At 47.6% G+C, this 72,089-nt stretch overlaps 1 protein-coding gene across 1 annotated transcript; it reads right to left on the bottom strand.

The window, feature by feature from the left end:
* Positions 1-37,157: 37,157 nt before the first annotated feature.
* On the bottom strand, positions 37,158-53,084 carry LOC129560662 (liprin-alpha-1-like). The gene is given in 10 exon segments (XM_088832676.1): positions 37,158-37,486; positions 39,826-40,036; positions 41,833-42,056; positions 42,439-42,660; positions 47,642-47,788; positions 49,703-50,018; positions 50,294-50,409; positions 51,036-51,200; positions 51,670-51,771; positions 52,968-53,084. Coding segments are annotated over 10 exon segments (1,647 nt in total). The 3' UTR covers positions 37,158-37,459.
* Positions 53,085-72,089: the final 19,005 nt, after the last annotated feature.

The raw sequence follows: 72,089 nt of genomic DNA, 5'->3' as shown, positions 1-72,089 counted from the left end.
AATCCCACCTTCCCGCTTAAACTCGAATGGGTACTTGACACCATTTCTGCGACAGAAAAAGGACACTTACTAAGCCGTCCCCACTGGAGAGGAGCACACAATTAACGGACTCATCTCTAGATGAGGACCAAATCACATTCCACTCCTCGAGAGATATCCCAAAGTACCCTTTTCAAAAGGAAAGGAGACCTGACTTCCCTGGGGCAACTCGAGCGAATTCCTGAGATCCCTGTTGCAACCGGAAAGGGACCCCCAAGCTTCCAGCCGTAACTTGAGAAAAACCACAAGATACTCCCCTCAATGCGAGATGATGAACATTTATGCTGCAGAGTCTCAAGAGAAATCCCACATTCCCGCTTGGTACTTGAAAGGGTACTTGAAACTCTTTCTGTGACACAAAAAGATCCCTGACTAAGTTGTCCCAACTGGAGAGGAGAACACAACTAACTGACTCAAAACAAGATGAGACCCAAATCACATACCAAGCCACGAGCGGAATTCCGAGGTTACCTTCCAACACAATTGGACATCTGACGTCCCTGGAACAACACGGGCGACTTTCTGAGGTCCCCATCACAACTCTAGAAAGAGCCCAAACTTCGCGTCGCAACTCGAGAAAAACCACAAGATTCTGCGCTCAAGGTGAGATGAGGAAAATTTCCCCTGCATAGTCTCAAGAGAAATCCCACATTCCCGCTTAAACTAGAACGGGTACTTGACACCATTTCTGCGACACAAAAATGACACTTACTAAGCCGTCCACACTGGAGAGGAGCACACAATTAACTGACTCATTTCTAGTTGAGGCCCAATTCACATTCCACACCTCGAGAGAAATCCCGAAGTAGTCTTTCCAACAGTAAAGGAGACCTGACTTCCCTGGGGCAATACAAGCGAGTTCCTGATATCCCCGTTGCAACCCGAAATGGACCCCAAGCTTCTAGCCGCAACTCGAGAAGAACCGCAAGATTCTCCCCTCAATGAGAGATGAGGAACATTTCTGCTGCAGAGTCTCAAGAGAAATCACACATTCCCGCTTGAAACTAGAAAGGGTACTTGAAACTATTTCTGCGACACAAAAAGATCCCTGACTAAGCCATCCCCATTGGAGAGGAGCACATAATTAATGTTTTCCCATGCAGAGTCTCAAGAGAAATCCCACATTCCTGCTTTAAACTCGAATGGGAACTTGACACCCTTTATGCGACTCAAGACATTCCCTGAAATATCTGTCCCCACGTGAGAGGGGAACACAATTTGTGGACTCAACTTTAGATGAGGCCCTATTCCCATTACACGCCTCGAGAGTAATCCCGAAGTTCCCCTACCAAAACGAAAGGAGACCTGATTTCCCAGGACTACACGAGAGAGTTCCTGAAATCCCTGTCACAACTCAAGAAGGACACCAAGTTTCGCGCCACAACGCGAGAAAAACCACAAGATTCTTCACTCAAGGTGAGATGAGGAAAACTTCCCATGAGGAGTCTCAAGAGAAATCCCACATTCCCGCTTGAAACTCAAACCAGGACTTGACACACTATATGTGACCCAAGACATTCCTTGACATAGCTGTCCCCACTGGAGAGGAGATCACAATTTATGGACTCAATTTTAGATGAGGCCCTGTTCCCATTCTACGCCTCGAGTGTAATCCCAAAGCTCTGCTTGCAACAAGAAAGGTTACTTGACATCCCAGAAATAAAAAGAGCTAGGTTCAGAGGTCACTGTGGCAACTCGAGAGGGACTACAAGTTTCCCGCCTCAACTCAATAAAAACCACGAGATTCCCCCATGAATGCGAGATGAGGAATTTTCTGCTGCAGAGTCTCAAGTGGAATACCACATTCCTGCTTGAAATTCGAACGGGTACTCGACACCCTTTTTGGAACCATAAAAGTTCACTGACTAAGCCATCCCTACTGGAGAGGAGCACACAATTTACGGACTCATCTCTAGATGACTTCCAATTTCAATTCCACGCCTCAAGAATAATCCCGAAGTTACCCTTCCAACACGAAAGGTGTGCTGACTTCCCTGGGGCAACAAGAGCAAGTTACTGAAGTCCCCGTCACAACTCGAGAAGTACCCCAAGCTTCCCGCCGCAACAAGAGATAAACCACAAGATTCTGCACTCAAGGTGAGATGAGGAAAATTTCCCCTGCAGAGTCTCAAGAGAAATCCCACATTCCCGCTTGAAACTCGAATGGGTACTTGACACTTTTTATGCGACTCAAGACATTCCCTGACATAGCTGTGCCCACTTGAGAGGAAAACACAATTTATGGACTCAACTTTAGATGACTCCCTATTCCCTTTCCACGCCTGGAGAGTATCCAGAAGTTCCCCTATCAAAACGAAAGGAGACCTGACTTCCCAGGGACTACACATGCGAGTTCGTGAGATCCTCGTCGCAACTCGAGAAGGACCCCGAGCTTCCCGCCGTAACTCGAGAAAAGCCACAAGATACTGCACTCAAGGTGAGATGAGAAAAATTTCCCCTGCAGAGTCTCAAGAGAAATCCCATATTCCTGCTTAAACTCGAACGGATACTTGACACCATTTCTGTGACACAAAAAGGACTCTTACTATGCCATCCCCACTGGAGAGGAGCACACAATTAACGGACTCATCTCTAGATGAGGCCCAATTCAAATTCCACGCCACGAGAATAATCCCGAAGTACATTTTCCAACAGGAAAGGAGACCGGACTTCCCTGGGGCAAAACAAGCGAGTTCATGCGATCCCTGTCGTAACCTGAAAGGGTCCCCAAGCTTCCAGCCACAACTCGAGAAAAACCACAAGATTCTCCCCTCAATTCGAGATGAGGAACATTTCTGCTGCAGAGTCTCAAGAGAAATCACACATTCCCAATTGAAACTCGAAAGGATAATTGAAATCCTTTCTGCCACACAAAAAGATTCCTGACTAAGCCGTCCCCACTTGAGAGGTACACACAATTATTGGACTCAACACAAGATGAGACCTAAATCACATTCCACGCCACGAGCAGAATACCGAGGTTCCCTTTCCAACACGAGTGGAGAACTGACGTCCCTGGGACAACAGAAGCGAGTTCCTGAGGTCCCCATCGCACCTCGAGAAGGAGCCCAAGCTTCCAGCCGCAACTCGAGAAAGACCACAAGTTTCTGCACTCAAGGTGAGATGAGGAAAATTTCCCCTGCAGAGTCTCAAGAGAAATCCCACATTCCCACTTAAACTCGAACGGGTACTTGGTACCATTTCTGGGACACAAAAACGACATTTACTAAACCGTCCCCAATGGAGAGGAGCACACAATTAACGGACTCATCTCTAGATGAGCCCAATTAACATTAAACGCCTTGAGAGAAATCCCGAAGTACCGTTTCCAACAGAATAGGAGACCTGACTTCCCTGGGGAAACACGAGTGACGTCCTGAGATCCCCATTGCAACCCGAAAGGGACCCCAAGTTTCCAGCCACAACTCGAGAAAAAACACAAGATTCTCCCCTCAATGTGAGATGAGGAACATTTCTGCTGCAGAGTAGTTTCATTCTTTTCCAAGTGGTTGACCTGTTTTCCCAGCAGCACTTGTTAAAGAAATTGTCTTTTCTCCATTGAATATTCTTGCCTCCCTTGTCAAAGGTAAGGTGTCCATGGGTGCATGGATTTATCTCTGGGCTTTCTATTTTGTTCCATTGATCTATAATTCTGTCTTTATGCCAGTACCATACTCTCTTGATGACTGTGGCTTTGTAGTAGAGCCTGAAGTCCGGCAGGTTGATTCCCCCAGTTCCATTCTTCTTTCTCAAGATTGCTTTGGGTATTCTAGGTTTTTTGTATTTCCATAAAAATTGTGAAATTATTTGTTCTAGCTCTGTGAAAAACACTGTTGATATCTTGATAGGAATTGCATTGAACTTATAAATTACTTTGGGTTATATATACATTTTCAAAATATTTATTCTTCCAATCCATGAACACGGTATATTTCTCTATCTATCAGTGTCCTCTCTGTTTTCTTTCACCAGTGTTTTATAGTTTTCTATATATAGGTGTTTTGTTTCCTTAGGTAGATATATACCTTAGTATTTTATTCTTTTCGTTGCAATGGTGAATGGAATTGTTTCCTTAATTTCTGTTTCTGCTGCTGCTGCTAAGTGACTTCAGTCATGTCCGACTCTGTGTGACCCCATAGACGGAAGCCCACCAGGGTCCCTCATCCCTGGGATTCTCCAAGCAAGAACACTGGAGTTGGTTGCCATTTCCTTCTCCAATGTGTGAAAATGAAATGTGAAAATGAAGTCACTCAGTCGTGTCCGACCCTTAGCGACCCCACAGACTGCAGCCTACCAGGCTCCTACATCCATGGGATTTTCGAGGCAAGAGTGCTGGAGTGGCTTGCCATTGCCTTCTCCAGATTTCTCTTTCTATTTTCTCATTATTAGTGTATAGGAATGTAAGAGATTTCTGTGTGTTGATTTTATATCCTGTAACTTTACTATAGTCATTGATTAGCTCTAGGAATTTTCTGGTAGAGTCTTTAGGGTTTTCTGTGTAGAGTATCATGTCATCTGCAAACAGTGATAGTTTTACTTCTTCTTTTACAATTTTGATTCCTTTTATGTCTTTTTCTGCTCTGATTGCTGTGGCCAAAACTTCCAAAACTAAGTTGAATAGTCGTGGTGAGAGTGGGCACCCTTGTCTTGTTCCTGACTTTAGGGGAAACGCTTTCAATTTTTCACCATTGAGGATAATGTTGATGTGGGTTTGTCATATATAGCTTTTATTATGTTGAGGAATGTTCCTTCTATTCCTGCCTTCTGGAGGGTTTTGATCATAAATGGATGTTTAATTTTGTCAAAGGCTTTCTCTGCATCTATTGAGATAATCCTATGGTTTTTACTTTTCAATTTGTTGATGTGGTGTATTACATTGACTGATTTGCAGATATTGAAAAATCCTTGCATCCTTGGGATAAAGCCCACTTGGTCATGATGTATGACCTTTTTGATGTGTTGTTGAATTCTGATTGGTAGAATTTTGTTAAGGATTTTTGCATCTATGTTCATCAGTGATATTGGCCTGTAGTTCTCTTTTTTCCTGGCATCTTTGTCAGTTTTTGGTATTAGTGTGATGGTGGCCTCATAGAATGAGTTTGGAAGTTTACCTTCCTCTGCTATTTTCTGGAAGAGTTTGAGGAGAATAGGTGTTAGCTCTTCTCTAAATTTTTGGTCGAATTCAGCTGTGAAGCCGGCTGGACCTGAGCTTTTGTTTGCTGGAAGATTTCTCATTACAGTTTCAATTTCTGTGCTTGTGATGGGTCTGTCAAGATTTTCTATTTCTTCCTGGTTCAGTTTGGGAAAGTTGTACTTTTCTAAGAATTTGTCCATTTCTTCCAAGTTTTCCATTTATTTGCATATAATTGCTGATAGTAGTCTCTTGTGATCTTTTGTATTTCTGTGTTGTCTGTTGTGATCTCTCCCTTTTCATTTCTAATTTTATTGATTTGGCTTTTCTCCGTTTGTTTCTTGATGAGTCTGGCTAGTGGTTTGTCAATTTTATTTACCCTCTCAATGAACCAGCTTTTGGCTTTGTTGATTTTGCTATGGTCTCTTTTGTTTCTTTTGTATTTATTTCCGTCTTAATTTTTAAGATTTCTTTCCTTCTACTAACCCTGGGGTTCTTCATTTCTTCCTTTTCTAGTTTATTTAGGTGTAGAGTTAGGTTATTTAGTTGGCTTTTTTCTTGTTTCTTGAGATATGACTGTATGTCTATGAACCTTCCCATTAGCACTGCTTTTACAGTTTCCCACAGGTTTTGGGTTGTTGTGTTTCCATTTTCATTCATTTCTATGTATATTTTAATTTCTTTTTTGATTTCTTCTATGATTTGTTCGTTATTCAGCAGCGTGTTGTTCAGCCTCCATATGTTGGAATTTTTAATAGTTTTTCTCTGGTAACTGAGATCTAGTCTTACTGCATTGTGGTCAGAAAAGAAGCTTGGAATGATTTCAATTTTTTTTTTTTAATTTATCAAGGCTAGATTTATGACCCATGATGTGATCTATCCTGGAGAAGGTTCCGTGTGCACTTGAGAAGAAGGTGAAATTCATTGTTTTGGGGTGAAATGTGCTATAGGTAACTATTAGGTCTAACTGGTCTATTGTGTCATTTAACGTTTGTGTTTCCTTGTTAATTTTCTGTTTAGTTGATTTATTCATAGGTGTGAGTGGGGTATTAAAGTCTCCCACTATTATTGCTTTATTGCTAATTTCCCCTTTCATACTTGTTAGCATCTGTCTTACATATTGCGGTGCTCCTATGTTGGGTGCATATATAATTATAATTGTTATATCTTCTTGGAATGATCATTTCATCATTATGTAGTGTTCTTCTTTGTCTCTTTTCACAGCCTTTGTCTTAAAGTCTATATTATCTGATATGATAATGCCACTCCTGCTTTCTTTTGGTCTTTATTTTTGAAATCAATCTTGAGAAAGAAGAATGGAACTGGGGGAATCAACCTGCCGGACTTCAGGCTCTACTACAAAGCCACAGTCATCAAGACAGTATGGTACTGGCATTAAGACAGAATTACAGATCAATGGAACAAAATAGAAAGCCCAGAGATAAATACATGCACCCATGGACACCTTACCTTTGACAAGGGAGGCAAGAATATTCAATGGAGAAAAGACAATCTCTTTAACAACTGCTGCTGGGAAAACTGGTCAGCCACTTGTAAAAGAATGAAACTAGAACACTCCTTGACACCATACACAAAAATAAACTCAAAATGGATTAAAGATCTAAATGTAACAACAGAAATTATAAAACTCGTAGAGGAGAACATAGGCAAAACAGTCTCCAACATAAATCACAGCAGGATCCTCCATGACCCACCTCCCAGAATATTGGAAATAAAAGCAAAAATAAACAAATGGGACCTAATTAAAATTAAAAGCTTTTGCACAGCAAAGGACACTATAAGCAAGATGAAAAGAAAGCCTTCAGAATGGGAGAAAATAATAGCAAATGAAGCAACTGATAAAGGATTAATCTCAAAAATATACAAGCAACTCCTGGAGTTCAATTCCAGAAAAATAAATGACTCAATCAAAAAATGGACCAAAGAACTAAACAGACATTTCTTCAAAGAAGACATACACATGGCTAACAAACACATGAAAAGATGCTCAACATCACTCATAATCAGAGAAATGGAAATCAAAACCACAATGAGGTACCATTTCACTCCTGTCAGAATGGCTGCTATCCAAACGTCTACAAGCAATAAATGCTGAAGAGGGTGTGGAGGGAGAAAAGGGAACCCTCTTACACTGTTGATGGGAATGCAAACGAGTACAACCACTATGGAGAACAGTGTGGAGATTCCTTAAAATACTGGAAATAGAACTGCCATATGACCCAGCAATCGCACTCCTGGGCATACACACCGAGGAAACCAGAATGGAAAGAGACACATGTACTCCAATGTTCATCGCAGCACTGTTTATAATAGCCAGGACATGGAAGCAACCTAGATGTCCATCTTCAGACGAATGAATAAGAAAGCTGTGGTACATTTACACAATGGATTATTACTCAGCAATTAAAAAGAATTCATTTGAATCAGCTCTAATGAGGTGGATGAAACTGCAGCCTATTATACAGAGTGAAGTAAGCCAGAAAGAAAAATGCCAATAGAGTATATTAACGCATATATATGGAATTTAGAAAGATGATAACGATAACCCTATATACGAGATAGCAAAAGAGACACAGATGTATAGAACAGTCTTTTGGACTCCGTGGGAGAGGGTGAGGGTGGGATGATTTGGGAGAATGGCATTGAAACATGTATATTATCATATGTGAAACGAATCGCCAGTCCAAGTTCGATGTATGATACAAGATGCTCGGGGCTGGTGTACTGGGATGAACCAGAGAGATGAGATAGGGAGGGAGGTGGGAAGGGGGTTCAAGATGGGGAACATATGTACACCAGGGGCAGAGTCATGTAAATGTATGGAAAACCAATACAATACTGTAAAGTAATTAGCCTCCAATTAAAATAAATAAATAAAAATGTTTTAAATAATTTTTAAATGTTTCTATTTTAAATTTTCTTTTACTGTTTTTATTTTTTCCTCTTTTGTCCCTAATTGTCAGGCTGATACAGAAAATAGATCTATCTCTTGGATAAAATCAGTATTAGGAAGATTTTTGACCTTTATAGTCAAAATATATTATTACAGAGAAAACTGGTTATACACTTTTTCCTGATGATTTATGTACTTTGAACATATTATTTTGTTTGATCCAAGACAGTATAATGCAGAAATAAAGGTTAACACTATGTCTACTCAAAAAAATGAACAAATCTGGTAGCCATGGGTCAACATCCCACATAGTGATTGCCCCTCTTTTCATGAGGCATGCATTCTCCAGCTGGCCTATTTCACTCTTTTAGATTACTGCCTGGACTCGATGGGCATTTGAGTTTGTGTGCCGTGTCCCTTGCTTTAATCCGTCACAACATGTCCACAGCTAATGACTGAAGTTGTGTCTTGGCTCTCTCAAAGAGAGAGAGCTGTGTCCAGGCATTTCTGGATAATTTCTGAGTATCCTGACTATTCTGTATCTGCAGAAAAAGCAGAAGTGAAAAGTGGAGGGCAAGAAACTCCTGATGACATTGTTTGAGTCTCTGGATCAAGCTGGATCTGAAGCCGGGAGCTGCTTGCACTTTCCAGTTCCATGAACCATTATGTTTCCTTTTTGAGCAAGTTCATTTAAGCTAGATTTCTGCCATTTAAGCCAAAAATTAGTACCTTCAAAAATCCGACTAGACAAACTGCAGAGTGAATGTGGTCCCTCATATTATCGAAAGGACAGAGATGTGGCTGCACTTGGAGGTAACACATAAACAGGGGTGGGAAAAGCCACTTTCTCCAAAACTAATACTGGAGGGTTAACTTAGAAAGGGAAAAGGTTGTCTGGGAATTGGCAACGCTGAGACATTGCTCGGGCAAGTAGTGAGCCAGATTACACTGTAATGGTATAATCTGAGATGCAGTGGAATTGCCTGGGAGAAGAGGAGGTGATTGCAAGGAACTTGAAGTCATGATGAGGAGCCTTGTCCTTCACCAGGGTCATGTGCCTGTCATCCTCCTAATTGGCACCTCAATTTAGGAGCCAGGAACACTGCTTTTACATGCTAGTACCTTTAGGAAACGATCACACAGGCTGCTGCTGTTCATTCCCACCATCCTGAGAGATGGAAAGTTTTGGAAAAGAGGAAGTGAGAGCATTATGGATTATGGGGAATTTCCTGGAGAGGCCAGGCTTGAAGTGGACACTTAAATGAGGATTCCTGGAAACAGAAAGTCTTCAAGGGGCCTTCTGTCCCGTATCTGACACAGTCCAGCTCTCATCCTGACTTCTGCAGACAAACTTCTCCCTCTACAGTGTTGCCTGTGGGGTATCGGTGTGATGTGCCCTACTCTTCAGTGGGGTCCAGAAATAGTCATCTGCTCAGAAGCCATCTGATGCCCCCAGAAGGCCATTCTAGCCTTTAGCTAAGGCCTCCTGGGGACAGGGAACTCCCAGGTGAAGGTCTGTCCTCCCAAGCGGCCACAGCCAGCTTCCCCAGCTCAGTCCAGACAGCCTTTTCCAAGTCTTATCTGAGTCAATCCAGCTTGCCCTGCTTTGCACTAGGCTAGGAACAAAGATGACCTCTGATCTTGGGCATCCTTGTATGAAAACAAGACTCCAGTTCGAAATTCTCTGCCCCTGGGATACCTGATTAAAATTGGTGCAACCTGAATGCCACAACCTTGCGGAAGTCCAGACTCCACACCTGAGATTTCCCTATATTCCTTTGGTCAGTTTTCTCCCTCTCCAACTGCCCTCCCCAATCAGGAGTACCACACAGGTCCAGCAGCAGGTCCTGTCGTACTGAATGTCCTCCTTGGCAAACCAGTTGCTCTCCCAGCTCAAGAAAGAAGGCAGGGCCAGTGCCTCCTTGGAAGGAGGAAGGCATAAAGTAAGAGAGAGCTGGATAAACTGAAACGCTGCCCCTTCTACTCCAAGAGTTGCAGAAGAGTAGAAGGCGGGACCTCAGGGTGAACATCTATTTCTGTTTTATTGACTATGCCAAAGCCTTTGACTGTGTGGATCACAATAAACTGTGGAAAATTCTGAAAGAGATGGGAATACCAGACCACCTGACCTGCCTCTTGAGAAACCGATATGCAGGTCAGAAAGCAACAGTTAGAACTGGACATGGAACAACAGACTGGTTCCAAATAGGAAAAGGAGTACGTCAAGGCTGTATATTGTCACCCTGCTTATTTAACTTCTATGCAGTGTACATCATGAGAAACGCTGGGCTGGAGGAAGCACAAGCTGGAATCAAGATTGCCGGGAGAAATATCAATCACCTCAGATATGCAGATGACACCACCCTTATGACAGAAAGTGAAGAGGAACTCAAAAGCCTCTTGAGGAAAGTGAAAGAGGAGAGTGAAAAAGTTCACTTGAATCTCAACATTCAGAAAACAAAGATCATGGCATCTGGTCCCATCACTTCATGGGAAATAGATGAGAAAACAGTGGAAAACAGTGTCAGATTTTATTATTTTGGGCTCCAAAATCACTGCAGATGCTGATTGCAGCCATGAAACTAAAAGATGCCTACTTCTTGGAAGGAAACTTATGACAAACCTAAATAGCATATTAAACAGCAGAGACATTACTTTGCCAACCAAGGTCTGTCTAGTCAAGGCTATGGTTTTTCCCGTGGTCATGTATGGATGTGAGAGTTGGGCTGTGAAGAAAGCTGATCGCCTAAGAATTGATGCTTTTGAACTATGGTGTTGGAGAAGACTCTTGAGAGTCGCTTGGACTGCAAGGAAATCCAACCAGTCCATTCTAGAGGAAATCAATCCTGTGTGTTCGTTGGAAGGACTGATGCTGATACTGAAACTCCAATACTTTGGCCACCTCATGCGATGAGTTGACTCACTGGAAAAGACTCTGATGCTGGAAGGGACTGGGGGCAGGAGGAGAAGGGGATGACAGAGGATGAGATGGCTAGATGGAATCACCGACTCGATGGACATGAGTTTGAGTGAACTCCAGGAATTGGTGATGGACAGGGAGGCCTGGTGTTCTGCAGTTCATGGGGTCACAAAGAGTCGGACAAGACTGAGCGACTGAACTGAACTGGGTGAACAAGTGGAGAGCCGTTTGTCATACAATTCTCCCTTCAGACCAGAGGTTGGGGGGAAACTTGAATTCAGAGAAGCTTGTGTGCAGCCTTAGTCATTGTGGTGCATCCATGCAATGGGACACAACACCCAGCAAACCACTGATAGATGAAGTATGAATGGATTTCACAGACATGGTTTGGAGCAAAACAGTCAGACTCATGAGAGTAAATACTTTTTCCCATTTATGTGAAGTCAAGAACAGTCAAAACAATCATAGAATAACTTCCCTGATGATTCAGTGGTTAAGACTTCACCTTCCAAGGCAGGGGGTGTAGGTCTGATCCCTGGCAGGGGGACCTAAGATCCCCCATGTCTTGAGGCTAGAAAACCAAAACAGAGACAATGTTGTAACAAATTCAAAAAAGAATTTTTAAAAATGATCCACTTCCAAAAAATCTATTTAAAAAGCAGTCATAGATATCAAATAGTGGTTACTTTTATGGGATTCACTGAAAAAAAAAAATGTGAGGGAGGGAAGTCCATGGTGGTCCAGTGGTTAGGACTATGCACTTCCACTCCCAGTGGCCAGGGTTCGATCCCTGTTCAAGGAATTAAGATTCCACAAGCCTTTTCGCATGGCGAAAAAAGAGAGCGAACAAGAGAGAAACTTCTGAGGAGCTGACAATGTTCTTTATCTGGGTCTGGGTGATGACTACACACACATATCCATGTGCCAAAATTCATCAAGCTGTAAGGGGCACACACTTAGCTCTATGCAAGCCGCACCTCAATAATTCCTTTTAAGTTTTTTATTTCGTTTCTTGGCTGTGCTGGTTCTTTGTCACTGCTAGGACTTTTCTTTAGCTGTGATGAGCAGAGGCCACTCTGTCGTTGCAGAGTGCAGGCTTCTCATTTCAGTGGCCTCTCGTGTTTCGGAGCACAGGCTACAGAAAGCATGGACTTCAGTAGTTGTGGTTCCCAGGCCCTGGAGCACAAGCTCAGGATTTAGGGTGCACAGGCTTAGCGGCTCTGCAGCATGTGGGATCTTCCCGAACCAGGGACCGAAGCTGTGTCTCCTGTATTGGCAGGCAGATTCCCCACCACTGAGCCACCAGGGAAGCCCTTCAATAATTTTTTTAATAGGGAGCTGGGGGAATGGTAAAGCAGAGATAGCAGTTCTGTACTATGCTCTTGGGAAATGCGTATCTACCAGGCGAAGGGCAGCTGATATTGCAGAGGGAGCTGACATCACCAGACTGTCTGGCTCTACTCTACTGCTTCCCGTAGCATATTCGAAACTCTAATCTACATGGCATTTTTAAATGGGAAACAGGGAATGGGGAGGAGATGGGGAAATGCTCCTGGCTTCAGAGGGGCATGACCCTCTTAAGGACTAACCCAGGCTACCAAATCCACACACATGCAAATGCAGGACACATTGCTGTAGGAGTGAACAGGGGGAAGGGAGCACTGTTGGAAAACAGACTGCCACATTTTACTCCCTGTCAGGATATTTAGGAATATTTTCCTATTTCTGTCCCCTCTTCCCTTCTCTGAGGGCTCCTGCCGCCCTATCAGGGGAGAGTTGATGCAGGACAGAGAGCAAAACTGGAGGTCTCTGGCTTGTGTTCTAAAAGCCGACACCCTCTGCACAAAGAATAAAGAAGATTCAAAGTGCATTTCCTTCATGTCTTCACCAGAATTATTAAAGAGGGAGGATTTCTTCCAGGACAAAAAAAAAGAGAGTTCTGCTGAGAGTCCAGGGTTAGTATGTGCAAACTATTACCTTCAGAATAGATAAACAGGGACTTCCCTGGTGATCCAGTGGTTAAGATTTCCACTGCAGGGAGCGAGTGTTCTGTCCCCAGTCAGGGAACGGAGATCCCACATGCCCTGTGGCACAGCCAAAAAGAATAGAATGGATAAACAACAAGGTCCTACTGGATAGCACAGGGAACTGTATCCAATCTCCTGGAATAAACCTTAAAGGAAAAGGGTATTTTTTAAATTTATGCATGTGTATAACAGAGTCACTTTGCTGTTCAGCAGAAATTAACATAATATTGTAAATCAACTGCACCTCAATTAAAAAAAAAAGAAAGAAAGATAATGAAACACTCATTTAGAAGGAAAAAAAAAAAAGGTGGGGGTGGAATTCCCTGCTGACCTGGTGGTTAGGATTGGGGACTTTCATTGCTAGGGCCCCGGGTTTGACCTGATCAGGGAACTAAGATCCTGCACTTCAGCATGGCCAAGAAAAGAAAGAGAGGGAGTCTTGGTTTGGGCTGGAGGGAGGCAGGTGCAACCTCGCATCCCAGCACCACTGCTGGGAAGCAGATGTCAAGACAGATAAACAAGAGCATTGCTCAGCACCTGGCTTTACGAAGGTTAGGTCATAACCTGCTGCAGAAGCTACCCGACGGCACGCTCTGAGTGGAAACGAAGCCCATAACAGGATGTACAGACATTTTCTAATTTTCCCTGTCATGTCTTCTTAGACACACCCATCATTTAGAAGTGGACATTTAATTTCAAAATATATGTTTTTTTAAGTATCGTTGATATTAATTTTCCATTTTGACATTAATTTCTCATTTAAGCACTTTCTTCTCTGCAATCAGCCTCCGTGTTTCTTCAGTCTTTCAACTTTATTGAGGCTTTCAAAGGCTAAGTCAAAGATCTCTCATGGTAAACATCACACTGTACTTGAAAACGTGAGTTATTTTCAAATATCTTTTGATATTGATTTCTAACATAATTCTGCAGTGATAAGAGGACAGACTCCATGGTTTCTGTACCTGCAGACCATGAAATTTTTGCACCTTGTTTTATGTCCCTGTATATGTGCCAGTGTTTCCTGGCTTATAGACTACAGAGACTTGAATAGAATTTGTATTCTGATATTGTGTGAAAATTGTATAAATCTTAACTATGTGAATTAGTTCATAGTGCTTCTCAGGTATACCATATCCTTCTACTTTTCTGTCTTTTCATTCTATTAATTTTTGAGAGTTTGACATTGAAACTCCAACTTAAAAAGAAATCTTAATTCATCTACTTAAAAAATAATTGTAATATATAGTGGAACTATATGTAACCTTGTTCTTTACTTTCCAAGACTGCTGTAAATGCGTTATCAAAGTTTCATAATTTAAACTTAAAAATAAATACAGAAACTGTAATGTATAGTGGAATTATATGTAACCTTGCTCTGTGTTTTCCAAGCCTCCTGTAAATGTGTTATCATACTTTCATAATTTATAAAGGAAAAAAGAGAAGACCACAACAAGATGAGACACTCTGGGCCTCAGATAAGCAGACCCCTCAGTTACTTGTCTCAGGAAGAACTTGAATGACCCGGATTCTCACCTCTTCACATGCACTGAACGTCACTGACACCTTTCACCTGAGGAAGCTGTGCTCCGTGACTAGTGGTGCCCTTTCACCAAGGTGTTTGCTTGACTTGTCGTAACCCTCAGCCAATAGTCGCACACACCCTGGCTCCCCCCACACACTTCCTTAGAGCAACTCTGCAGAGCGACTGAGAGGCTGGCTCCCGGGCTGCAGTCCTCATTCAGTCCCTGAAGGAAATCTGAAGCCACAGCTCACACACTGTGTCTTTTTCTTTAAGCCGACACAGGGGAGACCCCAAAGAAAAAGGGCTGTGAAGAACATTCAGACAGAAGGCCCAAGTCCTGGGGAAGGTCTCTGTGTCCTCAAGCGAACCCCCAGACTATCAGAACACCACCACAGCCCCCAGTCCACACTAACCCCAGGGAGGAAGGCTCAGCAGTAACTGGTGGTGACAGGTCACCAAATGGGGACCCCAATGCCTGGAACACCCCCCAGAAAGGTGACATCAAAGCTTCTCACCAGGCCAGCAACAGGGCATGATAAAAATACATTTCAGACCAAGTTGTAGTGGTAAAGTTCTCTTTCCTATAAACCTGAGTCTAAAACTTACATTCCAGACACAGCTCTAGGTGCTTCTACATTACTTGGATCCGTTTTAATGATCTGAATGTTTTTTGTGTTTGCGTTTTCCTTGCATCATTCCCTTCATTCTTGTTACCCTGTGTCTCCAGCATGGAGACCTACAAGGGAGGAGTCCGCTGGAGGTACTCCCACCCTGGTTTCCCTGAGGCTTTGGTCTGCCCACAGATGCCCTTGCCCCTTCATCCTGAGGGTGGACCACAGTGGGACCGCTAGCTGTCTCCCTCCTGGGCTCACAGAACAGCCTGAGGCTCCTGGCTGCATAACTGACGGGGTGCTTCCCCCACCTCCTTTCTTGCCTTACTACAAAGCAGAGTCCCTGCCAGGACCACCATCCCACCCTCACCCCCCAGGGGAGAGGAGGGCGAAGGGAAGGGCCCAAGCTCAGAAAACCCCCCACTGCCTAGCCAGCCCTGGCCTCGCTCATTCTTGTCTGCTTATATCTCACAATGGCTGGGGAACCGTCCTCCCAATCCTGCCTGGGAGACTGAAATAGAAATTCTGAGTCATGAGCATACCTCCACTTCCCCTTTTCTAGCTGGAGTCCTCCTCAGCTCTTCCTAAGAAGCCTCCATTCTCAAACCCACTTGTGACCCACAACCCTGTCACAGCCCAGCTCCAAGAAGCAAGGAGTGGGGCAGTGGGAAATGAAAAGGAAAATCACACTCAGTGACCATCTTGTTCTGTGTCAGGTACCTTACAGTTCAGTTCAGTTGCTCAGTCATATCCGACTCTTTGCCACCTCATGGACTGCAACACACCAGGCCTCCCTGTCCATCACCAACTCCCGAAGTTTATTCAAACTCATGTCCATCTAGTTGGTGATGTCATCTAACCATCTCATCCTCTGTCGTCGCCTTCTCCTCCTGCCTTCAATCTTTCCCAGCATCAAGGTCTTTTCCAATGAGTCAGTTCTTTGCATCAGGTGGCCAAAGTATCGGAGTTTCAGCTTCAGAATCAGTTCCTCCAATGAATATTCAGGACTGATTTCCTTTATGATTGACTGCTTTGATTTCCTTGCAGTCCAAGAGACTCTCAAGAGTCTTCTCCAACACCACAGTTCAAAAGCATCAATTCTTCTGACGCTCAGCATCCTTTGTGTCTCTTAATCCTAATATCTACCTTGCAGGGCAGGGATTTTAGCCATAGGGCATACGAGAAAACAATGGAGAAATAAGAATTCAAGCAACTTGCTCCAACACACCCAGCTAGTCAGTGACCAAGCCAAAATTCAAATCTATGTCTGTCTGATGCCAAGTCTCCCAGAGGGACTGATCAATGCCTGTCTCTATGGGCCATAGTCATAGCATCTACACACCCAGCTCAATGCCCATGCCTACTAGCTAAGGAAGGTCCTGTGCCCCCACTGTTTCTCCATCTCCAAGGCCACAGCAGAGAAATCTTTCTGGTCCAGCTCATCCTTTTAATCCAGGTCCCACAACCACTGGCTGGCCCTCTACAGCAAGCCGCTGCCTCCCTGCCCCAGGGCCCACCCCCAGCAAGATGGGAATTCTGGGGAAGTCATCCTGAAGAGCCCTTGATCAATGATAGACCCACGCTGGTGGGCAAATCATTCAGCTTCTCCCTCCACACCATGTCCCAGAGTCCTCAAAGAGGACTTTGAGTCCAAAGTGCCCCATTATGATTGTTTGCTGTTTAATTGCTCAGTCATGTCCAACTCTGTGTGACCCCGTGGATGGTAGCCCGCCAGGCTCCTCTGTCCATGGGATTCTCCAGGCAAGAACACTGGAGTGGGTTGCCATTTCCTTCTCCAGGGGATCTTCCCAACTCAGGGATCGAACCTATAGTCTCTTGCCTTGGCAGGCAGATTCTTTACTGCTGAGCTACCAGGGAAGCCCATTTACAATAGCAATCTGCTCAGTAAAGAAACCTGCAGGGGCATTCTTACTTTTTATGCTCCATTTCTTTGTGTCCCTCCTGGAAATTCCTGGAATCATCTCCCAGGGAAGTTGTTGTTGCTCAGTAGCCAAGTCACATTCAGCTCTTTCAAACCTCATGGACTGCAGCACGCCAGGCTCAAAGAAGTGTGTGAGAATGAAAAGTCAAGGACGACGACTCCCAGGTTGTTGGCCTGAGCAGGAGAGTTTCATCATCTTAGCTTAAGCAGCTACTTATCTGGAGCACCTGTCTTACACATTAACCTGGGCCCATGACATGGAACATGCTGATCAACTATCCCAGCCCCAGCGTGTCCTGCACAGGATCGGCCCCATGTTACCAATAAGGAAACAGGCTTGATTAAGTTCACTCCTTTGCCCAGGGTCAAACAGCTAGTAAGTGGTGGAACTGGCTTTCAAGGAGCTGAGGGAAGTAGCAAGTTCACACTGCTTTGGCCTGGGCCCAAAACCTGGGATCTTGACGATCCCTAATTACCAGGAGTCAGATCCTCACTCCTAACAGGAACGTTCCCCTTTCCTCCCAATAGAGATTCTTTTTTCTTTTTTTATGATAAGCATTTGATGTTTATTCTAGGTGTGCTTTATGTCTTTTTTTTTTTCTCTTCTCATTTTTAATTCTTTTATTGGAGTATAGATGTTTTACAATGTTGAGTCATTTTCTGCTATACAGCAAAGTGCATCAGCTGGACACACATATCCCTTTCCTCGTAAACCTGCCTCCCAGCACCCCCATCTCATCCCTCCAGCTCATCAGCACTGAGGTGAGCTCCCTGTGCAATACAGCAGCTTCCCTCTTGCTATCTATTGTACACATGGGAGTGTGCATATGCTGATCCGAATCTCTAAATTCGTCTCATCCTTCCCGTCCCCCTGTGTCCGCATGTCTGTTCTACTATTGGGATTCTGAATGATGCTACCACTCACCTTATCACTGGTGGAAAAATGGAGGCAAGAGAGAACGAAAAGAGAGAGAGACCAAAAGTACAAAGGGGAGGCGAGAATAAGCAAGACCATATCGGCTGGTCTGCACTGAGTGCTTCAGTTCAGTTCAGTTCAGTTCAGTCGCACAGTAGTGTCCGACTCTGCGACCCCATGAACCACAGCACGCCAGGCCTCCCTGTCCATCACCAATTCCCGGAGTTCACTCAAACTCATGCCCATCGAGTCAGTGATGCCATCCAGCAATCTCATTCTCTGTCGTCCCCGTCTCCTCCCACCCCCAATCCCTCCTAGCATCAGACTTTTCCAGTGAGTCAACTCGTCGCCTGAGGTGGCCAAAGTATTGGAGTTTCAGCTTCACCATCAGTCCTTCCAATGAACACCCAGGATCGATCTCCTCTAGAATGGACTGGTTGGATCCCTATTTAACAGAAGTGGGGAAAGAACAAGTCCAACAGAACAGTAAAGAGAAAATCTACCCACCTGATGTCCTCGTGTTCTGGGTCTAGCCCCACTGCCCTGTGACTCAACCTCCATACTTTCCATTTCTTTTTTTTTCTTTCTTTCTTTCTAATTTTTTTAAACAAAACCATTCCACATCCTACTCTCTGAGCCTTTCCTACCTGGTCCCTGAGAGGGAAATTAAGCCTCATAAAGAGGACTGAAGGCGACTTCCCTGGTAGTCCAATGGCTGAGACTCCACACTCCCAATTGCAGGGGGCCCAGATTTAATCCCAGGTCAGGGAACTAGCAGAGAAGGCAATGGCAAGCCACTCCAGTACTCTTGCCTGGAAAATCTCATGGACGGAGGAGCCTGGTAGGCTGCAGTCCATGGGGTCAAACATGACTGAGCGACTTCACTTTCACTTTTCACTTTCACACATTGGAGAAGGAAATGGCAACCCACTCCAGTGTTCTTGCCTGGAGAATCCCAGGGACGGGGGAGCCTGGTGGGCTGCCATCTATGGGGTCACACAGAGTCGGACACGACTGAAGTGACTTAGCAGCAGCAGCAGCAGAGAACTAGACCCCACACGCCACAGCAAAGATCGAAGATCCCGTGTGCCCCAAGTAAGACTTGGCACAGTCAAATAAATTAAAAAAAAAAAATTTAAGAGACTGAAGCTACAAGTCACAGGACAGCTACATGACAGAAAAGGGAGGGTCCCTTGTGCTCTCAGCCGCACCAGCAGAGTCCGCCATTTGCAGAGACAGATGCTCTGAGTAGCTGCAGCACTGAGGCCGGAGAGCAGCCTGTGCGTCTGCAACCCAGGAGGGTGGTTTTGTGGCTGGAGAGTGGTGCTCATCTGCGACAGCGGGGTGATCTCTACCGTGCATCATGCGGCAGTGTCAAAAACGGACATGCCACCACTTAGCTACACCCCCAAAGACGGATGTTCTCTTTGTTCTCAGGAACTGATCCCACACTGGAAGACCCATTCCCTCCAAGGATGGAAAACCCTCTCCAAGAGGGCCTGGGGATGCAGGGGGAACTGAAGTGGCCTGGAGCCCCTGGCTGGGGGTGAGAGGCGTGGCTCTCACCCTGTGGGTTCTGGTTTCTGCCTGCGGAGGTGTCATCTCACCTTGCTCTGAACTCCGGGGACTCGTGGTCCGCTCACTGGGCGTGGTGGCCTGAGCCCCTGGTCCCTCACTTGCAGCCTCTGCCCCACCCCGTTCTCCTGGACCTGGGTCTCAGCATGTCCTCCCTCGTTTTTAAGCCTCCCACCTGGCAGGTTCTGCTCTGGGGTCATCCAGAGCCTCACCAAAATATCCCCAAAACTGGTTCTCTCCGGCATCTCAGCGTCTGCAAGCTGTCAAGAAGCTCAGCCTACCCACATGCCCTCGTGAGAACCGAAGGCTGGGGCTGGGTCCTGCCACCTCTCCTCTCCAGTTCCCAGCTTCCACTGAATTCTCTCTTCCTTCACACGCAGGGCCCTCATCTCCCCAAAGTAACCCCTCTGTGAGTTATTGGGTGTTAACAGATGTTTACTGGAAATTTGGGCATAAGATAGGTTCTGAATGTAGCACAGAATAATTCGGGTGAGAACTTAAAATTAGGTATTAGGGACTTCCTTGGTAGTCCAGTGGCTAGGACTCTGTGCCCCCAATACAGGGTGTCTGATCCCGAAAAATAAATAAATAATAAAATGAGATATTAGCCACAAAAATCCCTGCTTTAAAAATCCACTGGCCAGAGACTTCTCTGGTAGTCCACCGGTTAAGAATCTGCCTGCCAATGTAGGGAACACGTGTTTGATCCCTGGTTCCAGAAGACGTCACGTGCCACGGGCAACTAAACACCATGGGGCAACTAAGGCCCAACTACTGAAGCCCCGCACCTCAATGAAGAGTGGCCCCTGCTCACTTCAGCTAGAGAAAGCCCGGGTACAGCAATAAAGACCCAATACAGCCAAAAATAAATAGCTAGCTAGCTAGATAGATAAATTTATTTTTAAAATCCACTGGCGATTTCCTGACAGAAAAAAATTAATCTCTTCCTGGCCTGACTTTCTTCCCGAGACCTGGGACACTTGGGCATCTCCCTTCTTCTCCCTCACGACTCCACACCAGCTCTCACACTGACCATGAAAACTCTCAAACCTGTTTCTTTCTTTTGCAGAAAAATTAGCCCTCTCTAGACAACAGAGGTAGGGTGGGGTAAGGCAGGGAGTCTCCCCTTTTTAATCAGACATGCCCATTACGCACCTTTTCCCCAAACCGAAAAGTAATTCCCTCCCTAAGAAGATTTTTGCCCTCATTTTAGACCAATTAGCTCAGCTTTAACCAGTACTGCCTCACACATCTCTGTGAATCCTCACAGTGAAAAGTAGGCAGCATTATTATCCCCATTTCACAGACAAGGAAACTGAGGCTCTGAAAAGTTAAAGAACACAGCCAATGAGTGAATCTACGTCCAGGCAGGAACTCCAAGCCAGGCGGGCCTTACTCGAAACTCTGTGCCCTCCACCACTGCCCTCGCCTTGAAGGTGTCGGTGTTTCTGTAGCTGGGAGGAAAAGCCCATTTTTAAAACAATTTCCAAGTGGCAGGAAAGGCCAGTGTGCTGCAGAGTCACGTGTGGAGCCAGGAAATAAGAACCCCTGATGCCGGGGTCATGCCAGCCTCCCAGAGCAGCTTCCAGCACTCCTGCTTCTTCCTGAGTCAGGCTCTTCCTTGACCAGAGTCACCACCATGAACACTAGGGCAAGTCCCGTCCTGCAAACAGTCACCTTGCGGCCGACCACACCATCTCCAGACGTCAGAGCTACAGAGAGGCGGCTGCAGACTTGAGGCTCTCTCAGACGACTTAATCACCAAGCATTCCTGGCAGGCAGGCACCATGCCCTTTCACCTCTACCCAGCAAGGCGCCAAGCTCAGGGGGCCCTCAATTCCACCCACCACTGTTTCTTCCCTCCCTCGTGAGATGAGGCCACCCCGACTTCAGTGATCATGGGCGCAGCTGCAGCTATTCGCGGAGCAGCTGCTGTGTGCCAGGCACTGTACACAATGACCTCCTCTCGTCTTTCCAGTCCCAGGACTCAGTAGCAGTCAGCCCGTTTTACAGAAGAGCAGACCATCTAGCAAGATCACGGCAGTTTCTTGAACTTTCACAGCTTCGGCAGCAGAAGCTGGAATTGGAAACTAAGCTTGAGCAGCTGCAAAGCCAGTGCAGTTTCCACTGCACAACACCCTCTGTTGGAGGGGATAGTAATCCGTCCCTCCTTTCCCAGGGTTCAGACATCATTCTTCTTCTAGGGGAAGGCACAGAAGGCTGTGCTTTTGGGGTCAAAGCACGATTCCAAAAGCCAACGCAACTGGTGGGACGAGGGATTGGGTGAAAGACTGCACCAAGGATGAGCCTCTGGGTGAGTTGTCCCACCCCCGTGAGACCTGGGTCCGTCATTGGACTTAGAGATCAAAGAGACTCTAAGACCGAGCCTGAAATGCCAAGGGACTCCTGGGCACTTCCTGCCAGATGACTGTTTATAAACTGACAGAAAATGCACATGATACTAAATTCTGAAGATACAAAAACAGCATCACTCTGGTGGGGAGGAATAAGTTGGGAGTTTAGGATTGACATACACACACTATTACATTTAAAATAGATAATCAACAAGGACAGGGAACTCCGCTCTATATTCTGTAATAACCTAAATGGGAAAAGATTTTGAAAAGAACAGATACATGTACATGTTTAACTGAATCACTTTCTTGAACACATGAAACACAACATCGTTAATCAACTGTTGTCGTTCAGTCGCTAAGTCATGTCCTTCTCTTTGCGACTGCAGCACAGTAGGCTTCCCTGTCCTTCACTCGCTCCTGGAGCTTGCTCAAACTCATGTCCATTGATGCCATCCAACCGTCTCATCCTCTGTCGTCCCCTTCTCCTCCTGCCTTCAATCTTTCCCAGCATCAGGGTCTTTTCCAATGAGTCAGTTCTTCGCATCAGGTGGCCAAAGGATTGGAGCTTCAGCGTCAGCGTCAGCCCTTCCAGTGAATATTCAGGGCTGCTTTTCATTTGGATTGACTAATTTGATTTCCCTGCAATCCAAGGGACTCGCAAGAGTCTTCTCCAACACCACAGTTCAAAAGTATCAATTCTTAGGCATTCAGCCTTCTTTATGGTACAACTCTCAAATCCATAAATAACTACTGGAGAAACCATCGCTTTGACTATACAGACGTTTGTCAGCAAAGTGGCACCCCAATATAAAATTAAAATTTTAGAAAAAAGATCAAGCAAGTTGGGTGAAGGAGTCATGTAAAAAAGGTTATTTTTTTTTTTTTTACCAGAAACTGAAAATATATACTATAATAATTTTGAATGGTTATACTGTACTATGGCCACCTCACGCGACGAGTTGACTCACTGGAAAAGAGTCTGATGCTAGGAGGGATTGGGGGTGGGAGGAGATGGGGACGACAGAGAATGAGATGGCTGGATGGCATCACCGACTCGATGGACATGAGTTTGAGTGAACTCCGGGAGTTGGTGATGGACAGGGAGGCCTGGCGTGCTGTGGTTCATGGGGTCGCAAAGAGTCGGACACTACTAAGCGACTGAACTGAACTGAACTGTTTAAAATGATACATGTTGGGGCTTCCCTGGTGCTCCAGTGGTTAATACTCCGTGTTTCCAATGCCAGGAACCTGGGTTCAACCCCTGGTCAGGGAGTTAAGAGCCCACATGCTTTGAGCGTGGCCAAAATGTAAAATAATACTAACAATAACAAATTAAAAAAGAAGGACTCATGTCAATGTTTCAAAGTGTACTTTTGTCCTAAATAAACTCACCTTTTTCTTTTGGGCTCTGCCATGCAGTATGTAGGGTCTTAGTTCCCCGACCAGGGGTTGAACCCCGTACCCCCTGCATTAAGAGCTTGGAGTCTTAACCACTGGACTGCCAGGGAAGTCCTAAACTCATGTTTTAAGTGTCTGAAAGCTTAAAAGAAAAAAAGCACTGCCCCTCTTACCCATGCCCCCAGGCCTCCTTTGCATTGCCCTTTCTGATAGGAAGGGAAGGTAATTATTACTAGTTTCCCACGAGCCTCCAGAAGAGAATCTGTATATTTACAAGCATGGATGAGTTTTCTTTTGTCGCACACATGAAGCACACTTCAAAAGCTACTCTGTTTCTTACCTCTTGTATCTTAGAGATCATTTCATAACTGCACATAAAGAACTACATCATTCTTTTTAGTAGCGGCCTAAAATTCCGTTATAAGGAAGCACCAGATTAATCAGTCCCTTGCATGCTCAGGCCCTTCAGTTGTTTTCAACTCTTTGCAACCCTATGGACTGTAGCCCACCAGGCTCTTCTGTCCATGGAATTTTCCAGGCAAGAATACCGGAGTGGACTGCCATGCCCTCTTCCAGGGGTTCTTGTTGACCCAGGAATCGAACAAACATCTCCTACAGCTCCTGCATGTCAATAGGCAGATTCTTTACCACTGAGTCATGGGGGAAGCCCCAGTCAGCCCCTTCCTGATGGACAGTGAGGCTGTCTGCAGCGTTCATTGTTACAGACCATGTCTATCTTGTAGATATTAGTTTGTGCACGTGTGCATATGAATGTAAGATCAATTCCTAGAAGTAGAATTGCTAGTGCTTATTAAATACAATATGCACTTTAAAAATTTGACTGAATTTTGCCAAGCAACCCTCCAGAGAGATGGCAGTGTGTGTAGACCACCAGCAATGAAAGGCAGCGCAGAGAGTGCTTTCCATGTGAGGAATGACCGTTAGCTGCAGGAGATGAGCTGGGGGCCTGTGCGTGGACAGACATTCATCCTAGGACAAGTGACAAAGATTAGGCAACACCACCAACAGGCAAGCCACCCATTTTACAGATGACAAAACAGGCACTGGGAATTGACAAGCTTCACCCAGGGTCATGGCCCGGGCCCCTGTAAGCATGGGGCAATTTCCAGACAATATCTGTTTCACCCTCTGATCTCAGCTCTGATCTCTTGCGCTGACTTAGCAAAAACTTGGAGAACCAGCTCCTTTCTACTGTGAACTGAAAGCTGAGCCAGCCACGTATTTCAGGGCTTTCTGAGTCACTGTATTCACCTCTACAAGAAACCTGGATCTGCTCACACACACACACACACACACACACACACACACAGGGACTGTTTCCAACCAGCATGGGGCCCACAGAGCCCTGACCACTCACAGATCCAAGGTGAGTAGCAGTGATTATCCTGGACATTCATCCACCAGCCTAAAGAACCAAAAATCTCACCAGACCCTCTCCGTGGTGACCGCTAGGTGGAGGGCAGTGAGGACTGGAAAGAAGTGAGAGGGACACGTGAGCCACTCGTTCTCATTAGCCATTCTGGAGACAGAAATAAGCACGGCAAAAGTAGTTCTCTGTCTTTGTACTTGGAAAGTACCTCACACCCACTAACTCACCCCACTTCACAGAAATTCTCTGAGTTATACCGGGCTGCTGCTGCTGCTGCTAAGTCACTTCAGTCGTGTCCGACTCTGTGTGACCCCATAGACGGAAGCCCACCAGGCTCCCCCGTCCCTGGGATTCTCCAGGCAAGAACACTGCCAGGCAGGGATTCTTATATTCACAGTCCCCGTTTGAGAGCTGTTAAAAAGGAACTATGACTTCCTTACTGCTAGAGAGGTAAAGAGACTAGAGGCAGAGCCTAGGATTCAGAGGTTAAATCCTGGCCACATCCTGTTGTGCACTTGTGGTGAGCAATCTCCTGCAATACATGTCCACAAAAACCATCCCTTGTCTGCCCGCATGCAAAGCGAGTCACTCTGTCCCTAGAAATGTTGTTAGAGGCCCTCCAGTGCGTGGATAGACATGAATTCCTTTCTCTGGGTCCTCATCTTTGTTTCAGCTCCATAAATACATCCTTCGTATGTACATCCAAGAAGACTTTTGGGATATTTCTGAGGGATACGTTTGCACTCTATCAAGTGCCTGATATGGCCTCTGGAACACGAAAGGGAAAGGGAAGTCTCTCAGTCGTGTCCGACTCTTTGCGACCCCATGGACTATAGCCTACCAGGCTCCTCAATCCGTGGAATTTTCCAGGCAAGAGTACTGGAGTGGGTTGCCATTTCCTTCTCCAGGGGATCTTCCCAACCCAGGGATCGAACCTGGCTCTCCCTCATTGCAGGCAGACGCTTTACCGACTGATTCAGCGGTGCTGAATAAAAAATGTTTCTTCAGGGACTTCCCTGGTGATCCAGTGGTTAAGACTCCACTCTTCCAATGCAGAGGGCACAGGTTCCATCCCTGGTCAGGGAACTAGGATCCTACATGCCACACAGACCAAAAAAAAAAAAAAAAGGCTTTTTCAGTGTGCTTCTTCTGCTATATTTAAATAGATAACCAACAAGGACCTACAGATCTAGCACAGGGAACTCTGCTCACTGTTTTGCGGCAGCCTGGATGGGAGGGGAGTTTGAGGGAGAAGGGATACATGTATATGTATGCCTAGTCCCTTCACCATTCACCAGAAACTGTTACAACATTGTTAATCAGCTATACCCCAATACAAAATAAAAGGCTTTGGCTTATTTTTTAAGTGTGTTTCTTGGTTGGCCGAAAGTATAGATAGATAAATGGACAGATGGAGAGATGAATGGGTAGAGGGTTGGGTGGAGTATGGGTTTAATATGTTTCTGTGTTTGTTTCTTAACTTCCTTACATAGTATCCATTCTCCCTTCCAAATATCATCGTGATATCCTTTTATGGACTTATTCCTCCTCCAGGGTATACATTCTCAGGGGTACTGCGAAGCCCAGAGTTCTATCCTCTCCCAGCGAAGAAGCAAGCAAGTGACTCCAGCTTGGCTGTTTACCCTCCCTCTTCTAGGACTATGAATCTTTAATAGATTGAGACGTGGATAGGAAACATGGCTGGGGTATATTTGATTCAACAGTGGTGCCCTGATGAGACCGTCCTGTAGCACTGCCGCCCAGATGCCCTGGTTTCTCACTTGCCCTTTTTCCAAGTCAGGGTCTCCAATGCTCTGTCCACTCTGTGAACTACTCAGAATGGCCCCCAGTACAATACCCTCCTGCTTAAGTTGTTTTCCACATTAATAAACAAATAATTCTATTTTTTATTATTTTATTTATATTTGGCTGTGCTGGATTTTCATTGCGGTGAGGGCTTTTTTTCTCTGGTTGCACAGGCGGGGGCTGCCCTCAAGGTGCAGTGCACAGGCTTCTCATTGCGGTGGCTTCCCTTGTGGAGCACAGGCTCTAGGGCGTGCGGGCTTCAATAGTTGTGGCACATGGGCTCAGTAGTTGTGGCTCCTGGGCTGTAGGGCACAGGCTCAGTAGTTGTGGCACAAAGGCTTAGTAGTCACACAGCATGTGTGATCTTCCTGGACCAGGGATCGAACCCGTGTTTCCTGCATTGGCAGGTGGATTCTTAACCACTGAGCCACCAGGGAAGCCCCGAAGAATTTTACATGTCACAGACGTAGAAATGAATGGAAAGGTGACGGGGGGGGTGGGTAGGGGTGGATACGGGGGGCGGAGAAAGGGAAGGAGTGAAAGAGGGAGTGAGGTGAAAGGACCGACCAGTACTGCCCACACAAGGACTTCATGAGCTAGGGAGTAAGGTGAGTCCCGGGCCTTGGTGAGTCCCTTCCCTTGGACGGGAAGGAAGGAGAGATGATAAGATAACCCCTCAGCCTTAGCTGCAGGAGAAGTGATGTGAATCGATTTTAGGGGCAATAGCACACGTACCCCTAACTCTCCTCCAGAATACCACAAATCCTCTAGTTTTGTATCTTTCAACCGAGAACAGCCTCAGGAACAATACTGTCAAACCTCCACTTCCTAGATGAGGAAATGGAGGGCCTCAAAGGGCAGAGGTCTGCCACCATCTCACAAAGAGGACTGGAGCTGAACTGGGGCCAGAGCCCAGATCTAAATCCCTGTCCCCCCATCTTGTCACTGCCCAGAGCTGCCTCTGTCAGGAGTGACTAAGGTACAGAATTTCCAAATCCCATTTTGAGAAAATTCCCCAAGGGGATTTCCTCGCGAATGCCTCAGGAGGTCCTAAGGTCCCTCTCTCTGTGGCCTGAACACTCTGCAGCCAGGGGTGAGTTGGGGGCAGGTTGGAAAAGAAACAGGAGACTGCAGACCCCCAGCCCCAGGCATGGCTGCAACAGGCAAGAGGTCAAGGGGATCTCAGAACCAGCTCTTAAAAGGGGGCAGAATCCAGACCGCAGTCACAGAGCCCTGTGAGATTCTGAAACTTGTGTTACTTCCTTTGTCAGTCTGTCTGTGAAACTTTGAAAAAGGGGTCTGTGTGCTGGCCTGCAGAGCCAGTCAGGAAAGGGGAAGTGGGGACCAGGTCTCACCCAGTGGCCAGGCTCACAGAACGAGAAATCCAGGGCCTAAGTCTCTGAAATCTGCCACACAGAAGGCAGGAAAGTTCAAGGCAGGCCTGAGTCATTACCGTTTTTTGTGTGCTTTCTGCCTAATAACGAAATAACGCCTGAAAGATCTAGCAATGCCTAAAATATCCAGCACAGTGCTGAACAGCTAGTGGAAAATCACCGTCAATTTCCCTCGCCTGCCCCCATGTCTCCTGACACTGAGCTGAGCTGAATACCTCTCTTGGGCGGGGGTAGGGGCGGGGGCCGATTATCATAAGGGAGGACACTCTGGGGCCTGACATTTGGGAGAACAGAGAGAAGGCATTGCTTTCTTTATGTGCCGGTGCCAGGACTGGCAATGGGCGGTCAACTGGTTGCCTCCTTTCATCCTCTGGGATGTCCCAGGAGCTAGGAGTTTCTGGCCTGTTCCTAGAAAGGAAACCGAAGTGTAGACGAGTTAATAACTCGACCAAAGATATACAGAGAGTAAATGATCTGTTTGTCCCCGCCTTCGCCAGGCTTTCTCCTAGGGTCTACGGACAGCGGAAGGGGGCTCAGAAAGTGCTCACAGAGAAAGGGGAAGCCTGCAACAAACACGCAAAGTAAAACCAAGAACAGACTCCCAAGTGTCAGGAGGAGGAGGCCCTGAAATTGCTCCATCCCCCATCCCCAGCAATTTTGGAAGAACCGATCCTTCTGTCCAGGCCTTGATGCCCCACCTCCAGGGCGCCTTGTGGTGGGCTCCTCCAGTACCCCCCCAAGCCTGCCCCGAAGCGAAAGGGGTGAGCACACAAGCAAACACACCACCTGTGGTCTCCAGCCGCAGTAAACAAGCAGGGTGCACACAGCCCCTGTCCTGTGTGGTGAAGGAGCCAGCAGAGGAGAGGCTGAGAAGCTGCAGCCCTTCGACCCTACTGTGGTTGAACCCGGAGAAAGGGTGTCATGGTCGGTGCCCTGACAGTGAAATGTACCAGGGGATGGAAAAGGGAAGAGCGGCCCAGAATAGGAAGACGGGATGAGCAAACCGCAGCTGGGCCCCCTGGGGCTCCTGAGCACAGGGCTTTGTGTCCCCGTTTCTTTGATTAACAGCCTTCATTCAGCCTCCATGACCTTCCCTGAGTTCCATTGGGCAGATTCAGGCAGTTGTTAATTAGTGAAAGGAGGGGATGAGAGACCAGGGAGAAACAGTGTCAGCTGCTCACGTGGAGTAGCTGTCCCCCTGTCGGCGTTTCTGTCATTGAATGTGCCGTTGCTGCTCTAGTGTGACCGCCTGTCCCCGGGTGGCAGGTGTTTTTAGATGGCAGCCACCAGGCTCGCTCTCCCCGGCTCATCCTCCCTCTAGAAGGTTCCCCAGACCCTCAGTAGGAGTGGGCGCTGCTGCGGGTGTGAGTGTGTCCTCGTGCCCCGTGTGACGTTGCACGGCTAGCCGCACTCTGTGTTTGCACGCTTGCTCCCGTGCTCCTGGGATTGGGCAGCGTGGCGGGAACGCAGAGACTGGACTCCGCTGCAGTCAGGACTTGCTCCTGCTGAGCTTCAGGGTGAGTACTGGCCGGCCTGGTCCCACGGGGGCATGGAGGCCACGCCCTGGGAGTGGAGGGTCAGCGGGCCTCCGGAGGTCAGCCCGCGAGAGCCCTCAGCAGCAGAGAACGTGACCTTGGCGCCTGGCTGGCGCAGGACTGGTCAGAGCACTGCCCGAGGCTCCCGCGCGTCTGTGCCCACAGGTGTCCCTCCCACAGCGGCAGTGCTGCTGGCCATGCCCTGCGTGCACAGTCTCGGAGGGAGCAGAGCCCAGGGCGTCAGGGTTCTCAAGGCTGCCCTGCCAGCGTTTCTCACGGAGGTGCACCGGCAGCTGGGGCTCGGCCCCCGCTGAGGGGCCACCCTCCCTTGCAGCTGCTGCTCTGGGCGGTCCTCTGGTGGGGCCGGCCTGGGGGCCCAGCTCTGCTCGAGCCGCTCTGAGGGCAGGAGGCTGTCTGCTCTGTCCTGTTCCCCTCTCAGCTAGAAAGCTGGATTGGGTTTTGGGGATTGTTACCAGCAGCTTTTAGCTATACGTCAGAATAAAGTCCGCCACAGAGTTCTCTCCTTCATCTGCTTGGTCCTCCGTGTTTCTCTGAATTCTCAAAGCCCCTGAAGCCCTGAATGGGGTGGGGGGTGTGTCTGGATGGGCAGGGGCTCGGGCACCAGCCGCCGTCCCAGGACTGACTCGTCTGTGTGTTTCCAGTTTACCCACACTACTTCTACAGGTGATTAGACAGCGTCCAGGATACGACAGAGACTACATTTTCAACTCGATGCAATCTTTAATCTGTTGATACTTGTTATATGGACCCGAAGATATTTTATGACAGGGTTTTTAATTAGTGAAAAGCTCATGGATACCATAGAGAAAATATTTTAGAATTACATGTTTCTTATGTTTATGTAAACTTATGACTTCATTTATATAACTACTTACTTGTATATTCAGGCTATAAATATCCTTTCAGATCAATTCGTGTTCTGATACCTGATTTTAGTCTTTCAAATGAATATACTGTAGTGCTTGTCTGTATCAATCCTATGAACAAATATAGGGCTTTTGTAAATGATGCATTTATTGTAATTATTCTTGTTTAACTTTTACATGTTAAACCATGAGAGAAGGGCTTTTCCTGCGATTGTAAAATCATCATGACACGGTGTGCATTCTCCTTTCAGAATGTAACCGAGCTCTCCAACAATCACTCTGAAATCAGCAAACTTAATTCCAACCAATGGTTGTTGGATTTTAACGACTGACCTAAACCGTACTTTTTCTAGCAAGAAATGCTTTTTGTCTGCAGCGTGAAGCGATTTAAAAGTACTGGGTGTTAAATGTGAGCTTCTGATGAAATTTGGGCTGAAAGGATGACTAGAAGACGACTATGAAAATCTCTCTGGTAACCTAGTCTCTGGACTCGGGTCCCTCCTCTCCGGTGAGACTCTTCGGGGACCAATCGTGATGCCCTGCACCTGCTGAGAAGCCATTCAGCTGGACAGCGAAGGTGCCACTTCCCAGACAGACAGTGTAGTACAGCTCTGACAAAGGCCTTATTTGTATGTAAATCATCTTTTTACATCTGTTTCTAAACATGTTTAAAGAATGAACCTAGGCTACATTTTTAGATTGCAATGACATAGCCATTCTGGATTGTATAAGTAGCAAATGTAACTTTTACTTTTTCAGCGGCACATTAAAAAAAGCCAGCAAGAGATGCGTTCAGATCACGGTGTGATATTTATTATGCAGCTGGATCTCGGTAGACAGAGACAGCATGTCTCTTTACATGTGGGTTCTGCCTTTAATTTACTCGTATAATTCATTCTTACTGTTCTGTTTTCCTATTAATCTTTTGTGAACTTCCTGAATATGTGACAAAGTACGTACAGTCTACTTTTGAACCTTTTTTATTGCAGTATTATTTATTGCTTTCTTTCAATAAAGTACTGAAGCAAAATTTCCCACTGCCAATCAAGAGTGCCAAGGGTAAGCTGTCCTCTCCCTGAGAACAGACCAGAGCTGGTAATGCGAGCCTGTGTCATCACAGGGGCATTCTGTTAGGAGTCGATGGATACAATGGAAAGGCCAGAAGGCCAAGACATAGGTGTCCCCAAAGGACGACCGACGGGGTGTTCATGCCCTTGGCTCCGGAGCCAAGAGGCTCCATCACTTCAGCATCTGCCGGGGACAGGTCCTCTCCCAGCATCAGACCCCAGTCCAGCATCAGGCCATCCCCCAGCATCAGGCCCTAGTCCAGCATCTGACATTCCCCCTGCATCAGACCCTCCCCCAGCATCAGATCCTAGTCCAGCATCACGCCCTCCCCCAGCATCAGACCCTAGTCCAGCATCAGAAGCTCCCCCCAGCATCAGACTCCCTCCCCCCCAGCATCAGAACCTAGTCCAGAATCAGACCTTCTGGGGCATTAGACCCTGCCCCAGCATCAGGCACTCCCCCAGCATCAGACCTTAGTCCAGCATCAGAGGTTACCCAAAATATCAGGCCCTAGTCCAACATAAACCCTCCCCAAGCATCAGACCGTAGTCTATCATCAGACACTCGCCCAGCAACAGGCCCTCCTCAGCTTCCGACCCTAGTCTTGCATAAGACGTTCCCCCAGCATCAGAAGTTCCCAAAATCAGGCCCTAGTCCAGCATCAGACCTTCCCCCAGAATCAGACCATCCCACAGTGTCAGGCACCCCCCGTCACAGACCCTCCCCGAGCATGAGACCCTAGTCCAGCATCAGGCCCACCCCCACCCTCAGACCCTCCCCAGGCATCAGACCCTTCCCAGTATCAGGCCCTCCACCTCCAGTATGAGGTGTGGCATCCTCACTTTTCTGACACTCCTTAGCACACTCAGGCAGCCCCAGTGCAGCAGGACAATAGCTCTTGCAGGAGGTGCAGTTTTATCACCTGCGGAGTGGCAGCAGCTGGGGTTTCTTTCAGGTCAAAGACAGGCGAAGAGGAGGCACTTGTGCAGGAGGCAGTGGTGGCTGAGGGCACGTTCCCCAGCTCTGCTTCCTCCCCGAGGGTGGGGGAGGGCCTGATGCTGGACTAGGGGCTTTGCTTTCCTGCTCTCTCACAGGCCCCAGGGCGGTGTCCTTCCACATTCACGGTCTCCTTTATGTCTCAAGCCCAAGTGCTGAGTTGCGTCCCAGTCCTGCATGGCAGAGGGCTGGGAACACCCAAGATCCAGGGCTGAAAAGATCCCGGGGGACAGCTGGGCCCCAGAGGGTGGCAGGGCAGGGGATGAGGGTGGACGCCCACAAAGGGCCCAGCAGCAGCACTGGAAGGACAGCAGTGATGTCTTAGCTCACTCGGGGATGCTGCCCGGCCTAGCGCTCAAGAGATGTTACCGCCAGCAGCTCTGGGGACGCAGGAAGTCTGGTGAGTGACACTACTCCACTTGGGCCGTTTGGGTGGGCACTGCTGACCATGGCCTCGGTTTCCGTTCTGGTTCTACTGTCCCTCCGAGGGCTGACGGGCTCCTCTTCCGAACGGCACAGGTATTCTCTTTATGTGAGTGAGCGCATCCCTGCTTGTTTCCGTCAGCACTGCTGTCGCTCATCCTGCGTTTCCCTCTTTACAACCTGTGCTTGCTGCTCTTCTGGTTTAACTTAGGAGCAGCCCTTATTTTCTTCATTTCCTAGTTGTCAGCGTTCACTGGGGCTTTCCAGGTGGCACTCGTGGTAAAGATCCTGCCTGCCAATGCAAGAGATAACAAGAGACGTGGGTTCGATCCCTGGGTCAAGAAGATGCCCTGGAGGAGGGCATGACAACCCACTCCAGTATTCTTGCCTGGAGAATCCCCTGGACAGAGGAGCTACTGGGCTACAGTCCCTGGGCTTGCAGAGTGTCGGACACGACTGAAGCAGTTCAGCACACACTCAGGTTTTAGTTCAGTCGCTCAGTTGTGCCCGACTCTTTGCCGCTCCGTGGACGGCAGCACTCCAGGCTTTCCTGTCATTCACTATCTCCTGGAGTTTGCTTAAATGCACGTCCATTGAATAAGTGATGCCATAGAACCATCTCATTCCTGTTGCATCCACCGGAGAGGCGGCTGGGGCTCGGCAAAGTGCCCGGTCCCGCTGCTTGGGTGTGAACCTGCCTCACCACTCCCTAACCGCGGGGCCATGTCTCCTCTGTAAATCGGGAGGTGGCAGCCCCTGCTTGGTGAGGGGCACGCGCAGCATCTGGTACAGAGTCAATGCAGCATCCCTCGCAGTGCTGTATTTCTGAATAACAGGGAGAGATGTAATAACCTGCTCCTTTTCCCCTCTTGTCCCTAAACTGTGCTCCAGACCACATCTGCGTTACTTACCCCTGTACATCCCACGCCCAGCACAAACAAGACACTCAGCAAATATCTGGCTGGAGAGGCAGGAACACACCCTGTCCTCCAGGAGATGGCGCCGAGCGAGGTGGGGGCCTGGTGATGACACTGTGTGCTGAGGAGCCCCCAGGAGGACCTGCGCGGCTGTGGGGTGGGATGGGGGCCGTGGGCAGAGCCCCTGACAGGCTCCTGGGGGTGGGGACGGTGGCAGGAAGGAGAGGGCTGTTACTTGTGGGCTGTCCACAGATTGTACCTCACCCCTCACTGATGAGCACTTAGCCGTTTCCAAACACCTGTCACTGTTCTGGAGGAAACAACCATTGCCCAGCTCCTACTCAAGCAATTTCGGAGAATATGTTTCTAGGACTGGAGTATAAACATCTGCTTTATTCATTCCATGCTCCCTTCGTCCACCTATCCAGCCAGCCATCTGTTCATCCATCTATCCACTCACTAATATATCCACCCATCCACTGAAGAATTCATCCATCCATCCACCCAACCACTCATTAACTCATCAGATCATCTCAGACCCACCGAGAAGACAGACGCCTCCTCCGCTCCTGCTCCCAGGAGGATCCCCAGCGTGAGTGACAGGTGCCTTGTGGGGATGACGGGGGAGACACAGAAGGGACATGCCTGCAGGCCCCCTAACTCTGAACGGTGAAGCACCCACCTGGTCCGAATGCCTCCTTGCCGGGGTGTCCAGGCTGGCCCTTTTACTTCTTTTGAAATATGTGGTTGATGGAGTACCTGATGCTTTTGTTTTTTGCTGCTTTGTGCGGCGAGTCCTGGCTGCTGCTGCTGCTGCTGGGGTTCCTCCCGGAGCTGTCCTGGGAACCTGTCGAGCTTCAGGGAGAGAAAACGACCATTATCCAGCACCCTCGTGCAAACATACACCCGTCCACAGGACCTAGTGATAGAACTGGGCACCCAGCAACACCCGCGCCTCAACCTCACAGCAGACAGTGGAGTCCCCTTCACCAAGCACACTCCACACAAGCAATGCAGGCTCCCGGCCACAGACAACCACCCGGGAAAGCTGCGATTCCCTGTCTCTAGCTCTCGCCCAGGGAGGGCTTGACTCCAGGCCAGCTGGTGCAGAGGGCGCTCCAACCTTCCCTCAGGGTCGCTGCTTGGCAGGTGACGACACTCCCAGGGAAGGCGAGCTCCCCAGCTCTGGGCAGTCCCCCTGCCTCCCGCATGGTGACTGCCCTTGGCAGTGGCAGGAGAGCGACGGTCACCGTGCAGGGCTGCTGGTCAGGTGACCACACGTGCCCTCCATCCAGCACTGCCTGGCTCAGGACGGGAGTTCAGCAGGTGGTGGTCTGAATGAGGACAGTGTCAGTCACGGGAGTGGACAGAGTCTCCTGAGAGGAGACCCTTGAGGAAAAGGGAGGGACCCTCAAGAGTGAACCTGAGAGGCAAGGGGCCGCCACCGACAGGAACGCGCCCCGGGCCGGGCAGACCTCTAGCAAGAGCAGGAGGAAAGCTCCCACAGGAGTCAATCCATCGAGAGGGACGTTTTCTAAAATCACTGAGGTCACTGAGCTCTCCTCCCCCAGCACCTGAAGTCCACCACTAAACCCAGGCACCGAACCCAGTGGGATTCATGTAAAATCATCCTTGCAACTCTTTCAAGACAAGAGGCGCAGGGCTCCTGAAACTGATGCCGAGGCGCGCAAGCCCCTTACTTGCAGGCGTCCCTGATGGCCTCGTGGCTGGCTGTGCGCAGCGACCCCGTGTGCAGCCGGTCCAGCCGAAGGGACCGCGGCCAGGCAGGGGTCGAGGTTTTGCCTTCGATGCCTCCTACCTCTTCCCGGATAGCTGGCGGCTGAGGGAATGAGGTAAGTGTAAAATTGGGTAACAAAAGACTGTCGTAAAAGGCAATCTCACAGGCTTTACATTATAACCAGAAACTTATTTGAAAATCTATTAGCTATGCTTTCCCCCAAGTACAAAATAAACCCTTGTTATAGCTTAATGCCATCTTAAAGGACTGTCTTGTTCAAGAGAGGCAGGGCTGTGGGGCAGCGAGAGCACCCGACTGAGTGCAGAGACCCCCGACCAGAGCCTCCCTGCAGCCGGGCTCTGCCCTCCCTGGAATCCAACAACCAGATGGCCCTACCGGGCAGGAGGGCAGAGCGATGCCAGCACCGTGAACCCTGCATGGCATGAACTGCCCTGATGAAAGGACTGTGCTCATCGCCAGACGCTACTCAGAAGCACCAGTTTCGAGAGTAAGAAACCTCTCAGCAAAGCCGTCCAGACCTTTCTGTTTGAAGGAGGAAAGGACACCGCTTGTGCCACCACCCAAGAGCATTTGTAGTGATGATGCAGGTTACTGGAACCCATCACAACCAGAGAAACACAGAAAAGGTACCTAACCCCTCCATGCGAACACCATGGGTCTGGCTTGTATTTCTCAGGAACACACAGACTGGGGGCTACACCCTGAAGTGCTTACGCACAGTTCGAGTGTAATTTGCTCACTGCGGTTTCCATACAGCACCCCTAGGTCTCACTAAAAGATGATCTTGTATCAAACTAGAGCAGTGGAATGGGGAGGGAGATTTGAGTTAGGTTCAAAAGGGAGAGGACATATGGGTGTCTACGGCTGATCCATGTTAAGGTTTGACAGAGCGGCACACCCAGGCCATCAACCCCAGGGTGACGGCCCTGCCCTGCTGTGCTCAGCAGGAGGGCTCCCGGGCACTGAGCTGCCTGAACCAGAGTGCGGCTGCCCGAGTCCTGCAGGACGGCCCCAGGAGTGCTCGGTCAGAGGGCTGGGAGCGGGAGAGGGACAAGGAAGGCCAGCCCTCGGCGCACTGGACTCCAACAACAGGGGCTCATCCAAGTGACCCGAGGGGAGCGGCACTGAGCTCCCTCCTGATGCTCCTTCCATCAGGGATGCCGTGATGGACATGAGAGCCTCAGGAGGAAAGCGGGCTGGAAGGCACCACGGGTACGCGTCCAGGCTCTGATCAGACCAGTCCGTACCACACTGCTGTGTGTGCGAGCCTGGGCACGGTGCCCAGCCTCTCTCAGCCTCAGTGTCCATGTCTGCTGAATAGGGATAACAGCAGCCTGGACCTCACCTGGGTGTCTGCGGGATGAGATGACAGACTCGCAAAGCACTCGACACGGTGCCCGGAGCACAGAGTCTCCTGCACACTGCTATCCACCGTCAGTAAATTGGCTTCCCGCAAATCTAACATCTATGTCTTTTAAGAAAATCTAACAGTCATGTCTTTTAAGAAAACGCTGAGCATAAATTCCACGGTGGTCCAGAGGTTAGGACTTGGCACTTTCACTGCCGGGACACTGGTCTGATCCCTGGTTGCGGAACTAAGATCCCATAAGGTGTGCAGCATGGCCAAAAGAATAAGTAAAGAAAATTTAAAAAGTAACCAATGATACTATGTCTATTATAAATAAGCATGAGATGATTAGAAGGCAAACAAGTGGGAGAAAGGCAAACTGTTACAATTGTCCCAACGAATGACCTATTTCCAACAGAACCATCAGCATGTTTTACGTGGTGGGTGAGTTTCATTACTTCCATTAAAACATCAATTATTCACCAGTACATAACCACATAGTGTTCATTCACGTTAAACGATAAGGACTATTTAACACTTCACAGAGAAACAAAGGCATGCTAAAGTTCTAAGTAGTTTACCTTTCAACGATGCTTCCTTAAATCACTAGGCTGATAGATGCATGCAAAGAAATGAAGAGAAACCAGATTTATTGCGACTCTGAAGCTAAAAATTCAAGAATCAGTATAGGCAAAGACAGTAAAGCAAAAAAGACTGCAAACATATAAGTGAGATGAAGATTTAGAGAACATGTAACTGGAAACAGAACATTTTTTTGACCACAGAAATTAAATAAGCTATCGAAGATTTACTAGAGAAACATTATCAATTATTACTCAGAAGATATAATTCCATTACAACATCATGATTTAATAAAGCACAGCATTCTGTACAATAAAGGGCCTTAACAGTTGTCTATTCTCAGCCAAACTTCTCTGTAAGTTAGTTTCTCTCAACAAAAAACATGTTCAACGTTAAATCAGTAATTTAACTGATGAGGAAGTTACCATGATACCTATTTCAACATTGAACAAATCTAACCACCTACTGGACATTAATGTAAAATCCTTACAAAGAATTTGATTTAAAACTTCACAAAATAAATTCATTAAAGCAGGTTCCCTGTGAAAATATGTAAGAATGAAAACTAGCATAATAGCAGGTGCAGTCTTTACATCTTATTAGCCATAGAAGATACTTTTTTAAAGTCTAAGCGAGACATTAACTGTGCAAAAGCTGATGACATTGAGAGTCTTAAATACAAGCACCTACACAGAAAGGATATTGTGTCAAAAGTCCATTAAATCTACACTTAAGAGGGTCATTTCTTTATGTAAGGATCATCTCATTTATGAATTACACACGTTATGTAGTTTAGGATCCATCTACATTATGCTTATAACTGCATGCTGCTGCTGCTGCTAAGTCGCTTCAGTCGTGTCCCCTCTGTGCGACCCCATAGATGGCAGCCCACCAGGCTCCCTCGTCCCTGGGATTCTCCAGGCAAGAACACTGGAGTGGGTTGCCATTTCCTTCTCCAATGCATGGAAGTGAAAATGGAAAGTGAAGTCGCTCAGTCGTGTCTGACTCTTCGCGACCCCATGGACTGAAGCCTACCAGGCTCCTCCGTCCATAGGATTTTCCAGGCGAGAGTACTGGAGTGGGGGTGCCACTGCCTTCTCCTGTAACTGCTTAGTGATACGCTAATTCAAACTTTCTGCTATGGGTGAAACACACCATTTAATGAGACATGAAGACAAAGCACAAACCCGACTAAGGGGACACACGCTGTGGACCACAGCACCGCTATGACCAGAGCAAGTGGGAGGACGGGGGAGGGGAAACGGATGGGCAAACTACAGCTGATTGACAACGACTGACTGACCGTTGCCTGACTGACAACGACTAAGCAGACAGCAGGGTGAGACAGGAAATCAAAACCAATGACGAAAGCAGACACACCGTCAGAGAACTCCAACAGCAAGGAAAACATATACAGAACTGTTCTTTTACAAATACTCGGAAAGAAATCAAGCATGAAACCACAGAGAAATCGTCAAAGAATTTTAAATTTCAACTACTTAGCCAATGATGCAAACTATAAAAACAGCGTGTCAGAAGACCACAACATGGACTAGTTACCACTTCACATGCCGCTAAAATGATTCACAGTGAATTTAATTATATGCTGACTAACAATATAGCTAACATGAAATGGGTGGTAACGGAAACAGTGATAATGCAAGTGCAGTTACAAAGCAGAGTGTTGTACACGTGATTTCATGGGGTAAACAGCAATGCACTCACAAAACCTAAGCTAAACATGGAAGCAAGCTGGGACATGTGCTTTAGAGCCACACACTCTGTCACCAAAAGCCCTAGGGCGTCATCCTGTTTTTAGACTCGGAAGAGTGAGGAAGCCCGACTTCTTCCCTGGGGCCCCTGGCTTTTAACCCGGTTTCACACATAGAGCTGGCCTTAGCACACGGCCAGGCCCATCAGCAAGCAGACCAGTTGAGATTCTGGGGTTTTCTTCCCACCGCATGCCCTGCACCCTGCAGCCAGGCATCCCCAGTGGAAAATGTGCGGCACGGTTTTCACACGCCATGAGAGCTGCCTATGGTAACTTTCACGAAGCTGTCTGTTCCCTGAGAACAGAAACTTCCCTGCAGCTGCTGTGCCCAGCACAGGCCAGGCCCAATGTTACAGAGGCAGGTTCTGGCTGAGTTCACGATGATGTGCTAAGCCAGTGGTCCAGAACTGAACTGAACTGAATTTGTCACTGCGCCATTATGGAATGATTAAAGACTAGGAAGTTTTAAAAATCTTAGACCTCTGAGCATAGCAAATGTACCTCATTTTCTTCTGGGTAAAAAGAAGAAAAACAAACAAACAAAAGAAAACCAGTGTGCTGGGGGAGGGACGCGGCAGGGAGGAGGCAGACACATACCCCAGTTGTGATGCCCAGCTTGTCTACTTCCTGCGCTGGGCTGTGCTGCCTCCTTTGGGGCTTGAAGCGCCCACTGCTGGGCGAGATGGAGCTGAGATACAGGCTGAGGGAGCTCACTGTTTTACAACGACGGAGGTTGCCTAAGCTCCCCCTGTCCACCCTGCTCTCAGTCTCCTCCGCCGGCTGCTCCGTGTTCTTCTCTTCAATCAACCTAAAATAGAATAAAACCCATCACCCGCCTTTGTCAGCAGAGGAGTGTGTCTGGACAACACATTTGGGCTGGCATTCTGTGTCACGATTAGCAAATTCCAGGAACAGTTGCTCAATTAACATCTCAGCAAAAAGGTTCAACTTTCCCTCTTTTGAATATTCTCAAACTTAGAATAACTTAGCACTGAGTCTCACAAAGTGGCCCCTGATCATTCACGTTTGATTGCACTTATTTACTCTAACATTCTGAAGGGGCCTGGGTGGCAACTCTCTCCCTGTGAGGAGATACCTGAAGTTGACAACCTCTACCTTTTCCCTGCTCTCAGTGCAGCGATGCACGTCAGTGCCTCAAGTCTTTTCCACTGGGAGTTGGGAACTCTGTACAATTAAAACAGCGATTCACGAACAAGCTGGAGTTTCTAAACACAAGTCTCCAGACCAGATGAAGTGCTGAGTTGATCTTTCTTTTTTTTGAGGTTGTGTATGTACAAACGCATCACTTAATGAGGTTCTCCCCCAGCTTTGTGTGAGTTTCTGGATTCATGTCAATGGGCCGCATTAACCTAGAATTCACGGTTACTGCTCTTCTCCCCTACTGTGTCATGGAGGATGTTACACAACAGTTTAAATACTCGATTATGTAAATAAAATGATTTTCAAATTAAAATACAAGATTCTTACAGGAACTAAACTCTCCAGTTTCACTTCTACTTATACATCTTGAAAGTTTTTCACTGTTGATAAGTTGATGGACAGAATTTACCATTTACATCAAGTCAACTTGTTGCATAAGGAAAAATCACTTTTACCTGACAACTTGCTATAAATATAAGAATATATAACTGTTCCATATATCCTGCGGGGATGGGGAAAGACAATCTTTCTGAGTTCGTCTGTGCTCAAACACGGCCTACAAAGCAGTCTGTCTATGGCGTCACCACCTGCGTTTGTTGGCTGTGCTGTTCACCCCTGCCTTTCCCCCGGGCCCCTCCACACTCGGCCGACAGGAACGGGCACCTCGGCCTCAGCTGACGTGACGAGAACAATCTGAGCAGCAGCTCTGCCAGGTCCTGTGCAGGGTCGCCGGCCTGCGGCCACTCTGAACGTGGACTTGGGACAGCGGAACCGCTGTGCGGGTGTGGCACCAGGCAGGCCTCGGGGCCCCCAGCCACCCGGCTGTACCCAGACCCAAGGCCCCCTGCTCACCACGAGGCGGGCCTTTGGATTCTATCCCCTTTTGTAAATTTTTATAACTGCCAAGACCGTGTCTAAAGAAAACATCTTAAATATACTGATGAGATGAGAAAAACTCAAACACATGTCCTTGGACCACTGTCTTCCCACAAGCCAATCTTCACACTGTATTAAGTTAAAAAGGAAAATGCAGATCTGAGTGGGAATTTGCCAACCCCAAAACCCCAGCTTTTCTGATCCAGGCGGCTTTTCACCAGAACATGGGAGGCTCTGAGCGACACATGAGGGAACGCCCTCAGTGCTGCAGGGTGCACGGGCCGCAGGGAACACCACCTCGGCACCTCACCCAACTTTGGGCTCAGAGCTGAGGGGGGGGGGACACCCCACAACGCCCACCCCGCCCCCTGCAGAGTGCTGACACCACACTGTGGACAGAACACCCTGGCTGACTGAGCTCTAGAATCAAGGGCAATCTTGGAACTGAAAATTCTTGAGGCAGACCTGAAGTCAGTTTTCTTACTATGGAACACTCAGACTTCTCTAAGGAGAAGACAGTTCCCAGAGAAACCGAGTTTCCGGGGAGCTGGCATCAGGTGCACCCACCAGATCTCTTCGTTGATGGCGTCCAGCTGCCCCTGAAGCATCACAGTTGGAGTCTCGGCATTGTCCTGCCCTCTCGGTGACAGCTGAGTGGCCGAGCTGAAGAGGGTAACCCCGTCGCCCTCGCCGTCAGACTCGCCCTCGTCACTCTCGAACGCCTGGGCCATGTTGGCCAGCATGCTGGCTTGCTGCGCGCGATCCCAGCCCTGTTCCTTCAGGGTCTGCACCTGGGCACGAGAGGACCACGTCTCGTCAGCGACATTCAGGGCAGCTCAAGTCTATCAGGAACTGAACACAATTTTACATGGAAGCCCTGACTGAGGATAAATGGGCCATGCTTAGGAGACACTGGCATCTCTTAAGCGAGCAGTACTGAAGAAACGGGCAGCAGGAGAATTCAGTTCCCATATGGCCTGGTGACACTCAGCTCTTAGCGTGGACAGAAGGCAATCCTATGAGGTTATTCACAAGCAAGGGATGATGGAGTCAGGGACAAAAAGCAAACATTAAAAAAAATACATCCATGCCCCCATCAGCCAGGCTGAAGGAAAATAAGGAAAAGCAATCCTTCAGCTCCACAGCTGCTGGGTCCACCTCAGCTGTCATCACTTGTACTGGTTCACCGAGGAGGGCCTCCTCGCAGGTTCCCAGCCCTCCGTTTTCCAGACTGGTCTGAACACCCACAGACAGGAGAGAGCAGGGGCAGCCAGCGGACAGGAGGGCCAGCCCCGCCGCAGCTCTCCTCTCAGGGCACAGGCCCTCGGCTGTTCTGGGCGGCGGCCCCTCGCACTGCAAGGGCGGCTCTGTCATCAGAGACGCACGGGAGCGTGCCTGCGGGGCCCCGTGCCGCCCTCCCGCTCTCACACCTCACACCCTTCTCTCCGCAAATGTCCCCCCTGCCCCACTGTCACCCAGGTCCTGCCTTCTTTTCCCAGACATGACCTCAAAGCAACTGAGGGGCAGCCTCGAGATGCTGGCTTGCCGGCTCCCTGTCCCCCGGGGCCAGTGCCCTCGCCCCCTGTCTTCGTCACGACCCCTCCCCAGGGCAGGGCCACCCCCTTCGCTGGCTCCAGGACCACCTGTCATCATCCCTGCTCCGCTCCAGCGAACCAACTGCCTATGGGTTCACCCCCATTCACCCCCGCGCCTTCAAATCGCACAACGAGAACCAGCAGATTCCTCCTCCAGGGCTCCCTGCAGCGCTTGCTGCGGGTCTCTGAAAGTTCCCTGGGAGCGACCTCTACTGTCCCCCTCCCTGGCCTGGTCTCCAGCTCTCTGCAAGCAGGCGGTGTGCCCCGCCCCGCAGGGCAGCTCCCCGGGGGCTCTCAACCCCTGGACTGCCAGCAAAGTGCCAGAAATAAACTTCTAAGAAAGAAACGAAGGGGTGAGGGTGGACCGAGAACAAAGTTCGAGCACTGCGGCTGCTAACACTGGGGCCATTGGGGGATCCGGATCACTGATGCTTTCTGTAGCGGTTGTGGGCACACATCTACGTCTGTTCCTTTACACACTGTCTGTGGATGCTGTCACGCTTATTGACTAGCATGAAATGCTGCTACTCAATTATTCATAACCAGTAAAGACATTCACTCTGAGGCCCTCTTGGGAACAGTTTTCCAACTCCTGTCCTGGAGCTTTTCCCCACACACAGACCAGGCCGGGATAGGCCCCGCCAGATGTGCCTCTTTGTAAAGGGGCCCTGGGGCTGGCTCACCTTATCCTCCAGAGCAGCCATTCTCTCCTTCAGATGAAGCTGAAGCCTCTCATCTGATTAGGACACAGGCTTATCCACGGTATCTGATAAGGGTTTATTGTGTTCTTCCTTCACGTCTTCTCCCTGCTTTGCCTAAAACAGGAAAAACAAAAACTCATAAACTTCAAGAGCAAAGTACGGTCCTGCTTTTAAAAGCACCGGGGAGCCGTGACGTGAGCAGCCTGTGCCCTGGTTCTCGAGGCGGTCCCCTCCCACGGCCACCTCTGGTGGGCTCTTGAGCATCACCAGAGCAGACGGGCAGGTGCAGAGGGAGGCAGAGACTTCACCTGTCAAAAGTCACTCCCAACGCTTCTCTTTGGCTGAGCACCTGGGGGACCTTAATGTCACCAGCCATTACCTGTCAGAGGAGCTCGGAGAGCAAGCAGATTTACACTCAGAAACAAGCAGACTTTAAAGGGGATCGGCTTACACACACGTTGGTAGACGAAATTCCCAGTATATAAACAGAAGTTTGAGTCTGGTTTAGGGGGTAAAATGAATTCAATTTGTAAAGTAAAAGGTGAGAAAATTCATTTTGGGGAAAAAAGCCAATGGAGATAGACGTTCACATATTTTTCTTTACAAGCAACATCACTTAAATTCTTTGTAATGATTGCTGTTGTTCAGGCGTGTCTGACTCTTTGTGACCCCATGGACTGCAGCATGCCAGGCTTCCCTGTCCTTCACTATCTCCCAGAGGTTGCTCAAACTCACGTCCATCGGGTCAGTGATGCCATCCAACCATCTCGTCCTCTGTCGCACCTTCTCTTCCTGCCTTCGATCTTTCCTAGCATCAGCGTCTTTTCCAATCTGTCAGTTCTTCGCATCAGGTGGCCAAAGTATTGAACCTTCAGCCTCAGCATCAGTCCTTCCAATGCATATTCAGGACTGATTTCCTTTAGGATTGATCGGTTTGATCTCCATGCAGTCCAGGAAACTCTCAAGAGTCTTCTCCAACACCTCAGTTCAAAAGCATTGATTCTTTGGTGCTCAGCCTTCTTTACGGTCCAACTCTCACATCCATACATGACTACTGGAAAAACCATAGCTGCAAAGTAATGTCTCTGCTTTTTAATATGCTGTCTAGGTTGGTCATAGCTTTTCTCCCAGTGATAATTAATATTCAGTTCAGTTCACTTGCTCAGTCGTGTCTGACTGTGCAGCCCCATGGACTGCAGCATGCCAGGCTTCCCTGTCCATCACCAACTCCCAGAACTTGCTCAAAATCATGTCCGTTGAGTTGGGGATGCCGTCCAATCATCTCATCCTCTGTCACCCACTCTCTTCCTGCCTTCAATCTTTCCCGGCATCAGGGTCTTTTCCAATATGAAAATTCATATTAAAAAACTGGAAATAATTACCTCAAGCAATTTTTAAATGTAATAACAAAGTTGGCAAGTATGTGTTTTATAAAATGAGCATCAACCTCATGGTTTAAAAAGCTGTTTTAGGACCTACTGTATAAAAAAAAATGGAGAGAAGATAAAAGAATGATCTATTTGAGACTGGCCCTGTGTTAGAAATTGCTGAGGCTAATTGCTGGGTCATGGTTATTTATTATACTATATTATAGAAGTGGTATATGATTATACCACTTTTGTGCATGTTTGAAATTTTCCACCTTAAAAAATTAAAAAACAGGTTATTTTCTGTTAAAACAAAGTCATCTCCAGCAACACAGTTCGAAAGCATCAATTCTTCAGTGTTCAGCCTTCTTTATGGTCCAATTCTCACACCCATAGGTAACTACTGGAAAAACGACAGCTTTGACTATATGAACCTTGGTTGCAAAGTGATATCTCTACTTCTCAATATGCTGTCTAGGTTTGTCACAGCTTTCCAAGGAGCAAGCATTTTTAAATCTCATGGCTGTAGTCACCGTCTTCAGTGATTTTTGAGCCCAAGGAAACAAAACCTCTCACAGCTTCCACAGTAAGGCATCGGCATTCAAATATTTTTAAAGCAAAACAAAAGTTTACTTTGAACTGGCTTAGTCATAAACAGAATCCCGAGCTCAACAGCCTCTGAGCAAGTAAGGAAGTGCACCCCTGATCGGGAGACATTGAGCTCTCTGCCTAAGCGGGGAGGGCGCCTCACCGTGGGTCTCACCATGGGAGTCAGAACCACTGCCCCCTGGGAGCCCACGTCTGAGGCTCTGCAGTCCAGGCCCAAGAACACAGGCATGCTGGGGACAGTACTGACACGTGAGGCTTTAAAACCCTCAGAAAACAATAGCATATGGTATGTAGTATTTTCTGATCTGCCTTTGGCAGCCACTATTTTGTATATCGTAATGCGTTCCACCTCATACATTTCAATGACTTTCTAGTGCTTTATTTTTGTGGTGGGGCCAATGCCAAAGCCTTTGACTGTGTGGATCACAGTAAACTGTGGAAAATTCTGAAAGAGATGGGAATACCAGACCACCTGACCTGCCTCTTGAGAAACCTGTATGCAGGTCAGGAAGCAAGAGATAGAACTGGACATGGAACAACAGACTGGTTCCAAATAGGAAAAGGAGTACGTCAAGGCTGTATATTGTCACCCTGCTTATTTAATTTATATGCAGAGTACATCATGAGGAACGCTGGGATGGGAGAAGCACAAGCTGGAATCAAGATTGCCGGGAGAAATATCAATAACCTCAGATATGCAGATGACACCACCCTTATGGCAGAAAGTAAAGAGGAACTCCAAGGCCTCTTGATGAAAGTGAAAGAGGAGAGTGAAAAGGTTGGCTTGAAACTCAACATTCAGAAAACGAAGATCATGGCATCTGGTCCCATCACTTCATGGGAAATAGATGGGGAAACAGTGGAAACAGTGTCAGACTTTATTTTTGGGGGCTCCAAAATCACTGCAGATGCTGATTGCAGCCAGGAAATTAAAAGACGCTTACTCCTTGGAAGGAAAGTTATGACCAACCTAGATAGCACATTAAAAAGCAGAGACATTACTTTGCCAACCAAGGTCCGTCTAGTCAAGGCTATGTTTTTTCCCGTGGTCATGTATGGATGTGAGAGTTGGACTGGGAAGAAAGCTGATCGCCAAAGAATTGATGCTTTTGAACTGTGGTGCTGGAGAAGACTCTTGAGAGTTCCTTGGACTGCAGGGTGATCCAACCAGTCCATTCTAAAGGAGATCAGTCCTGGGTGTTCATTGGAAGAACTGATGCTAAGGCTGAAGCTCCAATACTTTGGCCACCTCATGTGACGAGCTGACTCACTGGAAAAGAGTCTGATGCTGGGAGGGATTGGGGGTGGGACGGGGGCGACAGAGAATGAGATGGCTGGATGGCATCACCGACTCGATGGACATGAGTTTGAGTGAACTCCAGGAGTTGGTGATGGACAGGGAGGCCTGGCGTGCTGTGATTCATGGGGTCGCAAAGAGTCGGACATGACTGAGCAACTGAACTGAACTGAATGCGTTCCACCTCATACATTTCAATGACTTTCTAGTGCTTTATTTTTGTGGTGGGGCCAATGATACACTTTGGCACACACCGGCCCGACTCAATTTTTTTGAGAGAAGCCAGATTTGGTTTTCCTGGTTAAGTCCTGATTATCTGAGACCACACGGGAACAGGAGCGAGTAAGGCTCACCAAACCATAGGAAGGACAATCCCTAACCAGACCGGAGCTCTAACCCTGCCTCTTGTCACAGTGACCCAGTTCTCAACAGGCAGCCCGCTGCCCTGAATTTCTCTGCTGCTCTCTGCTCTTTCAGTAAAAATGCTAACAAGCCAACAGAGTCACGCTCAAATAAAACAAGGGAGTCAGGAGAGGAATTCCACAAAATGGTTAAACCAAGTCCTACATAATTCAAACCTGGAAGTTGCAGTCACCCCCAATTTTTAAAAAATGTATTTCCTTCCAGTACAGCTGATTTATCATGATGTACATCCACACTTTTGAACGCAATGTTTTAGGGTCATAAGAACTTTACACGGGGACTTGATTTTCAACATGGGAGTCACATGAAAAGGTCTTTCTTTACCTTCCCTCCTCAGTAATGCAATACTATAAAAGTCAGACACAGTTCAGTAAAGGCCATTACCTGTCGATGCATAGAATCCTCATTTGCGATTTCATTTTCAAGTTTATCATTGAAGTCATGCACATAGGCAGCTTCGCGCTGTGCGGCGAGGGAGTGTTTCCCTACGGTAGTGATTCTCTTTTCCATGTCCTCCGTCTGGGCCATGGCCTACACCGGGCATTGCAGAGGAGAAAAGGTAAGCCGTTATCATGGAACACTCCGATATGCTTAAGAGTAACAAAACTGGACTAAATCCTAAGTTTCAAATCAAACATAAAGTTAGCGTCCTCAAAATTAAACTCCTAGACGTGGCAGTTTTCTCGGACGTGAGCAAAAACGCACCTACCTCAAAGGTCACATTTGCCACGATGGGCAGCCATCTGTCTGAATGTTCTGTCTGGCCACTCGGTTTACCAAGCTTCTTTGCTATATAATAAATCCAAACAGCAAACAAAAAGTATCCTAAACTACCCTGTTATTGCAAGAATTCCAGGAGGGAAGGTATCTGGCATGAAGTCAGGACCTCTGTCTGCTACACCATACAGGCGGACTTGACCCAGAACAGGGAGGGACCTACAACAGACCCAAGAGGGAGCTCTGAGGCTCGTTTCCTCGGGTAAAAGTTGGAAAAATCTCATGCAATTTCCTCAAAATTAAAGTAAGACTATTAACGAGTGGAAACAGAAGTCAAAGTGTAACACAAGTGGAAGCAGCCTTCTCAAGCAGAGTTAAACCACATGTATGAGATGCTCAAACCAGGACCAGAACTTGCTGCTGGTGCGACTCCTGTCTGCCAGCTCAAAATCCGTTTCGGGTCCCTCCACGGTCACCAAGTAACCAATGTGGGCCAAGTCCTAATATTAAAAGTGAAAGGTCTTAAAAACGCTTTTCCAAGAATTCTCAGCGTATTAAACTCTGCCACCTAATCTCCTCCTGTTGCCAAAGAGTAGTGTGAGAAGGTTATACAAACATGTTCAAATATTTCTGTTTTGAGTTCTCACACAGAATTCCTCACACCAAGCTACTAAACAAGTACACCTGCTGGAACACATGCTGGAGGGGCTCTGTCTGAGATGGTGTCACGGGGGAGGGGTGGGGCACGGTGGGCGCTGTCTGTCTGCGTACAGAGGAAAGGTGAGGCTCACAGGAGGAGGCCTGAACCCCCAGCACTCTTCTGTTTTCACAGTGACCGTTAGGTAGTTTCTCATAAATCATGACACCCGCAGACACGACCGCCAGAAACATCAGGATTCTACACGGTTACACAGCTTGGGCCTGAGGACCTGAGGGTGAGCAAACGCCACTCGACAGGTCTGACGGCCGGGATCACCGTCACACATCCCTGTCAAGGAACGGAACCTCAGCAAACCAGAGAAGACGGCCAGGCAAACTGCCTCGGTAGAGCCCACACAGCATGCTCCCATCTCTCTGAGAGAACGGCCTCCACAGACGTCACCAGACTCGCCTGAGCGAATCAGAAGGAAACCTCAGCATCGTCAGGAATACATTCGACAGGCAGGTGTGGGGGATGAACTGGGAGACTGGGACTGGCATGTATACACTGCTGATACTACGCATCAAGTCAACAGTGAGTAAGGACCTAGTGTACAGCACAGGGAAGGCTCCTCAGTGCTCTGTGGTGAAGGAAATGGGTAGGAAATCTAAACAACAGGGATGTATGTAGATATATATATACACATATACATGACTGATTCAGTTTGCTGCACAGCAGAAATTGACCCAGCAGTGTAAAGCAACTACATGCTACGAAATGAATGAACGGATAAATGAATGTTTTAAAAGGAACACACTGGGCCCCCTAGAACTTGTAGAAATGAGGAGTCCATACCCAGGGTGCAGCACAGCACAAGGGCTACCCTCATGTTGGTCCACTGCCAACGGACCGCCTGGATCAGGCCTTTTCTACCCCCCAGAGACCTCGACACAGAGGCAGGGACACAGCCTGTCGTGTCTCGCCAGAGCTCTGCTCTTACTCGTGCAGCCATCCCGAGGCTGAGATCACCGGGAGAACAAGGGACCCACAACCACCTCAGGGCAACAGACACGGCCGCCGTCACTCACTTCGCGGACATCCCGCTCCAGTTTCGTGTTCACTTCCTTGGACTTGAGGAGTTTCTTCCTGGCCGTGTCCAGGTCCTCCTCCAGCTCTCTCATGTGGGCAGAGAGGGCTGCCAGGTGCTCTTCCATCTGGCTCTGCTCCCTCAACTGCTTGTCTATGACTTCCTGGAGCTCGCTCATCTTAGCCAGGTTTTGCTCTTGGCTTAGAGAGCCGTTGGACGATCTCTAAGGGGGAAAGGAAGCCTTAGAGAGCTTTGTTTTGGGAGGGAGGGAACACAGCACTTCTGGGAAATTGGTGAGGTCAAAACTGCCTTCTGCACTCTGGGAGTTCACAGGATCCTCACGGCTGCTCAGACCTACATGGTGCATTGGTGATGCTGTCCATCCCGATTAGAACTGGGTGATTAGAGTCAGACTTTGTCTTCTCCTGGACAAAGGGGTGCTGAAGAGATCCTGCAGCTCTGAGCCACAAGTCTAGTTTGCTAGTCATTAAAATACCCCAGGTGGGCGGGTCCTCAATCAGAAAGATAAATAGCATGTGATGCCCACCACTACAGCCTTCATACGTTTTTAAAATGAAAGGATACAAATGACAAACCCTTAACTGAAATTACACTATGACTGATCAAACTTACCTCTTTATGTGTAGCACCTAATTCTTCTTCTAACAAACGACACCTTTCGTGTGCTATACGTAATCGCTCTCTCAACTCAAATAAAAGGGGTCGAGTCACTGTGTGTTGATGTGTGTATACACGTTTTTGCACTCCTCATTCTATACTCACCCTAATACATGGTTACTGTAACAGGGTATCTTTAATGGCTCTCATTGATCTTAACATCAAGAAAATCTGCTTGTTAACAGCTTTAAATTCTAAGTTTGAGAGAACAAAATGTTATCCTAAATTAATTCTAGTACCCAGTTTTTAACTGCAAATTGATACACATAATATAATAAATCTTGAGATATTTATGCCAACTAATACTTTTTAACTGGGGGCTTCCCAGGTGGCTCAGTGGTAAAGAATCTGCCTGCCAATGCAAGAGGGCAGGTTCAATCCCTGGGTCGCGAAGATCCCCTAGAGTAGAAGATGGCCCCCCACTCCAGTATTCTTGCCTGGGAAGCCCCATGAAGAGAGGAGCGTGGTGGGCTACAGTCCACAGGGTCGCAAAGATACGGACATGCCTGAGCCATGTAAAACTCTGACTTCTTACAGAAAAAATGTATTTACAAGAATTCAAGAAGCTCAAAAGTCAACTAGTTACATAAATACATGCATCATCCACCTAACAAGGCAGCAAGTGTACAAATCCAGGAGGTTCGGGTGGCTGGTACCTTCTCATCCAGGGCCTTGTGGTGGTCAAAAAGAAATTTCAGCGCCCTGAGCACCTCCACCTCGCTGGTCATGCTGGCTGGGGGCTTCTCCTCCTGCTTGCCCGCCATCATCTGGAGGGACGGCATGTTCTGGGAAACCAGGAACTCCAGGTGCTCCAGCAGCAGCTGCAGGGCGGGGCCAAAGGAGCACCTTCAACCTCACACTTGCATTCAGGGTCGGTAACTTCTCTCAGACTCACACTAAAGCCGAAACCATGCTAAGGCACATCAGAATCCTGCCAGTTCTGTCGAAAGTTAGAGTGGACTTCCCAAGTGGCCCAGTAGTTAAGACTCCACACTTCTGCAGGGTCATGGGTTTTAATCCCTGGTCGGGGAACTAAGATCCCACAAAAAGTGTAGCATGGACAAAAATGTAAGTGAAGAGAACTCCCCCTCGAATGTACAAAAATTACATTAGCTCTCATCATAAATTTGAAGCAAGGTATGAGAACTCCGAACTGATCCACCCCAGTCTGCTCAGTGGGAAGATGTGAAAAATGACTTTAAAATCAGACAGAGTTTAAAGTCACTAACACGAAGCCCAGTGGTGACCCCCGCGGGGCAAATGTCAACACGTGAGAATCCCCCTACTGACCCTGGTGTTGTTTCTTTCGGCTCTGAGCTCGGCGAGTTCTTCTTCCCTTTCCAGGAGCTGCTTCTTGTATACATTTACCTCCTCATTAGAAGCTGGAGACTTCTAGAAAACAATTAAATGAGTCACTAAATGCAAACACAAGTTAAAAAGAGAGCAAGACAATGAAGACTGACCCTGTCAAGTCTCTCCAGGCTCCACACAAAGGATCTCCCTGCCCCCCCACAGAAGAGGGGGTCCGCTGACCCCAAGACCACAGACACCACCACAACTCAGACCGGCCATCAGCCTCCACCACGACCTGGCCGGCACGCGGCAAGGGAGAAACCAGAATTCAAGCCTGCCTTCTCAACAGCCAGGGACGTCTGAGAAACGTTCCTAAACATAAACCTAACAACAAAGTGGATGAAGAGATTCTTAAACGACACAGAGACAAGTGACCTAGAACCACTGGGGAGAGTGAAGAAGAAAGGTAAGGTCTACAAGGCCACCAGGCTTTGGAGTGTTCCTCCGGGAAAAAGGCTGATGGCACCCCAAGGCCATCTGTTAGCTTGACTCCACTGAAGTCACACAGGCATTCAATAAACTGGTTAAAATGTTAAACTCATGTTATATGTATTTTACCACAATTTGCGTGCACGCGGGGCCGTCCACGTGGTGAACTTGCTCAAATTGAACCACACGGCGTCATTCATTCTTCTGTTTTTCATGGCACAGATACAAAAATCCTGGGCTACGTATCCCCTATTCCATACTGAGTATGCAGCACCCAGAATAGTGCCCTACACTTGTAAGAGGCATGTAGTAGACATGTGAAGCCATGAGGGTGTATGTTATACACGTAAGCAGTAGGTACCCGTCATTAAAATCCTGGACACACTGGTCTGTGCTTTGTAAGACAGGGGACGTTAAGGGGCTTAGCCTTTCTGCTTCAAGGACTGACTCTCTAGCTCGATCCACACGCTCCAGAGACTCCTCCAGCCAGTGTTTCCCTTCTTTGTAAGAAGGGAGAAGTTAAGGGGCTTAGCCTTTTTGCTTCAAGGACTGGCTCTCTAGCTCAGTCCACGTGCCCCAGAGACTCCTCCAGCCAGTGTTTCCCTTCTTGTGGGGCCCCCGCCCATCCTCCGCGCAGCACCTGCACAACCTCTTACAAGGTCAACCTGCTGGGGTCAATCCTGCCCACTAAGGTCAAAACGCCCTGCCCGGCAGGGCCCACAACCAAGCTAACAAAAGGAAACACAACCCCAACGCTTCGCTGGGTGAGGGCCAATCTGACGGGCCCAGCCCCCGGCTGCTCTCACCTCAGGGCACTCTGCTTCCAGGACTCGGTCCGAGGCCAAGCTCCTCCTTGTCTTGGCCTTTGCTTTGGGGTTGCAGCACTGGAATAATGCCCACAGGCGGGCCCTTGTGCGACCCATCCTCGTGGATGGGGGCAGCCCCCCACTCGGGGCAACTGCTGTTTCACGGTAGGATACCTCAGCTCCTGAGCTATCACCACCGCTCTCACACTACGACCACTGCTCTCACACACACACTGCTCTCACACACACCGCTCTCACACACTGCTCTCACACTTTGACCACCAGCACCACTGTCTCAAGGAGAAATGGCACGAAGGCTCTGCCCCCAGCACGTCTCCCAGGAGCCCAGAACCAGAACCCACTCAGTCACAAGGGGCTCCATGGTAACAGGGGCTCTGGGCTCAGGCCCACCATCAAGGGTGCAGGGCGGGGGGAGGGGCTGCCAAAAAGACGGCAGGTGAGTGTGGGGTGCGGGTGAAGGAAGGCCGTACCCACAGCTCAGGCCCACCACCAAACATGACCCTGCAAGGTACTGGTCACAGTCAGATGGAACAGTTTAAACTGCTTCAGAAACCACCACTGCTAGGAATGAGCATGTCTTCTAAGTGGACTTCTGCCCTCTCCACCCCCAAAACAAGCCTTCAGTCAGGCTACTGAAAGGGTACCCCTGAACTCAAGGGCATCCCCACAACCCACCCAGCTGAGGAGGACTCACCGCGCCAGCCGCCCCTCACTCTCACCCTGAGCTCAGTCCTCCCTGACTGACTCCCTCACTCGAGCTCAGCAAGGTCTTGACCAACCTCGCTCCAGGCACTTAAAATGAACCCACAGTGGGTACAGGGGTTCATTCAACCTGCTGCGAACTCGCTCTCTTAACTTCGACCCTGGGCTACCAGATGACTCTGCCCCGTGGGGGCTGCACGGTGGAGGTCTGGGGTGTCCCTGACTCGAGGTGCGGAAGCCAGCGCCTCCCAGACCCCACCAGGTGCTGCCTCTCCCTCTGCCCCCGAGTCTCCCACCCCCTCTCCTGGCCCCACTCCCACCCATAGTTGCGGCTCTCCACTCGCCAAGGCACAGGCCACACTGCTCCTGGCTCAGCCCAGACCTCTGCTGTCACTTGAGGACATCAGGCCCCGGGGTGCTTGGGGTCCTATATCCACCCATCTCAGCAATTACAGACTCTGGGAGAGACAGAGGACAGTTTGGGGTCCTGCCTGCAGTTCACCCTGAACATGTTCTCTTTTTATGGCTTTATCTACTGGAGTTCTCTGAGATGTCTTTTTGATACCTCAACTACTGCTTTCAAAAAGACTGTAAAATCACTGTGCTCAACTTTAAGAATAAAATCTTCATTTTCAACCTTAAAATGAAACTGGAGGCAAGACTAAACGCAGTCAATTTTTCAAACTTAAAAAGAAAACCCACATGTGACCACGTCACAGAATACAGGTCACGTAGCCCCTCCCTCAGCCTTCTCCACCCCCAGCAGCCCGTCATCACAAGACCCGCCCTGGGCCGGCAGGGACAGGGGAAGGGACCTGACCAGCTCCTCTGTCCCCAGGCCGCATGGGCCGCTTGTTCCACCTTCTTCACAAGGTCACGTGACACTGAAACAGCCCAGGCAAGCTGGGGATTCTGATCAGAAACACAACCGTGGGTACAAGCAAGGACCCCTGATTCTTGTTTACCCCGGTAGCAAATAGAGATGATCAACACAATTACTGTGACTGTTACATGTGGCTTCAGATAAGAGAAGACACCCAGGGGGTCCCCACTTCCAGTTGCAGACGCAAGCAGCTTGTAGGGCAGCCCACCGAGAGCTAGAAAAGCTAAACACAGTTTAAAGGAGGTCCTTGAAAGTGAGAGTGAAATTGCTCAGTCGTGTCCGACTCTTTGCGACCCTTTAGACTGTAGTCTACCAGGCTCCTCTGTCCATGGGATTTTCCAGGCAACAGTACTGGAATGGATTGCCATTTCCTTCTCCAGGGGATCTTCCAAACCCAGGGCTCAAACCCGGGTGTCCCGCATTGCAGACAGATGTTTTACAGTCTGAGCCAGAGGTCCTTAGGCAGCCACAATCCAAGATTTCGAACAGAAAGGAAGCCCAGTGAAGGAGCTGGAGACTGAGAGGGCCGCTCCTTTCCTCAGGGCATCTGAACAAAGCTGACTCTGTGAAGAAAAGGCAGGGAAAAAGTCAAGCAGAGGGGACTGGCTAACACAGCTCTGGACAGTTCCTTGGGCTGTGAAGACAAAAATTTGAGCGGAGGCCTCACAAGTCAGGCCGGATGACAGAGACCAAGTTCCCCAAGGAAAGGGAGGCACAGAAAACGCACACAACACTCAGCCCAAACCTGCTGAGTGCTGAGTATCAGTCGCCTCGTGGTGCTCAGGAGACAGAAGGTGGGCTTCAGGACCTGCCAACAAGGGGAGGCCCTGGGAGGCACCCCCGGCTTCCAGATGGAGACGCTGGAGAGCTCCTTCCTGGGGTGGGGGGGATGGTGGGGGAAGGCTGCTGAGACTGAGCTTACAAGGACCCCCCAGCCTCAAGTCACTCAAACCCTGAGTGAACAGAGAGCTCTGTGTCCACTAGAGGTATGTGTCAGAGGAAACTCTGGAGAAGACAGCATCACCAGAACCTCTAGGGTTTCCCATACAGAATGTACAATATGCAACCAAAAAAGCAAAAAAAGGTGTAACAACAAATACGAGCAAGGGAAAAAGAACCAAAACAGATCCAGAGGTATCAGTGTATATCAGCGTATCAGAGGTGTGCTAGCGGGATAAGATGCAAACGTCACCAGTTCAAAAATACACTTGAAAAAAGAACAACTTCTGAGAATCAAAAGCAATTCTAGAGCTTTAAAATAACAGTGAACTGAATTTAAGAACTCAGTCTCTGGGCTTAACATCAGATTAAATGTAGTTGAAGAGAGGATCAGTGAACTGAAGGATGGATCAGTTAAAAAACACATATATGTGGGGAAAAAAGTATACCATATATCTAAGGAGCCCGTTGTTAAACTACGTTGTTAAAAACTACTATAAATAGAGACCCTCATGGTGGAGAAAAGACAGAAAGGGGAATAAGAAATGCCTACAGGGGTTGAAACTTAAGAGTCTCTTAATGAAAGTGAAAGAGGAGAGTGAAAAAGCTGGCATAAAACTCAACATTCAAAAAATGAAGATCGTGGCCTATGGCCCCATCACTTCATGGCAAATAAATGGGGAAACAATGGAAACAGTGACAGACTTTATTTTCTTGGGCTCCAAAATTACTGCAGATGGAGAAATTAAAAGATGCTTGCTCCTTGGAAGGAAAGCTATGACAAACCTAGACAGCATATTAAAAAGCAGAGACATTACTTTGCTGACAAAGGTTCATTTAGCCAAAGCTATGTAGGAGTTCATTTAGTACTAGTTCATTTGGTCAAAGCCAGCAGTCATGTATGGATGTGAGAGTTGAACCATGAAGAAGGCTGAATGCCAAAGAACCAATGCTTCTGAACTATGGTGTTGGAGAAGACTCTTGAGAGTCCCGTGGACTGAAAGGAGATCCAACCTGTCAATCCTAAAGCAAATCAGTCCTGAATATTCATTGGAAAGACTGGTGCTGAAGCTCCAAAACTTTGGCCTCCTGATGTGAAGAACTGACTCATTGGAAAAGAACTTGATGCTGGGGAAGACTGAAGTCAGGAGGAGAAGGGGACGACAGAGGATGAGATGGTTGGATGGTATCACCGACTCGATGGACATGAGCTTGAGCAGGTTCCGGGAGTTGGTGATGGACAAAGAAGCCTGGCATGCAACAGTCCATGGTGTCGCCACATGTCAGACACTGAGCAACTGAACTGAATGACAGGGACGTGGCAAGAGTTGGTCCATGAATCAGACCTTTGACTCAGAAATGAAAACTACACATTGGTTTTGGCAGCTCCGGGGGTGCCTAAGGCAAGAAGAAAATGTTCAAGTGCTCAGAGGAAAAAAGGTGTGGCTTTGAATGGCACAGCAACACTGAGAGCTGACTTTTCAAGAACAAGGAAGTCAGAAGATAATGGACTGGCATCTGTAAAATGCTGAAAAACAACCACCCACCCACCTGGAATTCTATACCCCACAGAAACACTCTTCCAAAGTGAAAGCAAAATAAAGATTTTAGGGCAAATGGAAATGAGACAACTCATCACCCGCAGACATGAACTAAAAAAATATTCAGGCAGTGCTTTGGGAAAAAGAAAAGAGGTCTCTGACAGAAATATAAAAAACAAGAAAAGACCAACAATGAGGTAACCGTGAGGGTAAATATTAACTCTACAAAACAGTGATGTTAACGCCAAAAATATATCTAACAATTTAAAGTATAACAGTGACAAGGAGGAAACAATCGTGTCAGGGAGGCAGTAAAAGTACTAAGTTAGACTTGAATGTAAAACACACGCTCTATCTGTGAATGGACACCCAACAACCTGACAGAGGAGTACAGAACTAGAAAAAGACTTCACACTTCTACAAGAAGCAAGAGAAAAGAACACAGAATAGGTGAGACAGACAGAAAACAAACAGTAACATGGTATCTACGCACTGAAATATCAACATTATAAATAGAGCAAATACTCTCATTAAAAGATAAAAAGTGTCGAGAAAACTGATGTGGCAATATCACTGTCAAATAGTGTCTAAAGTAAGAAGCATCACTAGCCTTAAAAAAGAGCTTCTCATACTGATACAAGTTCAGTCCAGCAAGAACATGAGGATTCCACATTTGAATGTACCGAATAACATAACCTCAAAATATCAATACATAAAACTGACAGAAATAGAAAAGGAGTAACAGCCAAGTTCATAATCACAGTGGGAGATGTTAAAGACACATCTCTCAGGGAACTGGGCTCCCTGGTACGTAGTCACCTGCAGCCATGAAGTACCTGAATTGCGACTGGCTCTACGGTGAGATGTGCTGAAAGCATGAAACACACACTGGATTTTAAAGACTTAGCGTGAACAAAAGAACGTGAAATATTTCATTAGGTTGTATCATGTTGATTACACACTGAAATGATAATATTTTGGGTGTGTTAAAATAAAATACATTGTAAGTAATTTCACCTACTTCTGCTTTACAAAACGTGGCTACCGGAATCTGAATTACATGAGTCACAAACCTGATCTAACTGATAAACACGGAATATTGCTTTCTCACTGATACATATAATTTTCAAGGGCCCAAGGAACATATAACAAAATGAATATATATTGGGCCATTAGGAAAGCTCAAACTATTTCAAAGGACTGAACTAATGCGGGGTACACTTAGGGACTGCAGTGGGCTGACGGTCTATGTGCCTCAAACTGTACCCCGCACACGGTGATGAGCCCAGGAGGCAGGCATTCTGGGAGGGCTCAGGGCAGGAGGGAACGGGCGCCCATGCTGTTAGGACAGGGAGAAGCAGCAGGCAGTCTAGGAACCAGGAGACAGGCCTCACCAGATGTGGCACCCGCTGGTGCTCTTGGGACTTGCCAGCCTCCAGTACTATAAGAAACAACTTTCTGTTGTTTTTCAGCTAGTCTATGGTATTTATGACAGTAGCCCCAAAAGACTAAGATGGGGCTCTTCATGAAACTAAGCTAGAAATCAAAAAAGGGTCACTAGAAAAACATCCCCAAACGTTAAGTTAAAAGACATACTGCTTGAAGAATTTCATGAATAATCATTTTAAAAAACACAATGAAAATTAGAAAATACTTTTCCATAAAAAATCTGGCCTACTCAAACTGTGGGACGCAGCAAACTGTGTTTAGACGGTAACTTAAAGCCTTATACACATATACTGGGAAAGAAGGAAGGCTAAAAATCAATTAAGCCTCTATCCCTGCTGCTGCTGCTAAGTCACTTCAGTCATGTCTGACTCTGTGTGACCCATAAACGGCAGCCCACCAGGCTCCCCCATCCCTGGGATTCTCCAGGCAAGAATACTGGAGTGGGTTGCCATTTCCTTATCCAATGCATGAAGTGAAAAGTCAAAAGTCAACTTGCTCAGTCATGTCCGACCCTTAGCGACCCCATGGGCTGCAGAAACCAGAAAAAAAGCAAAGCAAACGAAACACAAGGCAGATGGGAAAAAAGGAGCAGAAAATAAGGAAACTGAAAGCAAATACGGAATTTTTTCTAAACAAAGCCAAAAGTGGGCTCTTTGAAAGGACTGCCAAAACTGATAAACCCCTAGAGAGACTGATTAAGAAAAACAGACAAAGAGCAAATCACCAGTATCAAGTGTTTTTCAAAGGAGACAACACATCTTGCAGATAAGAAAGATATGATGAACCACAGTTCACTTACTAATTGGAGAGTCTGCTGGCCTCAATAAATTCCTAGCAGGGGGAAAAGGCTTTACATAAATAGACCCAAGAAGACATACAAAATCAGAAAATTTTATTTGCATGAAAAACATTACATCTAAAATTAAAAGCCTCCCCACAATGAAACCAACTGGTTTTGCCAATCAATTCTTCCAAAAATCGAGGGAAGGAAACATTAATCTCACAGGAACTCTGGGGATAAACAAGGAACACTCTCCAACCTTGTTTTATAAGACTAGCATAACCTTGATACTAAAACCAACAAGGAAGAAGTGCAAGAAAGTAACACTACAGATTCTGAATATAGATGAAATAGTCCTAAATAAAACACTAATAAATAAAATCCAACAGAAGGAGAATACATCGAGATCAGGTTGGGGTTCTAGAATCAGAAAATTTTTTAAAAGTTAAATCACCACATAAAAGAAAATTCACCTGTTTCAAAATCTACAGAAAATAAACTTAAGAAAACTTAATGTAATAATTTTAGTGCATGACTAAGAAAAAACTCTTAGTAAGCCAACAGTGAAGAATTTACATATTTTGATAAAAATATCTATTAAAAAACTAATATCAGTAGAGAGACAGGAAGATGATGGAGAAACAGGACGGGGTGACCACTTTCTCCCCCACAAATTCAGCAAAAGAACATTTGACCACTGAGTAAATCCCACAAAACAACCTCTGAATGCCGGCAGAGGACATCAGGCATCCAGAAAAGCAGCCCATTATCTTCGAAAGGAGGTAGGAAATAGTATAAAGGATAAAAAGAGAGACTAAAGAGGGAGAGACGGAGCTCTGTCCCGGGAAGGGAGGCTTGAAAAAGGAGAGAAGTTTCCAAACACCAGGAAACACTCACTGGCGAGTCTGTGGCGAGCCTTGGAACTTCAGAGGGCAACATAACCAGGAGAAAAAAGAAATAAATAATTAAAACCCACAGACTAAGTGCCCAGAGGAAACTCAGCGGAGAAGCAGCACAACCGCCCGCACCCGCCACTAGCAAGCAAGGGCTGGGCAGGGAGGCGCGGGCGGCATCGCTTAGAGCGAGGACCGGGCCTGTGCCCCGAGGGCAATCTGAGGGCGCTGACTTAAGACAGCCAAGCAGACTGTGGGATAGCGACCCCGTGAAAAGGCAAAAAACCCCAACCTAAGACACCACCAGACCCGCTCACAGAACAAAGGACTGAACAGAGCTAGCTGGCTGCGTTCGGCCCACCGCCCACCCCCCACAGAGACAGGAAGGGGAGTGCAGCCAGAGCCTTAAGGGGGCAAATGTGGCCCCAGAGAGGCTTCCCCTACCAAGCTGCAGGCAGGCCTCATTGCTAACCAAGACTTCTTGGGTTCGGGCCAGTCAACATCCACCTGAGAAGGTGCGCCGGTTGTACACCCAGAAAACTGAGCGGCAGGGACCAGGGAGGCGATAAGTCGCAGCAACCGCGTTCGCCAAATGCCTGGTCATCTGAGCTGCTCAGACCGGGGAAGGCACAAAACGCAGCCCCAACCAAGTCTGCGCTTTTGTGGAGTACCCGAGTACCCATACCTGAGCTGCTCAGACCTGGAAACTGCATGCAACCCAGCGACGGCCGCAGACAGTTCCTGGCAGAGCAACCGAGAGCCTGAGCAGCATAAAGAGGGAAAGCACACACGCCGTGAGCGGGGGCAATCCCATTGTGGCCGAGACACTGCGAGCACTCCCCACAGACGCTAGTGATATTTGTTAGCAGCGTTGCTCCCTCCCAACAGCAGGACTGAACAGGTGACCCTATAAAAGTGTCCACCACCGCCCGCTTGTGTCAGGACGGGAATTAGACACTGAAGAAACCAGCAAACAGAAGAGCTTAAACAGAAGGAACTGTCTTGGAAGTGACAGATGGAGAAGTCTTGAGCTTACTGCAAGAATAAGACTGAAAACCAGAGGCAGAGGCTTAAGTCCAAATCCTGAAAACACCAGAGACCTCCTATTCCAGGGAACATTAATTGATAGGAGCTCATCAAATGCCTCCATACATATACAGAAACTAGGCACCACCCAAGGGTCAACAAGCTTCAGAGAAAGACATACCACACAAATTCACCAGCAACACAGGAGAATAGCCCTGAACTTCAATATGCAGGCTGCCCAAAGCCACTCCATACCCACTGACATCTCAAAATCATTACTGGACACTTCATTTCATTCCAGAGAGAAGAAATCCAGCTCCACCCACCAGAACACCAACACAAGCTTCCCTAACCAGGGGACCTTGACAAGCCGCCCATCCAACCCCACACACAGCGAAGAAACCACATAATAAAGAGAACTCCACAAACTGCCAGAAGACGGAAAGGCCACCCCAAGCACAGCAATATAAGCAAGATGAGGAGGCAGAGAAATACTCAGCAAGTAAAGGAACAGGATAAATGCCCACCAACACAAACAAAAGAGGAAGATATAAGGAATCTACCTGATAAAGAATTTCAAATTTTGATAGTGAAAATGATTCAAAATCTTGAAAGCAAAATGGAGGTACAGATAAATAACCTGGAGAAAAGGATTGAGAAGATGCAAAAAAGGTTTAATAAGGATTTAGAGGGAATAAAAAAGAGTCAATAAACAATGAATAATGCAATAGATGAGATCAGAAACACTCTGGAGGGAACAAACAGTAGAATAACGGAGGCAGAAGACAGGATAAGTGAGCTGCTGCTGCTGCTGCTGCTGCTAAGTCACTTCAGTCGTGTCCGACTCTGTGTGACCCCATAGACTGAAGCCCACCAGGCTCCCCCTTCCCTGGGATTCTCCAGGCAAGAACACTGGAGTGGGTTGCCATTTCCTTCTCCAATGTGTGAAAGTGAAAAGTGAAAGTGAAGTCGCTCAGTCATGTCCGACCCTTAGCAACCCCATGGACTGCAGCCTACCAGGCTCCTCCATCCATGGGATTTTCTAGGCAAGAGTACTGGAGTGGCTTGCCATTGCCTCCTCCGATAAGTGAGCTAGAAAATAGAATTGTAGAAATAAATGAAACAGAGAGGAAAAACGAATCAAAAGAAATGAGGACAATATTAGAGACCTCTGGAACAGTGTTAAATGCCTCAACATTCTAATCATAGGAGTCTCAGAAGAAGAAGACAAAAGACCATGAAAGAATACTTGAGGAGATAATAGTTGAAAACTTCCCTAAAATGAGGAAAGAAATAATCACCCAAGTCCAAGAAACCCAGAGAGTCCCTAACAGGATAAACCCAAGGCGAAATACTCCAAGACACATATTAATCAAATTAACAAAGATCAAACACAAAGAACAAATATTAAAAGCAACAAGGGAAAAGCAACAAATAACACACACGGGGATTCCCATAAGGATAACAGCTGATCTTTCAACAGAAACTCCTCAAGCCAGGAGGGAATGGCAAGACATACTTAAAATGATGAAAGAAAATAACCTACAGCCCAGATTACTGTACCCGGCAAGGATCTCATTCAAATATGAAGGAGAAATAAAAAACTTTACAGACAAGCAAAAGCTGAGAGAATTCAGCATCACCAAACCAGCTCTCCAACAAATGCTAAAGGATCTTCTCTAGACAGGAAACACAGAAAGGGTGTATAAACTCGAACCCAAAACAATAAAGAAAATGGCAACGAGGTCATACTTATCAATAATTACCTTAAACGTAAATGCGTTGAATGCCTTAACCAAAATGCCGGCACAGGCCGGCGGAATGGATACAAAAACAAGACTCCCATATATGTTGTCTACAAGAGACCAACCTCAAAACGAGGGACACATACAGACTGAAAGTGAAGGGCTGGAAAAAGATCTGCCACGCAAATAGAGACCAAAAGAAAGCAGGAGTAGCAATACTCATATCAGATAAAATAGACTTTAAAACAAAGGCTGCGAAAAGAGACAAAGACGGAAACTACATAATGGTCAAAGGATCAATCCAAAAAGAAGATATAAGAATTATAAGTATTTATGCACGCAACATAGGAGCACCGCAATATGTAAGACAATTACTAACAAGTATGAAACGGGAAATTAACAACAGTGCAATAGTGGGAGACTTTAATACCCCACTCACACCTATGGATAGATCAACTAAACAGAAAATTAACAAGGAAACACAAACTTTAAGTGATACAATAGACCAGTTAGACCTAATAGATCTCTATAGGACATTTCACCCCAAAACAATGAATTTCACCTTTTTCTCAAGCGCATATGGAACCTTTTCCAGGATACATCACATCCTGGGCCATAAATCTAGCCTTGGTAAATTCAAAAAATTGAAATTATTCCAAGCATCTTTTCTGACCACAATGAAGTAAGATAAGATCTCAATTACAGGAGAAAAACTATTAAAAATGCCAACATATGCAGACCGAACAACACGCTGCTGAATAACGAACAAATCATAGAAGAAATCAAAAGAGAAATCAAAATATGCATAGAAATGAATGAAAATGAAAACACAGCAAACCAAAACCTGTGGGACACTGTAAAAGCAGTGCTAAGGGGAAAACTCATAGCCATACAGGCAGACCTCCAGAAACAAGAAAAAAGTCAACTAAATAACCTAACTCTACACCTAAAGCAACTAGAAAAGGAAGAAATGAAGAACACCAGGGTTAGTAGAAGGAAAGATCTTAAAAATTAAGGCAGAAATAAATGCAAAAGAAACAAAAGAGACCATAGCAAAAATCAACAAAGCCAATAGCTGGTTCTTTGAGAGGGTAAATAAAACTGACAAACCACGAGCCAGACTCATCAAGAAACAAAGGGAGAAGAACCAAATCAATAAAATTAGAAATGAAAATGGAGAGATCACAACCGACAACACAGAAATACAAAGGACCATTAGAGAATACTATCAGCAATTATATGGCAATAAAATGAACAACTTGGAAGAAATGGACAAATTCTTAGAAAAGTACAACTTTCCAAAACTGAACCAGGAAGAAATAGAAAATCTTAAGAGACCCATCACAAGCACGGAAATAGAAGCTGTAATCAGAAATCTTCCAGCAAACGGAAGCCCAGGTCCAGATGACTTCACAGCTGAATTCTACCAAAAATTTAGAGAAGAAATAACACCTATTCTACTCAAACTCTTCCAGAAAATTGCTGAGGAAGGGAAACTTCCAAACTCATTCTATGAGGCCACCATCACCCTGATCCCAAAACCTGCTAAAGATCCCACAAAAAAAGAAAACTACAGGCCAATATCACTGATGAACATAGATGCAAAAATCCTTAAAAAAATTCTAGCAATCAGAATCCAACAACATATTAAGAAGATCATACATCAAAAGGATTCTTCAATATCCCCAAATCAATCAACGTAATACACCACATTAACAAACTGAAAAGTAAAAATCATATGATTATCTCAATAGATGCAGAGAAAGCCTTTGACAAAATTCAACATCCATTTATGATAAAAACCCTCCAGAAGGTGGGAATAGCAGGAACATACCTCAACATAATAAAAGCTATATATGACAAACCCACAGCAAACATTATCCTCAATGGTGAAAAGCCGAAAGCATTTCAACTAAAGTCAGGAACAAGACAAGGGTGCTCACTCTCTCCACTACTATTAAACATAGTTCTGGAAGTTTTTGCCACAGCAATCAGAGCAGAGAAGGACATAAAAGGAATCCAAATTGGAAAAGAAGAAGTAAAACTTTCACTGTTCGCAGATGACATGATCCTCTACACAGAAAACCCTAAACACTTTACCACAAAATTACTATAGCTAATCAATGAATACAGTAAATTTGCAGGATATAAAATCAACACACAGAAATCCCTTGCATTCCTATACACTAATAATGAGAAAACAGAAAGAGAAATTAAGGAAACTATTCCATTCACTGTTACAACGAAAAGAATAAAATACTTAGGAATGTATCTACCTAAAGAAACAAAAGACCTGTACATAGAACACTATAAAACACTGGTGAAAGTAATCAAAGAGGACACTAATAGATGGGGAAATATACCGTGTTCGTGGATTGGAAGAATAAATATTGTGAAAATGAGTATACTTCCCAAAATAATTTATACATTCAATGCAATCCCTATCAAGCTACCAACGATATTTTTCACATAGCTAGAACAAATAATCTCACAATTTGTATGTAAATACAAAAAACCTCGAATAGCCAAAGCAATCTTGAGGAAGAAGAATGGAACTGGGGGAATCAACTTGCAGGACTTCAGGCTCTACTACAAAGCCACAGTCATCAAGACAGTATGGTACTGGCATAAAGACAGAAATATAGATCAATGGAACAAAATAGAAAGCCCAGAGATAAATCCACACACCTATGGACACCTTATCTTTGACAAAGGAGGCAAGAATATAAAATGGAGAAAAGACAGTCTCTTTAACAAGTGGTGCTGGGAAAACTGGTCAGCCACTTGTTAAAGAATGAAACTAGAACACTTCCTAACACCAAAGACAAAAATAAACTCAAAGTGGATTAAAGATCTAAATGTAAGACCAGAAACTATAAAACTCCTAGAGGAGAACATAGGCAAAACACTCTCCGAAATAAATCACAGCAGGATCCTCCATGACCCACCTCCCAGAATATTGGAAATAAAAGCAAAAATAAATAAATGGGACTTAATTAAAATTAAAAGCTTCTGCACAGCAAAGGAAACTATAAGCAAGGTGAAAAGACAGCCTTCAGAATGGGAGAAAATAATAGCAAATGAAGCAACTGACAAAGGATTAATCTGCAAAATATACAAGCAGCTCCTGCAGCTCAATTCCAGAAAAATAAACGACCCAATCAAAAAATGGGCCAAAAACTAAACAGACATTTCTCCAAAGAAGACATACAGATGGCTAACAAACACATGAAAAAATGCTTAACATCCCTCATAATCAGAGAAATGCAAATCAAACCCACAATGAGGTACCATCTCACACCAGTCAGAGTGGCTGCTATCCAAAAGCCTACATGCAATAAATGCTGGAGAGGGTGTGGAGAAAAGGGAACCCTCTTACACTGCTGGTGGGAATGCAAACTAGTACAGCCACTATGGAGAACAGTGTGGAGATTCCTTAAAAAACTGGAAATAGAACTGCCATACGACCCAGCAATCCCACTGCTGGGGGTACACACTGAGGAAACCAGAATTGAAAAGAGACACATGTACCCCAAGGTTCATTGCAGCACTGTTTATAATAGCCAGGACACGGAAGCAACCTAGATGTCCATCTGCAGACGAATGGATAAGAAAGCTTTGCTACATATACACAATGGGGTATTACTCAGCCATTAAAAAGAATACATTTGAATCAGTTCTAATGATGTGGATGAAACTGGAGCCTATTATACAGAGTGAAGTAAGCCAGAAAGAAAAACACCAATACAGTATACTAACACATATATATGGAATTTAGAAAGATGGTAACCTTAACCCTGTATACAAGACAGCAAAAGAGACACAGGTGTATAGAACAGTCTTTGGGACTCTGTGGGAGAGGTGAGGGTGGGATGATTTCGGAGAATGGCATTGAAACATGTGTATTATCATATGCGAAATGAATCACCAGTCCAGGTTCGATGCATGATACAGGATGTTCGGGACTGGTGCACGGGGATGACCCAGAGGGAGGATAAGGGGAGGAGGGAGGTGGGAGGGGGGTTCGGGAGGGGGAACTCATGTACACCCGGGGCAGATTCATGTCAATGTATGGCAAAACCAACCAATGTAATATTGTAATTAGCCTCCAATAAAAAAATAAATTAAAAAAATATAAGTTTAACCAGTAAAAATAAGGAAATAAAGTAAAAAAGCTAACATCATATATGAGGGTGAAACACTGAAAGCTTTCCTCTGATAACGGGAAAGAGGCAAGGATACACATTCTCACTACTTCTGTCCACCACTGTCCTCGGAACTGGAGATCCTAGTCTGCACAATAAGGGAAGAAAAAGAAAAGGGTTATCACAGCTGCAAAGGGGGAAAAAGCACTTATTTTCAGACATAATTATGTATACATAAGAAAATACAATTAGGATGATTTGAAATAAACGGATTTAGCAAGTGAATACAGAAAAGTCAATTCTATCTCTATCTATTAGGAATTTATAATGGCACTGAAAATATCAAGATACCTAATTAAACATGTGCAAGACTTACAGCAAACTATAGACTTCTAAGATAAATTAAAGATCTAAAAAAATGGAGAGCCATCTATGTTGTGTTCATGGATTATAAGAACAACATAAAACACACACACACACAGAGGTAACCGTGTGAGGCGATGCATATGTTGGGCAATCATTCCACGACGTCTATGGGCATCAAGCCATCACCGTGTAGACTTGAAATACACACAAACTGTATCTGTCAATGATTCCTTAGTGAAACTGGGGGTCTAACATCAGCGCCTGGCACCTCGTAGCTGGAAGGTGTGGGAACCCGGGTTCACGTGCAGGCTGCACACACTCTTAGTCACAGGTGAGACCTGAAGCAACCCAGCAACTCTCCATTTTTCTGTTTCTGCTTTTCTCTGTTCCCCTTGCCATTTCTGTTGAACAGATTCCCAGTATCGAGTGAGCAGCATCAATGCAGCGATAATGTTTCCCCATCTGAGGTGGGAGCATGTAACCTCAGCAGACCTCCCAATCGCCCCAAGATAACTGGGGTGCCCCATCACAACAGAAAGCAAAGAAACACGACATTCCCCGAGACAGAGCTGCCTGACAGCAGTGGGGACTATGGTCCACCAGACTTCCCAAGGGGACCCCCAGGGGCTTGGATCCCACTCTGGGCCCCTCAGCTTGAGGCCACACTTGCATTTCCACCATTCTGGGAGTCCTAGCAGAAGAAAGCCAGGCCATGGAAGGGGATGGTGTGGCCGGCCCGAGGGACGCAGGGTAGGGCTGACTTGGGTCTGGCTGGGCTACACGTCCAGTCACCACCCTTGGAGTGTACAAAGTTCTTTGCAGGTTTCTGGCAAAAAGCAATGGAGCCGAAGTCATTTAGGATGGTTTTTAAGAAGAAAACCTCACTGAGGATTCGCTCAGCACCAGCCTCAGCCCCTAGTGAGATGCAGACTCCTGGCGGTCATCCATGGCTGTGCCCGTCGCCCACCAGGGCAAGGGGAGGCCCCCAGACACTGGGTGCCACGTGGGGTTCTTCCCCCACTTTGAGTGAAGGGCTGCATCCCCCTGGATGAACCTGGCTCACCCCTCCACCTCTGATGCTGAGGCCCCCGTGCCTCCCACAACTAGAGGATCCAGCCTCTCCTGGGCCTCCATGTCACTGCACAGGGCTTGTCCGTGCAGCCCCAGCAGGCAGGGTGAGTACTGCACAGAGCCTCCCAGCTCGCTGGCCTCACTGCCCACATCGGGGCCGGGCAGGAGCACCACATGTCCACTGAACGAGTGGATGAGGGCCCCTACAATGCCAGAGATGATGACGAGGGGGAGGTATAGGGGGCTGAGGTCCAAGTGTCAGTCCCTGATTCAGGCAGCAGTGCGTATTGACTCATTTAACCTCATGACAAGACTGTGTGTCGGCAGGCGGGGGGCGGGTCCTGCCACTGTTCTCACCTTGGAGCCAGCAAGTTCACTCTCAGTGTCCAGGGACAGCTGCAGCCACTGGCCACAGACTGGACAGCTTTAACACAAATTCATTCTCCCTCAGTTCTGGAGTCAGAAACCTGTGATCAAGGTGTGGGCACGACTGAGCTCCCTCCAGAGGCTCCAGGGGAGGGTCCCTCTGGACTGGTCCAGCCCTTGGGAGACCCCAGGCCTCCCTGGGCTTGTGGCCACATCACCCTGACTTCTGCGTCCATCTGCACAAACCTTCTCCCCTTTGTGACTCTGTGCCTCAGATTACACCCTCTTCTCTTCCAAGGACACCCATCATTGGATTCAGGGTCCACATGCATCCCGGGTGATCTGGTGCAGCGGTCAGGAACTTACTTCCATCTGCCAAGACCTTTCATCGGAGTAAGGTCACCTTGGCAGGCTGCAGAAGGATGGATGGCTTTTGGGGCCACCACTCAGCTCACTACACTCATCATGAAGCCACAAGGCAGAGCCTCACTGGGCTTGGTGCAGGGAGCTTCGAAGAAGCAGGGCTCCAGTCCTGGGCTGCCTCAAGAACACACTTAGGATCAGAACACTCGGGCACAGAGACCAGATGGGCAAGGCTCAGAGGTGTGCTGGTGGGTGTGGGGCTCACCTACAGGGAGCCTGGATCCTGACATGACGGCCCAGGGGTGGGGGACACAGCGCATGGTTTGGGAATGGACACATCCCAGCACGGACAAGAGGAGGCAGGCCCGGGGACTCAGGACAGGGGAGCCCAGATCTTCCTGCTGCCCTCAAGGGGCTGGTCAGATGGGCACAGGAGGGAGCCGAGGTTTCAGAGACCTGGGTCAGAGTCCTGGTCTGCTGCTGTGTTGTCTCTGGCGAGTGACTCAGCCTCTCTGAGCCCATCTTTTGCTCCTCTGCAAATCTTTGCCACACGTGACTATCTTCACAATTGTGGGGAGTTCTCGGTGATCTCAGCAGCCTGGCCCAACCCCGTGACTGGGGCTATGCAGCCTCTCCACGACCTTGAGGCCGCTAAGACCACCCCTGCATAGACTCTCTTTGCAAAGAAGCTGGAAGCCGCTTCTCCTACCCCAGGAGCCCTGGGGCACCCAGACCCAAGAGGCAGCAATGCGTCTAGCCTGGGGGCTCCCGTGCAAGGGGTTGACCGCATGGGGCACTGGGAGTGACCGTGGATGGCCCCATACGGCCAACCCCATCTTTCCTGTTACAGCCCAGGTTTATTTCTGTGTGCTCTGCTCAGCCGCACGCAAAGACCCAAAATATATTCCTCCGAGTCCGTGGAGATTTCTCTCGACGGTGGTCAAGAAGCAGTGCCCGGGCCGGCATCCCTGGGAAAACACGCTCCGCTGTTTACATGAGCGACAGGTTCCCTTCAAGAAAAACCTCTGGCCAGATCAGGAAAGGGTCGTGGGACTCACTGGACAAATGGGATGTCCTCATTCTTACACACATGGGATGTTTTAAACGTTGGCACCCAGCCTGACATCAGCCTGATCCTGGCGGGAAGAAACCGAGAGACGCCAGTCCCCTCCCCCAGTCAGACGCCCCAGACGGTGGCTTCTGTCCGGACTGGCCCCACGGGTGGGGAGTCTGGAGGCCACAGAACCGCAGGGGCCTCGAGGCTTGGCGTGGGCATGGGGAGGGTCAAGGGGCTCGGGGAGGCGACAGGGTCAGGGCCCTTGCAATGGACTGCTACCAAAGGCTGGACAAAGACAAGAAGTAAGCAAACAAATGCCACACCTTAAAGCTGCTCAAGAGCCAAGAAGGCCCAGAAGAGTGACCAGGTGGAGGCTCGCCCAGCTCAGACTGGACAGGGTTAAACCTCCGCTCCGGCTCAACTCACAGGAACCCCACCACAGTCGCTCCTGACTCTTTCCTTTTCGAAGGAAAAAGGGAATCACAGAACAAGCAACACCATCCCCGTGGGGGACTCTTGGCGGTCGAGGATGCCAAGGGCCCCTCTGCGTCCGCACGGCTGCCTGAGCCTGCGTGTTGTGCATCACGGTCACCCGTCTCCACTGAGGGGCGGCCTCCGAGCTTGTTGTAAGGTTGGCCTCAATGAGGCCGAAATGGGGTCCCTAGCTGCCCCCAGAGGGCTCCCGGGCAGCACACCTCCCCAGCCCACCCTGAGCCCACAGCTGCTGCCCATCGCAGAGGGCCCCGTCACTGCCATCAGGGAATTAGGGGGTGCCGAGTGCTCAGACCCGTGGGTGGTGGGTGCACCTCCATGGCATCCTGTGTGCACCCCTTCTCGGCTCACGGTCCAGTAGGAGCTGTGGGGAGCATGTGTACACGGCAGGGACACACAAGAGGCCTCCTGAGCACCGCTGGCCAGGAAGCCCTGAAGCCCCGGTGAGAGGCCTGGGCCAGACTTCTGACCACCACAGGGGCCTGGTCAACCTCCCCTTCTCTGTGCCCTCAGCTTCCTCAGCTCCAAGGATAACACCACCTCTTGGAAAGCCTCTGATGCCAGGGCTGCTCTGTGGGAGGGTTCGTGTTCTCCTTGAATGTGTTCAAGGCACGTAATGCCTGGTCAGTCCCTAATGACTGGCTGCATTCTTGGCAGCCCTGGGGCCTGCCTGCTCTTCCTGTTGGCACTGGGGTCCCGCATGCGTGTGAGTTGGCAGGCCTGTTCCAGGCAGGGTCTGTCTGCTTAGGTGAGAGATATGCCTCCCGGGAGGGAGATCATCTGGCACGGGGTGGGCCTCATCCTTTCCTTCTCCTGATCGGTGCCAGGACCAGCTTCCTTCTAGTTCCTGGATTGGGAAGACAGGGGCCCTTTCTGGGTCACCAGAACGTGTCATCTCATGGGAGCGTGGCTTTATGATATTTGCCGAGTGATCCGGGGGGTGGGGTGGGGGTACAGTCCTGCTGAGCTCCTACTGTGTGCTGGCAGAGGATGTTCCCACGGTCCTTCCTCGACCTCTGGCAGCATCCTCGGGTTCACTTTAATACTCTTGGACGAGGGGGCAGGCTTGACCGCCACTGGGGGCTGACCTTGGCTTGCTAACGCCTGCCCTCCACCTGGACGGCTCCTGGAGGGGACAGGAAAGGGCTCAGTCCCTGGGCAAGGGTCTGCAGGGAGGCATTTATGCACCGTGGTTCCTGCTGACCACATCTGCACCGCCCTGGAAGAGCGGCTGCGGTCACTCGGGCACGGTCACATGGGTGCTGGCCTAAGCATGCCTTCT

The sequence above is a fragment of the Moschus berezovskii genome, chromosome 26 (assembly GCF_049115385.1).
Source record: "Moschus berezovskii isolate FMDL1 chromosome 26, NW_MosBer_1.0, whole genome shotgun sequence".
In the NCBI taxonomy this organism is placed as follows: domain Eukaryota; kingdom Metazoa; phylum Chordata; class Mammalia; order Artiodactyla; family Moschidae; genus Moschus; species Moschus berezovskii.
The sequence above is the reverse complement of the archived record's forward strand: the minus strand, read 5'-3'. Positions and strand labels throughout refer to the sequence as shown.